This window comes from Bufo gargarizans, chromosome 5, assembly GCF_014858855.1.
Source record: "Bufo gargarizans isolate SCDJY-AF-19 chromosome 5, ASM1485885v1, whole genome shotgun sequence".
Classification (NCBI taxonomy): Eukaryota; Metazoa; Chordata; class Amphibia; order Anura; family Bufonidae; genus Bufo; species Bufo gargarizans.
In genome coordinates this window covers 28851965-28924053 of record NC_058084.1, presented here as the reverse complement: position 1 = coordinate 28924053, position 72089 = coordinate 28851965, and the positions used below count along the sequence as shown (strand labels likewise).

Genomic DNA, 72089 nt, shown 5'->3' with positions numbered 1-72089 from the left:
TTTCTAAAAGTCCATGTTGCGGCAGAATATGCAGCTTCTTCCCCGCTCACGCTAGGTCTAAAAAAGTGGGCATGGAATGGGGAGTGCCAGCAGACCCGTCTCATTCATCATTTTCTACACCTGTTTTAGTTTACATGTAGACAGCAGGGAAGCAGTATTACATTTAGAATCGGCGGTGGATATGCTAAAGTTATTTAGAGGCCGATGCCTTTACATAGCTTTGGCGGATCCACCGCTAGCACAGGGGCTTATTAGGACCAGTGTGTAAAGCACCGTTCTTAGTAAATGTGCCCTTCAGTGTCCATGGAAACCTTAGGATTTAATCCTGCACTAGTCTGGGGAATTTCACTTGTGAACGTAGTTGATCTTTATTGCCATATAACAGATTTATGTCTTAAAGGGGTAGCGCCGATATCATTTACGCTGTCAGGTAATTGTTGCTCTGGACAGTGAAGCTCATTAATTACACAAGTTGTGAACAGAAGCAGCAATTAATAGCCTGGAACCAGGGCAAGAGTAATGGCTGAGCTTCTAGGGACGGAGGTTTCCACCAGGGGACATTTGTCTGTGTCTCCAATGTGTGACGGATCAGGTGGGCCGAGTGGAAGATTTACCTGTAACTACCAGAGAATCCAATGTTTGTTTCTGACTTTTAATTAATGGCGCCGAGGTGCACGAGTAATTTACACAGAGAGGAAATATTCTCTCCTTTGAGGGACAATCTCTGACATCCTTGTCATTCCCAATTACTCGGTAATTACCTTGATGACGTGCACTTTATTAATCAAATTAATAAAAACCCACTGGCTTGACCTCGGCAGATCTGCTGACACTCGGCAGAATCCTGGCAGGAGGACTTGTAGTGTGGGGGAGGGGGTTGGAGACGGGTGGGGGTGACATAGAGGTTGAGATAATGGGGTCTGTGGGGGGGGGGCAGATACATTCTCCTTGTTTGGCTTTCTTTCTAATTAAAGTGCAGCTTGTTTACTGGAGTCGGGGCTCCGGGGAGATGCAGGGTTATTGCTTACACATTACGTAAAAAGTTTGTCCTGCTGGAACTTAACCCTTTCAGCTCTATATTTCCTGGGGAGCGTCAAAAGAGGCACCTGGGCTCCATTTTTATCATTCATGTAAATTGTAAGAATAAATGTGAGCGAATCATTTCATTGGATTCTTTTAAGAGCTGCATTCAGCTTCTGTTGTTACAGCGCACCTCATCCTCCAGTCGCTTCCAAAGCTGTAACCACGATTTCACATAAAAGTCGCTTCTGGTCGAATAGGAAACTGTGACCCAGGGCTACAGAATGGAGAAGATAAAAGTTACAGCTGAATAAAACATATGCATTTTACTACCACTCTCTCTTCTTCAGGCTCGCAAGGTCCGAGAGAACAGCGATCACCATTGATACATTGTGCGTTAGTCTAATTCATTCGTTACGCCACCAGTTTGTGACTGGATAACCCGAGATTAAATTGCATGGTCAAATATTGTGATTCCCTTCTTCAGTAGTTTAGAAAAACATTATAAATAAAAGATGCAAATTGTATAAATACAGTGGCATGCAAAAGTTTGGGCACCCCCGGTCAAAATTTGTCTTACTGTGAACAGATAAGCAAGTTAAAGATGAAATGGTCTAAAAAAAGGCATAAAGTTAAAGATGAAACACACTTTTTCAAATTTTAAGCAATATCAGTGGATTATTTTGGTTTTCTACAATTTTAGAATGGAAAAAAGCTGTCTTACCACAGCCCTCAGAGTCTCCTGATCTTCTGAAGGTTTTACCACGGTCCTCACAGTCCCCTGATCCACTGAAGGTTTTTCCATGGCCCTCACAGTCCACTGAAGGTTTTACCATGGCCCTCACAGTCCGCTGATCTGCTGAAGGTTTTACCATGGCCCTCACAGTCCCCTGATCTGCTGAAGGTTTTACCATGGTCCTCACAGTCCCCTGATCTGCTGAAGGTTTTACCATGGCCCTCACAGTCCCCTGATCTGCTGAAGGTTTTACCATGGCCCTCACAGTCCCCTGATCTGCTGAAGGTTTTTCCATGACCCTCAGTCCCCTGATCTGCTGAAGGTTTTACCATTGCCCTCACAGTCCCCTGATCTGCTGATGGTTTTACCATGTCTCTCACAGTCCCCTGATCTGCTGAAGGTTTTACCATGGCCCTCACATTCCCCTGATCTGCTGAAGGTTTTTCCATGACCCTCAGTCCCCTGATCTGCTGAAGGTTTTACCATGGCCCTCACAGTCCCCTAATCTGCTGAAGGTTTTACCATGGCCCTCACAGTCCCCTGATCTGCTGAAGGTTTTACCATGACCCTCACAGTCCCCTGATCCAATGAAGGTTTTACCATGGCCCTCACAGTCCCCTGACTGATCCAATGAAGGTTTTACAATGGCCCTCACAGTCCCCTGATCTGCTGAAGGTTTTACCATAGCCCTCACAGTCCCCTGATCTGCTGACGGTTTTACCATGACCCTCACAGTCCCCTGATCTGCTGAAGGTTTTACCATGACCCTCACAGTCCCCTGATCTGCTGATGGTTTTACCATGACCCTCACAGTCCCCTGATCCAATGAAGGTTTTACCATGACCCTCACAGTCCCCTGATCTGCTGATTGTTTTACCATGACCCTCACAGTCCCCTGATCTGCTGAAGGTTTTACCATGGCCCTCACAGTCCCCTGATCTGCTGAAGGTTTTACCATGGCCCTCACAGTCCCCTGATCTGCTGAAGGTTTTACTATGGTCCTCACAGTCCCCTGATCTGCTGAAGGTTTTACCATGGCCCTCACAGTCCCCTGATCTGCTGAAGGTTTTACTATGGTCCTCACAGTCCCCTGATCTGCTGAAGGTTTTACCATGGCCCTCACAGTCCCCTGATCTGCTGAAGGTTTTACTATGGTCCTCACAGTCCCCTGATCTGCTGAAGGTTTTACCATGGCCCTCACATTCCCCTGATCTGCTGAAGATTTTACCATGACCCTTACAGTCCCCTGATCTGCTGAAGGTTTTACCATGGCCCTCACATTCCCCTGATCTGCTGAAGGTTTTACCATGGCCCTCACAGTCCGCTGATCTTGTGCTGCACTGTGGTATCTGGTTCTGCTGAGGCAGTATAGTGTGCTGTACTGTGGAATTGCTGACCCTACTTACCTTTGTTGGACCTACCTACAACATGGGGACACTTTTAGTATAGTTTTTAGGGCTTCTTTAAAGAGTAACAAAATTTTATTTAAAAATGTCCCAAATGCCATAAAATAATCTTTTTTAGAATGTACTTTATTAATGAATTTTGCTTTCTCAATAAAGAAACATCCAAAGTCCTGTTCTCCACCGACACTTATATCCACTAATCTCACACAGAGCTGATTTGGAGTACGGACTCTGCATTGTTGTCATGGGGCCGCAGCGAACGCTGTACGGGCAGGAGCGTACATCGCTGTTCGGCCGGTGCCCGCTCGGCTTAGCTAATCCTGGTATAGCAGATTGTTACACTGTACCTATGTGCTATTCCAGCCAAACTCCGGGGGCAACGGCAGAGCAGCTATGGGTGCTCCTGCCTGGACAGCATTCGCTGAGGCCCCATGGCTACAATGCAGAGTCCGTACTGCAAATCAGCTCTGTGTGAAAATAGTGAATATAAAGCGCGGTGGAAAACAGGACTTTGGGAGCTAATTTCATTATTGAAGAGGCTCTGTCACCAGGATGAACCCTATTTAGCCTCCCTGGTAGGGCTCATCATCCTGATTAAAACAATACCTTTCTTCTGTCTGTATGATAAACAGCTGCAGAGATAGCTGCGTTTTTATTGATATGCAAATGAGAAGTGTGAGCACCAAGAGGCAGGGCAGAAATCCTTTGAGCACTGCTATGTGTGCTCTGCACACTCCCCCCTCCCCCTGGTTGACAGGGCTATATATGCTGAGGTCAGAGCTGTGTCCTAGCATCTACATATCATATACACTATGTACTGTAGCATCACCACTCCGAGATCTGCTCAGAAACAGTCTAAGACTCATCTACATGTTACTGCTTTAGGCCTCATGCACACGAACGTTTTTGTGGTCTGCAGCCGAGCTGCATTTTTTGCGGCTCGGGTGCGGACCCACTCCCTTTAATGGGGCCGCAAAAGATTCGGACAGCACTCCGTGTGCTGTCCGCATCCGTTGCACCGTTCCGTGGCCCCGCAAAAAAAAATATAGCATGTCCTATTCTTGTCCGTTTTGCAAACAAGAATAGACATTTCTACAATGGACCGCCTGTTCCGTTCTGCAAATTGCAGAAGGCACACGGGCGGCTTCCGTTTTTTGCGGATCGCAAAAAACTGCACGGTCGTGTGCATGAGGCCTTATTCACAGGCACAATATATGATCCTAAAGGCACTAGTAATGTCTATTAGCTTATAAGCGTAAAAAAAACATGCATCTCTATGTAGTAATGCTATAGCTTGGTCGTAGGTTTTCTTTCTGTTATTTTCTTTTCTCTTTTATTTAAAACCATATTAAAATGCTATAATAAATATATAATTTAATAATGATAATAATAATAATAACTAGATGGTGAGGTTTCAGAAGAAACCACAGGATGTTGGCTTGAAAACGCTAGAGATATAAGCAAAGTCTGTTTAACCTGGTTTATAAAAATTTGAACCCAAGTCACCCAATGACTGACTGTGCCAAATTTGAGGACCCTTCCATTGACAGTCTAATAGTGGCGGCAATTTAAATTTTCCAATATAAAACGAATGGCTGAAATGTGATTGGCCTCTGTCTTTAAAACTGTGAGAATAGCAGTATTTTATTTTAGCAATTTTACTTTTTTCTACTGAAAATCAATGAGTGAAATTGGATTGGCTGTTGATGGCTCCGCCCACTTTTTAAAATTTGAACCCAAGTTACCTAATAACTGACTGTGCTAAATTTGAGGACCCTGCCATTGACAGTCTAAGTGCGGCGGCAATTAAAATTTTAGATTTTTGATTGGCCGTTGTAGACTCCGCCCACTTTTTATACATTTTAACCCCAGTCACCGAGTGACCCACGATGCTAAATTTGTGTACTCTGGCTTAAATACTGTAAGAATTACTGCTTTTTAAATTTTTTTTATGAAAGTCCATAGTGAAAATCTGATTGGCTGTTTTTGGCTCCACCCACTTTTAACATTTTAATTCCAGTGACCGAATGTACCAAGTTTAAAGACCCAGCCATTAACAGTGTAAGAATGGCAGCAATTTAAATATTCCCATTGAATAGCAATAGGTAATATTTGATTGGCTGTTTTAAGCTCTGCCCAGTGTTGCAAATTTAAACCCCAATCGCCCAGTCATGGCCTGTGCCAAATTTCTGGCTTTGAAACTGTGAGAATGGCAGTATTTAAAAGTTTTACATTGAAGTCAATAGGTGAAATCTGATTGGCTGTTTTAGGCTCCACCCACTTTCACTAAATTTTGACTGCAGTCACCTAGTGAGTAATTGTGCTAAGTTTGGGACACTTGGCATTAAACTGTGATAATAGCAGCAGTTTATCTGCTTTTCATTAAGGTTAATGGCTGAAATCTGATTGGCTGTTGTTGCCCCGCCACTTTTTTTTACTAATTGTGAACCACAGTCACCCAGTGACTAACACTTTAAGTTTTGGGAATTATGGCATTTAACGTGTAAAAATGGCAGCAGTTTTTTTTATTAACAATCAATGAGTGAAATTTGATTGGTTGTTCGTGGCTCCGCCCACTTTTTCTAACCCTGAAGTGGAAACGCTTAATGACCACATTTGTGATATTTGAAATCCATGACATCAATATTGTGAGACTGGCAGCATTTTAAATTTTTCCCATTTAAATTAATCAAAGAAACCTGATTTGTTGTTTTTGGTTCCGCCCACTTTTTAAAATTTTAATCCCAGTCCTCCAGTGACCAACTGTGCAAGTTTGAGGACCCTGCCATTAACAGTCTAAGAGCAGCGGCAGGTTTATATTTTTGCTGTTGTAGTCTCCGCCCACTTTTTAAAAATACATTTTAACCCCAGTCACCCAGTGACCCGCGGTGCCAAGTTTGGGTATTCTGGCTTAAATACTGTGAGAATGACAGCTTTTCAAATTTTCTCATTGAAGTCAATAGGGAAAATCTGATTACTTGTTTGTGGCTCCGCCCACTTTCTAGAGTCCCTGAAATGTGACAGAAATTTTCAGGTTGACCCCATGACTAAGTGACCAAAGTTTGCGAGTTGAACTTCAAAGCTGTACAAGTGGCAAAAGTTTACAATTTTCCAATGAAAGTCTATGGCAAAAAGTGGGGGCTTCGGGGTGTAATTGGTTAACATAGCACAAGCAACCTATTCGGGTATGTGCCGAACAAGTGTGCAAAGTTTGGTAATTGTTCTCCTAAAACTGTGGGAGGAGTAGGGTATAGAAAATAGCAAAATTTTCATTGGCCGTTGATAGCTCCGCCCACTTTGGGGTGTCCACTCAAAATTTACCCTTTTATTTGGGTTGACACCAACAATATGTGGTCCGAGTTTGAGCAGTGTAGCTTCAAGACTTGAAAATTTTCCCTGTCAAAGTCAATGGCAAAAAAGGGGTCTTCGGTGGTCCGCCGCTGGGGCCCGGAGGGTGGGATCGCTTATTAAAGCACAAGCAACTTACCTCACTATAGGTCGAAGAAGAGTGGAAAATTTGGCGTTTGTAACCCCAAAACTGTAGGAGGAGTAGCATAAGGGGGGAGGAGAATAATAATAAAACGGAATAAGAAGCTGAAACAATCAGTATGTTACAGGCTTTTTCAAGCAACATAATAATAAGCTGAAATAAAATAAAAATATATAAGAACAATATGTTGGCCTTTCAAGCCAACATAATAATTATTATTAACCCGTAGGATATCAGCGCCGTATATATGTACGGCGCTGGGAACTGGTTCAGAAATCCCAGCGCTGTACAGTTACGGCATACTGATCGGCTGGGCGCAGGAGCTGCAGGGGTCCGGCAGTCACTGATAGCCATACCCCTGCTGTATGCGCAAGCATAATACCAAGCGATCAAAAAATCTTTTGTACCAATGAAAATGCCACCTCATCTCACAAAAAATGAGCCCCCACATAAGACAGTCACTTAAAAAATAAAAATCAATGGCACCCATAAACCAATCCATCAACATCTGTGCTGCAAAAGTCATATGGCGCTCCTTCCTTTCTGAGCCCTGCCATGTGCACATATGGCGCTCCTTCCTTTCTGAGCCCTGCCATGTGCACATATGGCGCTCCTTCCTTTCTGAGCCCTGCCATGTGCACATATGGCGCTCCTTCCTTTCTGAGCCCTGCCATGTGCACATATGGCGCTCCTTCCTTTCTGAGCCCTGCCATGTGCACATATGGCGCTCCTTCCTTTCTGAGCCCTGCCATGTGCACATATGGCGCTCCTTCCTTTCTGAGCCCTGCCATGTGCACATATGGCGCTCCTTCCTTTCTGAGCCCTGCCATGTGCACATATGGCGCTCCTTCCTTTCTGAGCCCTGCCATGTGCACATATGGCGCTCCTTCCTTTCTGAGCCCTGCCATGTGCACATATGGCGCTCCTTCCTTTCTGAGCCCTGCCATGTGCACATATGGCGCTCCTTCCTTTCTGAGCCCTGCCATGTGCACATATGGCGCTCCTTCCTTTCTGAGCCCTGCCATGTGCCCCCACAGCAGTTTGCCACCACATATGGGGTGTTACCGTATTCAGGAGAAAATGGGTAACAAATTATGGGCTGCTTTTTCTCCTGTTAGCCCTTGTGAAAATGAAAAATTTGGGGCTAAAGCAACATTTTATTCGAAGAAATAATTTTTTTCTTTTTAACAGCCAAGTGTTTCCAAATTCCGTAAATTGCTTAGTGAGTCAAAGTGGTCAGTACACCTCTTAATATATTCTTTAAGGGGTGTAGTTTCCGAAATGGGGTCACTTTTTGAGGGTTTCCACTGTAGGGATACGTCAGGGTCTCTTCAAATACAAAATGGTGCCTAAAAACCATTCTAGCAAAATCTGCCTCCAAAATCCATATTGACCACTGCAACATGCCCATAGAGCAGTTTACCGCCACATATGGGGTATTTCTGTAAACTGCAGAATCAGAGTAATATATATTGAGGTTTATTTTGCTGTAAACCTTTGCTATGTTGCAAGAAAAAAAATATTAACATAAAAAAAATCTACCTAAAAAGGAAAAAATTTTAATTTCACCTACATTTTCCTTTAATTCTTGTGAAACACATCAAGGGTTAACAAAGTTTGCAACATCAGTTTTGAATAATTTAAGGAGTGTCGTTTCTAAAATAAGGTCATTTATGGGTGGTTTCCATTACGTCAGCCCCTCAAAATCACTTTATAACTGAATTGGGGCTTAAAAAAATGGTTTGGGAAATTTTGTTGAAAATTTGAAAAATAGCTTCTAAACTTCTAAACCTTCTAAAGTCCTAAAAAAATAAAATGACATTTACAAAATGATGCCAACATACAGCAGTGATATGGGGAATGTTAAGTAGTACATACTTCATAAGGTATCACTTTCTGTTTTAAAAGCAGAGAAATTGACATTTTGAAAATTGCTAATTTTTCCAAATATTTGGTAAATTTAGGATTTTTTCATAAATAAAGGTGAAATATATTGACTCAAATTTATGACTGTCATGAAGTACAATGTGTTACGAGAAAACAGTCTCAGAATGGCTTCAATAAGTAAAGTTATTACCACATAAAGTGATACATGTCAGATTAGCAAAAAATCGGCCTGGGATTTAAGGTGAATAGTGGCTCAGTACTGAAGGGGTTAAAAGGCTTTACTATATTGAAAATAGTGTTTTGTTTTTTGCTAAAACCTATTATCTGTCTATTCGCAGACACAATACACGATTATAAATAAACCAATAATATTTATTAGCTTTCTAAAAAAAAAATATTCTCAATATGACAAGGACATTTCTTTTATTATGGGATAAATGTGGAAGGAAAAAAAAAAGTCTCTCCTACGATTCAAGCCTGGGATCTCTACATGCAAAACCAATTAATTAACCTCTGAGTTATAGCATTACCGCGTAGAGATGTATGATTTTTCTACACTTATAAGATAACACATATCACTGGTGTCTTTCTTATCATATATTATGTCTGTGAATAAAGCAGTGATATGTAGAGGAGCTTTCTGAGCAGATCTCAGTGTGGTGATGCTACAGTACATAGTGTATATGATATGTAGATGCTAGGACACAGCTCTCCCCTCAGCATGTATTTCCTATACTTAGAAGCTGACACAGATCACTGGTGTATGTATGATCATATATTGTCTGTGAATAAAGCAGTGATATGTAGATTGGCTTTCTGAGCAGATCTCGGAGTGGTGATGCTACAGTACATAGTGTATATGATATGTAGATGCTAGGACACAGCTCTGCCCTCAGTATGTTTTTCCTATACTTAGAAGCTGACACAGATCACTGGTGTCTGTATGATCATATATTGTCTGTGAATAAAGCAGTGATATGTAGGTGAGCTTTCTGAGCAGATCTCGGAGTGGTGATGCTACAGTACATAGTGTATATGATATGTAGATGCTAGGACACAGCTCTGCCCTCAGTATGTTTTTCCTATACTTAGAAGCTGACACAGATCACTGGTGTCTGTATGATCATATATTGTCTGTGAATAAAGCAGTGATATGTAGGTGAGCTTTCTGAGCATACTACGATAATACTACCTTACAGTGTTCAAATAATACCACCATACAGTGTTCAAATAATACCACCATACAGTGTTCAAATAATGCCACCATACAGTGTTCAAATAATGCCACCATACAGTGCTCAAATAATACCACCATACAGTGCTCAAATAATATAACCATACAGTGTTCAAATAATACCACCATACTGTGTTCAAATAATACCACCATACAGTGCTCAAATAATACCACCATACTGTGTTCAAATAATGCCACCATACAGTGTTCAAATAATGCCACCATACAGTGCTCAAATAATACCACCATACTGTGTTCAAATAATACCACCATACAGTGCTCAAATAATATAACCATACAGTGTTCAAATAATATTACCATACAGTGTTCAAATAATACCACCATACAGTGCTCAAATAATATAACCATACAGTGCTCAAATAATATAACCATACAGTGTTCAAATAATACCACCATACAGTGTTCAAATAATGCCACCATACAGTGTTCAAATAATGCCACCATACAGTGCTCAAATAATACCACCATACAGTGCTCAAATAATGTAACCATACAGTGTTCAAATAATGCCACCATACAGTGTTCAAATAATGCCACCATACAGTGCTCAAATAATACCACCATACAGTGATCAAATAATTCCACCATACTGTGTTCAAATAATATTACCATACAGTGTTTAAATGATACCACCATACAGTGTTCAAATGATACCCCCATACAGTGTTCAAATAATACCACCATACAGTGTTCAAATAATACCATCATACTGTGTTCAAATAATACCACCATACTGTGTTCAAATAATACCACCATACAGTGTTCAAATAATATTACCATACAGTGTTCAAATAATATTACCATACTGTGATTAAATAATTCCACCATACTGTGTTCAAATAATACCACCATACTGTGTTCAAATAATATTACCATACAGTGTTCAAATAATATTACCATACAGTGTTCAAATAATACCATCATACTGTGTTCAAATAATACCACCATACTGTGTTCAAATAATACCCCCATACAGTGTTCAAATAATACCACCATACAGTGTTCAAATAATACCACCATACTGTGTTCAAATAATACCATCATACTGTGTTCAAATAATACCACCATACTGTGTTCAAATAATACCACCATACTGTGTTCAAATAATATTACCATACAGTGTTCAAATAATACCACCATACAGTGTTCAAATAATACCACCATACTGTGTTTAAATAATACCACCATACTGTGTTTAAATAATACCACCATACTGTGTTCAAATAATACCAACATACAGTGTTCAAATAATACCACCATACAGTGTTCAAATAATATTACCATACTGTGATTAAATAATTCCACCATACAGTGCTCAAATACCACCATACAGTGCTCAAATAATACCACCATACAGTGCTCAAATAATACGGACACACCTGGTACATAGTTCGATTCGGTCAATAGATGTAAAGAAGAGTATGAGTAGCTTCACATGGTGCGGTATTTGTAAGAATAGAATTCCGCGAATAGGTGCAAACACTGAAGTTATAACATCAAAAGCGAATGGACAACAAGTTCACGGGAGTGCACTGAATGGAAACCTGGTCGATCACGGGAGTGCACTGAATGGAAACCTGGTCGATCACGGGAGTGCACTGAATGGAAACCTGGTCGATCACGGGAGTGCACTGAATGGAAACCTGGTCGATCACAGGAGTGCACTGAATGGAAACCTGGTCGATCACGGGAGTGCACTGAATGGAAACCTGGTCGGTCACGGGAGTGCATTGAATGGAAACCTGGCGGAGGACTGTTTGCGATAGACTTATTTAAAAATCTCGGATTGGTCGAGAAAAACACGTGATCATATTATGAATGAAAGTCGGGGAAGGGTTTGTTGTAGAAGGAAAGCGGTAGTGAGACCAGTGTTTGACATATAAAGGGAGGAGGATCCTAGAGGATGTATCTTATGTCTAGGGCTTTTTAGATCTGTGATTGTTTCAGACTTGTACTATTGGATTTGGATTGTTTTATAATTATGTTGGTTTTTATGAACATACTATTAGTGGTTCTTAATTATAGCCTGGAGGATGACGTGTTTCCTCTAGTGGGTTGGGGGGACGTTTAGGTCTAAATAGACATGGCTCAGTATAGCCTTAGATTTCGCCCCTGACGAAGCCTTGTGCGAAACCCGGGCTGCGATACGAAGGAGAAAATATTGTGTTTTAAGACATGTTATCAATTCTAACTGGTTTGTCAGTATAATAAAACCCTTATTGATTCGACTGCACTGAAGGTACTTCACTATTGTGTGACTGATGCTCTGCAGACGTTGGATGGAGAGTATCAGGAGGATCGCGCTTTCTGCACCTACTGAAGCAGCGCGGTCCCAAATTAACGCATTGGAACTCCGTGTGAGCATACCCACTTCACGTCAGGGACCTGCAGCGCACGTTATACGTTTACAGAAAGCTATCGTCACTGGAATATATTTTTTTAACTTTCAATTAATACCACCATACGAGTAGCGCCTAAATAAACAACCATATATAGTGCTAAAAACACGATGTAGTGCTGAAATAAAGTGCTCAAATAAACCCCCCATAATACCGCCGTACAACTAAAAAATAATATACACAATCAAAAAATCATAAAACGTTAGCTTGGCCCCCGCAGTGTAGCTCTAGGGGTGCGGAGACCCCTGGACCCTCTGCGCCATAACGGGCTACCAGTGTTATAGATGGCACATGGTGGCCGGGGGCCCTGTTACAGACTTTACGCTGGGGTCCAGGAGCCTCAGGTTCCTCAGACTCTGGCGCCGTCTGGCGTTTTATTTTTTTTCCGTAGCTGTACGTTGCGGCGTAGAGCAGAGAAGTTTTGACGAGTCTCCGATGAGGTGACCTGATCGCCTCCCGCCTCTCTCTCCACAGACGGAGCTTCAATTAAATTCGGAAATACATTCTGCGATAGGACTTTCACCTCAGCTCCCGGTTGGACTATTCAGGCGGTTATTGTAGAGTTAAGGAAGGAAGGCGCGGGCGGGGGAGGGGGTAATAAGCCTCTTCTGCTGTCATCACAGGTTTATTGAGGAGACAGCGGCTTCTTTATTAAACATTCAGAAGCCATTCATTCCCATCCGCTGCTGCGCGTCCCTCCATTACAGGCGAGACTGCGCGGAGTGTGGCGGTATTAATGACGGTGGCAATCTCACCAGCCATTGCACTGGGAATTGCAAATGTCTTTACTGGAAAGCAGGACGGTTGTGGACGTGCTTCAATGTCGGGGGCGACTGCCAAAGACGACCGGCTGATCTGCGATGTTTAGACCGCGGAGGTCACATGACTGGAACCGTTGTGTAATTCCAGTTCTGTAAGTTCCCTGCGGGACTGACCACCTTGGTCACACTTCTACACAATAGGTACAAATTTTGGGGAATTTATTTTTCAATTGTCTGTTGTGACCCAGATCTACACCACGTTCCAAATTATTATATTTTTCGCTGATTTTCCTGAACGGTCGGGACAATCGCGCAGATGACGGTCGGGACAATCTTCACTTCATCAACCGTTAGAGTATAAATGACATTTTACTGAACAAACCTCCCAATGATAACAGGATTTTTTCACAAATTAAAAAACTCAAAAATGATTATGCTCAACAGAGATCAAAACATTTTCTAGATTGTAAAGAACTGAAAATGGTCGTTTGTTGAAGTGGCAGCATTAAAGGGGTTGTCCAGGTTCAGAGCTGAACCTGGACATCCCTCCATTTTCACCCCGGCAGCCCCCCTGACATGAGCATCGGAGCAGTTCATGCTCCGATGCTCTCCTTTGCCCTGCGCTAAATCGCGCAGGGCAAAGGCATTTTTCTGAGTTCCAGTGACGTATCGGGGCTCTCCATGGGGCTGACAGGAACCCCGGTGACGTCACCGGCACTGATGGGCGGGATTTGGCTCTGCCCTAGCCAGTAAAACGGCTAGGGCAGAGCTAAAGCCCGCCCCTCAGAGCCGGTGACGTCACCGAACACACTGCTGGGCGGAAGTTACCGCCCGGCAGTGTGTTATTGTAAACACAAGAGCCTGTGCCCTGCGCGATCTAGCGCAGGGCACGGGAGCGCATCGGAGCATGAGATGCTCCGATGCCAGGCTCAGGAGGGCTGCCGGGGTGAAAATAAGGGTATGTCCGGGTTCAGCTCTGAACCTGGACAACCCCTTTAAGAGGTCACATTTAGTGAAATCAAAAGCTATTTCCATCAAAAACATCTGAACAGGACAAGTTGCGTGTTCGCATAGGAGCCTTCTTTGGTATCACCTTCACAATTCTTGCATCCATTTAAGTTTTTGAAGAGTTTCTGCTTGAATTGCTTTGCAGGATGTCAGAATAGCCTCCTAGATGTGAACTGCTTCTCACCTTCATAGGTCTTTATCTTGAGGAGACTCCAAAGGTTCTCCATAGGGTTGAGGTCGGGGGAGGATGGTGGTGGCCACACCATGAGGTTCTGTCCTTTTATGCCCATAGAAGCCGGTGACTCAGAGGTCTTCTCTGCAGACTGAGATGGTGCATTGTCAGCATGAAGATGAATTTGCTATGGAAGATACGGTTCTTCTTTTTGTATTGTGGAAGAAAATGCTCAGTCATACCTTGCCGAGGTCACTTTCACCCCTTTAGGGACTCTCAAGGGGCCTACCAGCTTTCTCTTCATGATTCCAGCCCAAAACTTGACTCTGCCACCTCCTTGATGAAGTTGCAGCTTTGTTGGGACATGGTGGCCATCCCACAACAACCATCCACCTGGACCATACATGGTTGGACGTCCTTCATCAGTAAACAAGAAAACATTTGAAAATGAGTCTTCACGTATGAGTGGGTGGGCCGACTGCACTGGTTGGGGGTGTTTGAATAGTAGGTTTATGCACAACTGCAGCTTCTGGAGGCTCCTACACCTTGAGGTTCGTGGGACTCCAGCAGCTTCAGATACCTGTTTGCTGCTTTGTGATGGCATCTTAATCCGATGAATTTGTCTGGCAGAAACCTTCCTCATTCTGCCTTTATCTGCATCAGTGCTGAGAATCAGCCACAAATCTCCTCACAGTACGAGGATCACACTTTTTGGGAGCAGAGAGATCCTTTTTCTTTCCCATATTGCTTGAAACCTGTGGCCTGCTTTATAATGTGGAACGTCCTTCTTAAGTAGTTTTCCTTTAATTGGACTCATCTGGAAAACACATGATCACCGGTGTTACAAAGAGCCTGAGACACAAGACCATCCAGGAGTTTAATTGAAAACCCCAAAATTCCATCTTTATGATAAGTAAATCCATTATTTGCATAATAATTTGGAACATGGTGTATTGTATGGGAAAGCAAGAGATCAATTTCCCTGCAGCTCCACCCCAGGAGAATTGCAGTATTACACCGCACCATTCACATTCATGGATTGCCTGTGTAATGCAGAACAGGAAAGGTCCTCCAGAGCGAGAGATGCTCTGTACAAGCGCTCTCCACACTGGTCAACGAGGATCTGGAACTGGAGGTAACCCAGATACCTGCCAAATGTCTCGAATCTGTTAACAACACTCAGAGACTTGCTTTTCAACAGCCACAATGACCATAGGAAACAGTAGTGGAGATGCCTCTGGAGATTCATCCTTTGCAAAGTGTTGCAGGCATACTCTGTGAACTGTGAAGCGCGGGGGACGTAAACTGTGACAATCACGTACTGACTTCTGCAGGAGAGTGCTGTGGGCATGTGCTGTGACCTGTGCGAAAGTCATTGAGCAGGGAGGGGGAGGTGACATCATCTACTGTGAATGGTGGATTCTGTGTTATCTATCTTTGTAATCCTGCCTGTGATGATAATGAGCTGACTGCTGAGACGTGATCGCCTCAGAACAAGAAGTGTCAGGTTATAGTGAGGCTTTAAAGTGGGGTTTAGAACCCACCAAAAAGAAGGTGGTGCCCCTCTGGATATGTGAGTTCAGCCATATAGAACCGCCGCAGTGTCGTTCTGTGCACTGGCTTCTAGAAAGAGCAGGATACCCCCCCCACCTTTGCTGTGTGCCGTGCCAGGAAAAAGTAGAGAAGAAGAAACGGTGCAGAATCCTGTGCCATATGAGTGGAGTCCCAGCTACAGTAGGACCCGTTAAGAGGAGGTGGAGCTCCCATAGAATGGCCTGTCAGGGGCCACATTGGACAGTGTGGGGTACTCTCGCCTACGCTGGGGGTGAGCACTAAACAAAGGCCTGCTGCAGCAGATGCATACATGCAGTAGGGAAGGGAGTCTCCCTCCTGTCATTGGCCACTTGCATGTTTTTGGCAAAAGTGGCGATAGCAGACCAGGCCTGGGATAAGTCCCTGGAGCAGTGGCCAGAAGGTGGCCGCCTATGACAGAAGTGGGCAGACAACTCATGGGTAGAAAAAAACCTGCCGAGTGTCCTGCGCCATGGAAGGAGAGGTTGTCTCTGTTCCACCCCCTGCAGAAGATGGCCACAGTGACGACGAGAATGGGGGCGAGAGAGTCTCCCTCCTCGTCAAAGTGCCAGGTAAGGAGGCTGGGTCCTTGAGAGAGGAAGCTGTCGCGTTAGTGCCGCCAGGCCTGAAGAGTCGCCATCACCCTGGTCGATGCCACAGGACCACGAAAAAGAGAAGTTCCCAGGGCAAGTGTGACAACTGCAAAAGGAAAGGTGAACCTCAGCTAAATCTGTGGATCAGGGGGTCCTACTGCACCATCCAAAGAGCCCTTCGAGTGTGCCCCCTGGACCTTACGAGACCTAGTGGTCAGTAAGAGGAACTGCATATCATATGATGAGGGTAAGAAGACCCCAGTATTATAAACAACACATGGCAGGTGGGACCCCTGGTGCAGATCTGCTTCGGGGGCCCGCGAGCTTGCAGTCACATTTCTGCTGGACACAGTGGAGACCCTGATGGAGAAGCAGAGGTCTGGTCTCTCAGCGCCGCCCGGAGACGCTGCCTTCCTAGAGGCTTGTGAAAAATTGATGACCAAGCATATGTTGTCAGTGAAACAATGTTCCTTCAACTATAAACTAGAGGCTGGGAGGGGGAGCAGGGACCACCGCCACCGGTGCAAGCTGCAGCGCAACACTGCCATCTAGAGCAGCAGCGTGGAACTGCAAGGGACCTCGTATTAACTCTTCCGTTGCTGGATAGAATGCACACCGACACCTTATAATTTGAGGGTGGGGGGGGAGGAGCAGTAGAGGGATGTTCTCTTATATCGAAGGGCATTGATAATTTCACCTCATTGGGTTTCAAATACTCTGCTTGCTGCCTTTGAACAGAAACACTCAACAGCAAAAAGATTGTCAGGATTGGACGCAACCTGCATATAGGTTTGTTTCAAGTCCCTGCAGCTCCAGCGCCGCTCTGGTGGTCTCCGCCGGGATCTATTTAATTCCCTGCACCAATGATATGCCATACATGCACATGGCGGCTGCAGCCAATCACTGGCCTCTGTGATCTAGTGCCAAATATCGCCATTGAAGCCAGCGATTGGCTGAAGTGGTTACGCAGGTGTATGGCACGACATTGCTGCAGGGGAAGTACAGGGAAGGCCCACCAGGGCGGCGACACTGAAGCAGCGAGGGATTGAACAGACTACTAAATTATTATTTTTTATCAACTTTCCAGTTTTTAAAAAAAATCCCGTCCAAATGCTATAAGACTGGACGAGGTCCTTTAAGGTTCACAGTTGCCTTTTTTTCAGGCTGGAATCACACGAGCAGTTTTTGTGGTTAATTTTTGGTTCCCTTTTTGGTGCAGTTTTGCCAGAAGTGGATCCATGCGGAAGAAGAAAGAGAAGTCCTTTATCTTCAATCCAGCTAAAAAATACCTGCACGGACCTAGATCCGAATTTCAGGGAAAATTCGATTCGCTGTGAAGCTCAATTTCCTGATGCTTCGTGGTAACGAATCAATTTTCCTGGAATGGGGTTAAAAAAATAAAAATAAAATCATACTTACCTTATCCATTTCAGCGTGAAAAGCTGTCCGCCGCCATCTTGATTGAAGATCCCGCGCGCGGTGACGTATGCCGGCCATGCCGGCCAGCGTGATGATGTCAATCAAGATGGCGGCGGCCGACTCTTCTCGCTCAAATGGATAAGGTAAGTATGATTTATTTTACACTTTAATATTAATGTCAGATGCCGAGATCAGTGATGAACGCGGCATCTGAGGGTACAATGACGGGGGGGGGGGGGGCCGCGCAATCGCCGCTCCCTGTCATTGCACCCGCTATGCGGTTCAGTGACAAAGTAATTTGCCACAATGTTATAATTTTTTTGCAGCATTCAGCGAAGCAGCCATATTGAATTTTCCAGCTTTAGAGCATGTTCACGCTGTGGAAACCCGCGACAGGCAGCCACATGCAGATAAGCCCCACTCTTCAAAAACTGCTCCTTCTGGACACCCTGAGGGTTGTAGTAGTTGCAGTGAGGATCCTGTCCAGGGTTAGAACCAGGCAGACAAGCAGCTGACCCTCCCACCGGCGGAGAAAAGCAGAAGGGGTCGGACTCTGATCAGCCACAGAAACCTCCAGAAAAAAGTGAAAAAAATAAAATGCAGGAATTGATAGATTTTCTGGTGACGGAGGAGCATAGACCAGCACAGCCGCGGCCCTGGTCTGAAGCAGCGTCCTGCAGTTCTACCTGTGGCACCTGATTTCTTTCTACCCCCCACAGGGGCAATAACTGGTCCTGTGCCCCATCACAGCTGGTGTCGGGACACAGTCATTAATTAACCCCTTTCTGTCCAATAAAAGGGCTGTAACTTCCTGGCAGAGGACTGAACATTTGTATAATAGATCGGCGGCATCTTATCCTTGTTAAACAGGGCGGCTGGGCCAAGTGAACGCGGGCCGCGGTGTCTAGACAGGACGGGCGTCCCGCACCTGCGGCGCCTCCATTAATGCTGGTGGGATACCAGCAGCTACGAACTCAATGAGTAGAGGCAGCAGACGTTGCCTGCCCATTATAGTAAGGCGCCAGGGTCAACGAGGACAGAGTCAATGTTTACTTAAAGGGCAGCTCCAGTCATAGCTGATATTTAAAGGACAGGTGCACTGAGAGCCCATAATGGTATTCTGACCCACAGGGGAGACCTAAGCTGTAAATGACGTGCCATAGGTGGGGGCCCTGTTATAGACTTCGGGGCCCAGGAGTTTCAACATAGGCCTCTGCCCATGCTGCATACATCACCTAATAATGGACATAATTACTACAGCCTTTGCATATATTTAAGCATTAATTTTATTTCAAGGCATTTTGTACAATGAGCCATGTTATTAACATAAAAAAATGGAAAAAATAAATAAAATAATAATAATATAATAGTAATAATTAAATAAATATAATAGTAGTTAAAAAATAACAAAAATAACAACTCTCACCTACAGTGGAATCCTTCAAAAGAAACCTGAAAACCCACCTCTTCAGACAAGCCTACAACCAGTGACCCTGCTGCCTCTATACCGCCACGACCTGCTTCACCCGCACCTACTGTGTCCTTCTCCCATACCATGTAGATTGTAAGCCCTCACGGGCAGGGCCCTCTCTCCTTCTGTACCAGTTTGTAACTCATTTTGTTTATGATTAGTGCAATTGTCTGTATTATGTATGTGCACCCCTTATCATATCATATGTACAGCGCTATGGAATGAATGGCGCTTAAATAATAAATAATAATAATAATAATAATAATAATAACATGCTTGTGTGATAATCTGCAGCGCAATAAGGATTTCCTTACATGGTTCAACACTGACCTCTTGTGGCCAAATTGTAGAATTACACCCTATTAAAAAAAAGCTGTGTTTGCACATGAGTTGCCGATCTGTACCTTTCTGGCTCAGCTTTAGAATATACGATAATCATTTGTAAGTGCCGACAACCGACCAATGTCTGCTTAAAGTAGGAAAAATACGACCGGCACTCTAACAGTGGGAGTAATGTGGGACAAGTAAAATAAGGTATACACTATTTAATAACATTTGTATCATACACTAATAAAATTGCAATACATAGATAAAAAATGCATAAAAGAAAAATGCATATAAAACATATATTGAGAATCTACTGGATAGGGTTGTAAATCCAAGTATATACTGCTAATGTCCTCCTGAGGAAGCTTTCCGTGAAATATAGCTTTTGCTCAATCACAGAATAAATGCAAAGAACCGCAGAGTTTACATCGCATCAATGGTGATAAAACGCAGGAGAATATTTTGCTGTCTGTATGATGATATTACAGCATCCCACTGAGGAAGAAGTAGCGATTACTTCGAAACGCGTCTGGGAAATTGAGAGACATCCACTCACAAAAAATCCTTGGAGCATGGCCATGCGATTCATACGAAAATTTTAATAAGGATTCAAGGTCCTCTGTAGGGACTACTTTCACGGTATTTGGAGCATAAAGCTGTGGACTTAAACACCGCCTGGATTAATTCCATTACGAAATTTCAACCACCGAAAAACCGAAAGAAATCTTTATACTCCAAAAAAGGAGAAAAAAATAAATAAATAAAAATCAAAAATTTTTCGTAACCGACAAACTATTTGGAGCATAGAGCACTTACATGTGGGACGCCACAGGAACAAGAGCCAGCTCGAAACAGTGAGTAACAAACACAATACACCGTATCACTGTATCATATGTCGGCAACACTACAGAGAGACTATCTATAGGCTGTAATATCATCATACAGACAGCAAAATATTCTCCTGCGTTTTATCACCATTGATGCGATGTAAACTCTGCGGTTCTTTGCATTTATTCTGTGATTGAGCAAAAGCTATATTCAATGGAAAGCTTCCTCAGGAGGACATCAACAGTATATACTTGGATTTACAACCCTATCCAGTAGATTCTCAATATATGTTTTATATGCATTTTTCTTTTATGCATTTTTTATCTATGTATTGCAATTTTATTAGTGTATGATACAAATGTCACTAAATAGTGTATACCTTATTTTACTTGTCCCACTGTTAGAGTGCCGGTTGTATTTTTCCTACTACATATCTGCTTTTGAATAGGGTGATTCAAATCAGACCAGAGCACCTGACCCTGATTACAAGGAGTGAGCCGTCTGAACTTAAAACATAAAAAAAAAAAAAATCTAAAGTTTAACTAAAACGATGGCGACTACTGCAGATAGTCTCCCTTGAGCGATCACATTTTGTTTTTGTATTTTTAGCCACAACTTTTTGTAGTCATGCTCCGGATCTGACAGTTCAGTTTGGCATGTTGATAAGCAGATCATCTCTACGACCTGAGGTGAAAATTACTGAGGGGCGCGGTGTCCGTCATTAACCCCATGTTGGGCCAACACCGGAGCCCCATTTTTCAAATTTGACACGTCACCTTTGGAAAGCTTTTACTTATCCAAGCCATTCTGATTAATTTGTTTGTGACACATCGTACTGGTAAATTTTGGCCCACCGATTATTTTTTATTCATAAAAAGTAAAATAAAAATTATAATAATAAAAAATTAAAAATCACTGAAAAAAATATTTCAAAATTAGCAATTTTCAAAACCTGTGTTTCATTGCTTTTAAAGGAGTTATCCTGGAAAAGATTATGACACAACCTGAGCATAGTTTATCATTATCACATTGGCAGAGCTCGGGTGAGCGCGGTGGCCTCCCCGCAACTCACCAAGCACAGCCGCCGCTCATTGCATAGTGGCAGTACTTGGTCACACACTCGGCAAATAGACAAGACGGTGAGTTTAGGGTCTTACAGGGATAGTGTTGGGGGTTGTGAAGATAGATTTAGTTAGGTAGATTGAATCACTTGATAGAAAGACAGGATTTATCATAAGGGACAGGATAGGGCGAGTTAGTATACTGTTATAGCCAGCTGATCATATACATACAGACTCTGCTGCACATCAGTTTTTAAAGGGACAGTACCCTTTTATTTTATGTGGAGGAGCCAGCTAGCAGCCCAAATAATATGAAAAAAAATAATAATAATCCAGTGGCTGATGATATTTTAAGCATCATGCACTAGACATTGTGCAATTACACCATTTTCTTCCAAAAACCTGTTGAAAATGTTCTACAGTTAATAAGCCTAAAATAAGTTTATTTTCCAGCATCACCTGTAGTGCATCTTTTTACAGTGGACATTACAGAATTGTGCTTTTCTTTCCCCCCCAAAAAAAATGTTGCGAAGCTTCTACACAAGTCCTGTCCATCAGGTTCCACACTATTTCTGCTGCTCTGGAAAAAGAGAGGATTTTTGGGCCGCTTGTTAAGAACAAGCCACTGCTTCTTCAGATTCTACTGTGTGTATAAACACTGGCAGACATCTGCCCCTAATAAGGTACAATTTTTTGAACTTTTTATTAAATTTTAAGAAGCATGACAAATCCGACAGCGCAGTGTTAATAAACAAGCTGTTTTGTTTACTTGCAGTAGGCGCTCTGCAGCCCTTGCGTGAACTCTGATGTGGCCTTCATTAGTACCAAGGCAGAACAGGCTTTTATCACTTAACACTATTGTTTGCCATTGATGGCCGCTTCAGCGTTCACAGGAGCAGTGAAGATCACCTACTGCCACCATGCATAGTTCGGAGACACACAGGACTAACACCAGGTGTTCCTATCTGTAATTCATAGAGGGAACATTAACTAGTCTTCGGTATGTCTAGGCCATCATGGATGCAGTCCTTACTGCCTTTTCTGACTCAGGAGACATCGGTGTTCCAACACCAAGATAACATCGACACATACTGCCTGAACTATACAACATGCTCCTCAGAGTATCCAGCAGCTCCTCTGACCAGCTCGATCTCCAGATCTCTCCCCCATTGAGAACTTCTGGGACACCAGATGTCTGAACTGCAGGCCCAAGTAGAAAATTATCATTTTATAGCTCGGGTCAATACAGACAGCTGTGATATCTACTTTGTCATCCACTTAGATGCCGCAGTTACTATTAACAGTGGCACCTAAGAGTTTAAACTACCGGGATCGGAGCTAACTGACAAGCCCTGAGGATGGAGAAAGCTCAACTCCTAAGACCACGTCATCCACTCGATGTGTACATTGATCTGTACTCTGGATTGCGTTAAATCACTCGCAAACATAACACACAGGTACATAGTACAGCAGGAAGGGGTCAATCTAATACATACAGCCATACTTAAAGGGGTTGTCCATGAGTAGGAAAACATAGCTGCTTTCTGCTCGAATCGGTGCCACACCTGTACAACGAGTGGTGTCTGGTACTGCAGCTCAGCTCCTTTAATACCATGAACAATTTTTGGACAGGCGAGGCACTTTTTCATAATCCTGTACATTTTCTTTTAAGCCCTGACTGGACATCACCTAAAATTAAGACAATGGTCTGCAACCTGTGGCCACTTAGCTATTGCAATGAAAAGCTGCAGATTGTCCTAGTATATTGGGCGTTGTAGTCACCCCTGAATGAAAAGACTATAACAAAATGATGAGACATTTTACTGTAAACAGATTTTTATTAAGATATGAAAACCTCCCAGAATCTGGAAAGTCTTCTGCTGTCCCTGAGAGTGCGGGGTAATCAGAAGGTCATGGCTTGTTTATTGGACTGAATAGATTGTGTCAATTCCTGACACATTGTAAGAAATGTGAAGCTTTCCTGAGATATTAAGTCTCCTGAAAACACAGAAGAGCAACATTTTACAGAAGATGTCACCCACCTGCAGACCCATATTACAGGTTCATGAGGCTTTGAGTGCATTTCCTGTGTAGTACTTGAAGAAACCAGGTTCACTAAGTGTCACAACAAAGCTTAGGAGGATTACCATAGACCACCCACATGTCTTATGGTTCCTATTGAGAGATTGGCCTAGCTCAAGCTGTCCATGGGCCATGTGTCCAAGCATAGACCCTCCTATCTCAAAATGAGGTGGATACTATAAGTCCACGATTGGACCAGTTGACCAGCCATGGTATTTCTACACTGGTAGGGAGAAGGGGACCTGAGGTCTTATGAATTCACAATAATATTCCTTCCATCGAGGAAGAAGTGACTTGAGGACTCTTTGATAACCCTACAATAACTCACCACAAATTAGATGGCTATGGCACCTGAACAAAAGTCAGATAGAAGAATATATGTCACCTTGTCATCTGGACCTGACCAGGTCATTGCATTGATAAGCCACCAACAGGAGGAATAAAAACCAACTGAGGGACCCATCTTTTTCACAGCCTAGATCTTTTTGAGAGCCGAGGCCTAGCGTGTGGTCAAGATCTGTTCCTTCAGATGTCCTCACTTATAAAGCGCCATCCTCTTACTCTGGTACATGTACATGTAGGCATCACAGAAGAGGCGTTTGGCAACTCCTTTCATTTCACGAGGGTTCTGGTTCATGAGATCGTTGAGCGGAGCTGCTAGGTAAGTAGCCACTTCTGGACAGAGGGAAACTCTCGGGATATTGTAGCCCTCTTCACTTCCTGGGGAAACAATAAAAATATTACACGCTAAATTGTGAACTAGAAACCAACATGTTCTCAGGAGGCTCCACTACACACCTGACCATCTCCTCTCCATGTGAAGAACTATTGGCACCACTGGAAGATCTCTATGGGATGCCATTAATTGGCAACCAAGAAGTTCAAGTCACGGCAACCTCCATGAGTGGCTCTGTGACATAAATTTAAGTCTGATTCCCCTTTAAAGGGACATTAACCCTGAAAAAAACATGTATACAAATAATCCATAGTGCCAGCCAGTTCCCTCCATTTCACCAGATCCGTATATGGTGTATGAATATGTAAACATGTGTCGTGATGCCTCATGTCCGCAGTTGAGTAGGGAACCTGTTGTTAAAAATTTGGATACCACCCCTGGGCACACTGAAATGCAGCAGATGAAAATGCCATAGCATAGATAGTTTAGGAGTCCAAGTTCTGCGGCTGATCCATATATGGAGTCAGCACTATGAAGATGAGGAGGAGGGTATCCCCCGTATAAATGTAACTTTTATTCTGTATCTACTTTTAAATTGTCACTGGCAGGTCTTGAACTTAGGACCTTCTGTACAGAAGGCTACATAGCCCACTGTTATAAATGGGAGGATTTTCTATGAGTAATAATCAGAATAATATTTTCCTGTGTATTGGTATCTACAGATACATCTCTTTGTATTTAATAGTACATTTATGAGTGTTTTTAGAGGATAAAAGCAGAAGTATAATTTTTCACTGCTGGGTCCTGAACTGAGGACTTTCTGTATTGGATGCAGATACTCTAAGGGTACTTTCACACTAGCATTAAAGGAATCCGGCAGGCAGTAGTGTGCAAAACGGATACCATTTGTTTCTGGATGTGGATCCGTTTGACAAATGCATTGAAATACTGGATCCGTCTCTCCGGTATCATCTACCGGATCCGTTTTTCCGGAACAGCTTGGTACCAGATACGACATGAATACATTTCAATGGAAAATAATACCGGATACGGCATGTGTTCCGGAATTTTGGCCAGAGACATGCTGCAGGTATTTTCTCCTTCCAAATACTGTAAAAGTGACTGAACGGAAGACATTCTGATGCATACCGAACGGATTGCTTTCCATTCAGAATTCATTAGGACAAAAGTGAAGCGTTTTTTTTTTTTTCTGGTATTGAGCCCCTAGGACGGAACTTAATACCGGAAAACTTTAACGCTAGCGTGAAAGTACCCTAACCAGTAGGATATACGACCCTTTCTATGACTAAATACCTGAAAATACTTTTCCCATGTATTTCAATGTACTGTTATCTACAGATACATCTCTCTCTCTCTCTAGTAACAATACATTGTAAAAAAAAAAATTGTGTAATTTTTTTTTTATAATTGCAAAAAAATCTAATGGCATAAAATAATTTATATTAAACACAAAACTGTCCATTATATAAGAAGAACAATTAAAATAATGGAAAATGCATTTCCATCAAATGATGACCGGCACCTGACAGGCCGGACTGACTACCATCGTCTGGGTTATATTTGTATATATTTGAGTGGGGAGGGGGACTTATCTTGGTAGATTTGGTATTCTGCAGTCTATTAAAGTTCCACATGGTTGCAACCTTGTTTTCCTAGGACCCTAAAAGTAGAATTTAACGAGTTAACAAGTTGTGGCACTATTTAGGAGTGAGAAGGGGGATTTATTTAGGTAGCGTTAACTAGCTGTGGCACTATTTGGGAGTGCAGAGGGGGATTTATCTTGGTAGATTTAGCATTCTTTATTACAGCTCTACTTGGTGGTAACAGAATTTTCTCAGAACCCTGAAAGTCAAATCTGCCTAGCTGTGGCAGTATTTAGGATTGAGAAGGGGGATTTATTTCGGTAGACTTAGTACGTAGCAGTCCCTTTTAAAGCTCCATGTGATGGGTTACCCAGCTTTGCTGGGCCTTTGAATGACACATCTGTCTAGCTATGCTACAGCATGGAGCATTTGTCAACTGAATTCTTACTCAGCTTTTCAGGCTTCTGGCTACCAGATATGGCCATTCTACAAAACTGGAGATTTACCAATTCATAAACAGGCTGCTCAGGCATTCTGCAGTCTGGGAAAGCTGGGTAACAACCTCCACGGGGTGGTGATGGCTCATATGGATTATATAAAATACACACAATGCCACCCTGATATATTGTGAGAATTTAGCATATGTTACCAGGGCAATGTAATCTGTTGTCACTAATGCAGCTCTACAGCCTTGACACCCAGCTTTTCCAGAACCCTGAATGGTAAGTTGACCTAGCTATATGAAGGGATTTATCACTACATAACTAGGCAAATTTGGAATTCAGCAGTCTGGGAAAGCTGGGTAACAGCCCCTGCAGAGATGTAATGGAGGCCACACTTGTTACATATGTTCTGCATACACAATATCCATAAATATATCAGGACAACTATGAGTATATAATAAATATATAATGTGATCTGCAGCATACCTCCACACGCTACCCAGCTTTCCAAAGCCGATGTAAGGAAAATCGACACAATTATGCAGAGAAGGGAGGAATTATTATTGTGTAACTGGGAAAATTAGCGATTCAGCTCTATGTACTATACTAGAGCTGGTACTATTGTCACTACGGCTGGTGCTAGGTATGTGCTACGGCTGGTACTACTGTCCCTATGGCTGGCAGCTATTAGTAACTAGGAGATTCCTTCCTACAAAATGGCCACTTTCACTGTGTAGACAAAATGTATCCAGACTAGACCTAGCCCCCTCTTTATAAACTTCTTGGCTCACGTGCACTAGCATCAGAGGGGGGAGAGCATGGGGGTTAGAAGACAAGGCTGCAGCCTAAGAGAACAATGCACTGCTTTTCCATCGTATCTTTCATGCTCTGCAATCTGATGAAACAAGAGCAAATAAATACACAAAAATAGATTATGTTACATTCAGTTGTTGTTCTTTTTGCTTGGATTCTGGCTTTAGTAGCACTTTAACCCCTTCCTGACGGCCGCATGTACATGTATGGCGGAAGTCAGGTCTTCAAGCGTGCCCGCTCCTGCCAGGTTTCTTCTGTTTCACACAGCAGACACCCAGGACTAATGTCTGCAATCACTGATAACGCTGGTCACAGACATTTAACCCCTCAGATGCTATAGACAATTGTAACCACGTCATCTGACACGACTTTCCCTGGGAGTCCTGCGGCTCCCCCGCGCAGCGATCCGGGGGACCGTTCGTTGCTTTGTCTTGGCCCAGTCCCTTTAAACGATCTGAGGCTACCACAGCCTGTGGCACGACTCCACAGAATTGTACTGAATATCCCACAGACTGCAATGATAAATCATTGCAGTCTATGGGACAAGCGATCTAACAATTGCATGTTCAAGTCCCCTAAGGGGACTTAAAATATGTGTTAAAAAAAAAAAAAAAAAAAGAAGAAGAAGATTCTTTTTTTTTAAATGTACAAATATATAAAAAGTCAAATCACCCCCCTTTCCCCATATTAAAAATAAATAAACAATAAAAAAAAGTTAAGATAATAGGCATGGCTGCTTCCCAAAATTGTCTGTACTATTAAAATATAAATATATTTATCCTAAGTACTGAACACTATAACGGGAAAAAAAAAATCTAAATGACCAATTTGTCATTTTTTCTAATTAAATAAAAAGTGATCAAATGTCACACTCCAAAATAGTATCACTAAGAACTACAGATCGTCCTGCAAAAATGATCCCTCACAAAGTTCTTAAGAGGTAACTGTAAAACAGTTATGTACTCAGAGTATGGTGAGGCAAAGAAAAAGTAATTCCTTCCAAGGCTGTGGCTATGGTAAAAAAAATAGAAAAATAAATAAAAAAAAATTATAAAAAAAAGTTATGGATTCGAGAAGGTAAGGAGTGAAAGATGAAAATACAGAAACAAAATAAAACAAAGAAATCGCTCAATCAGGAAGGAGTTACGTGTAAATCAGTCTGATCGACTGGATGCTCACCAAATCGGTCGGCCATGCTGTCAAAGAACATCCAGCTGCCCTTCTCCGTCCCGTACTTGACGAAGGAGACATAGTGACTGGTCTCTATGGACAGCACTGCGAACAGCTCCAACGTCTCACGTGGGATCTTGTTTGGCGTCTTCAGGAAGCCTTCTGGGATCTTCAGAGGAACGGGTCTGTGGTCCTTCCTATTGCGATGTGAATGAACCTTTAGGAGAATATATGGAAAAAACCAACAGGGATGTATGGAAGAATCAGGAACCCCTCAGGAGCAGAACGTAACCTTTCCATCTACCTCTTCCCAATCTGCTCCTCAACCAGCTAAGTATAAATGCAAGACTGGTTTGGAAATCCTGTGGGGCCCGTGTTATACATTACCATTAGGGGCCCCACGGAGCATTTTTTTTTTTGCTTTTCAGGGGAAGGTATAATATAATTTCCATAAATTTCTATAATGACTATTAATGAAAGGACCCACTGGGCAATTTGGAGACCCCCCCCCTCCCCCATCATCCATTCCTCACGGGGCCCTTGCACACAGATATCACCTGTTTACAGCACACCAGACAGTACTGCTTGGGGCCACAGTCGGACAGGATCACGTCCTTGAAGCACTCGGCACATTCATGAGTGGCCAGGATCCCGCACACAACGCACTCCCGAGGACCTGACAACACAGAAGATAAAGGTGAGTTTATATACACCGACCAGAAAGCCTATTGTCGGGAAAGAAGCGTTCTACAGTGACAACAGGAGGGAAACTGGGATTATATTTCTCTATGGCGAATGAATACAGAATCTGTCTTATTATCCTGTACTCACTATCAGAAAGAAGATCCGTGATGTCCAGCTCCAGAGATGGGACGATCTTACTGAACATCTTGTATTCCTTCCCAAAGCGCGGCATCTGGATAATGAAGCAGGACGGGACCTAGAGGTGATGAGTAACAGGCTGATAACAGGGAGCAATAGACTGTATTCTCCTGTCCTACAGTCATCCTCTCCCCTGAAATGGCTGATAACAGGGGGCAATAGACTGTATTCTCCTGTCCTACAGTCATCCTCTCCCCTGAAATGGCTGATAACAGGGAGCAATAGACTGTATTCTCCTGTCCTACAGTCATCCTCTCCCCTGAAATGGCTGATAACAGGGGGCAATAGACTGTATTCTCCTGTCCTACAGTCATCCTCTCCCCTGAAATGGCTGATAACAGGGGGCAATAGACTGTATTCTCCTGTCCTACAGTCATCCTCTCCCCTGAAATGGCTGATAACAGGGAGCAATAGACTGTATTCTCCTGTCCTACAGTCATCCTCTCCCCTGAAATGGCTGATAACAGGGGAGCAATAGACTGTATTCTCCTGTCCTACAGTCATCCTCTCCCCTGAAATGGCTGATAACAGGGGGCAATAGACTGTATTCTCCTGTCCTACAGTCATCCTCTCCCCTGAAATGGCTGATAACAGGGGGCAATAGACTGTATTCTCCTGTCCTACAGTCATCCTCTCCCCTGAAATGGCTGATAACAGGGAGCAATAGACTGTATTCTCCTGTCCTACAGTCATCCTCTCCCCTGAAATGGCTGATAACAGGGAGCAATAGACTGTATTCTCCTGTCCTACAGTCATCCTCTCCCCTGAAATGGCTGATAACAGGGAGCAATAGACTGTATTCTCCTGTCCTACAGTCATCCTCTCCCCTGAAATGGCTGATAACAGGGAGCAATAGACTGTATTCTCCTGTCCTACAGTCATCCTCTCCTCTGAAATGGCTGATAACAGAGGGCAATAGACTGTATTCTCCTGTCCTACAGTCATCCTCTCCCCTGAATGGCTGATAACAGGGAGCAATAGACTGTATTCTCCTGTCCTACAGTCATCCTCTCCCCTGAAATGGCTGATAACAGGGGCAATAGACTGTATTCTCCTGTCCTACAGTCATCCTCTCCCCTGAACTGGCTGATAACAGGGAGCAATAGACTGTATTCTCCTGTCCTACAGTCATCCTCTCCCTGAATGGCTGATAACAGGGAGCAATAGACTGTATTCTCCTGTCCTACAGCCATCCTCTCCCTGAAATGGCTGATAACAGGGGCAATAGACTGTATTCTCCTGTCCTACAGTCATCCTCTCCCCTGAAATGGCTGATAACAGGGAGCAATAGACTGTATTCTCCTGTCCTACAGTCATCCTCTCCCCTGAAATGGCTGATAACAGGGAGCAATAGACTGTATTCTCCTGTCCTACAGTCATCCTCTCCCCTGAAATGGCTGATAACAGGGGAGCAATAGACTGTATTCTCCTGTCCTACAGTCATCCTCTCCCCTGAAATGGCTGATAACAGGGGAGCAATAGACTGTATTCTCCTGTCCTACAGTCATCCTCTCCCCTGAAATGGCTGATAACAGGGAGCAATAGACTGTATTCTCCTGTCCTACAGTCATCCTCTCCCCTGAAATGGCTGATAACAGGGAGCAATAGACTGTATTCTCCTGTCCTACAGTCATCCTCTCCCCTGAAATGGCTGATAACAGGGAGCAATAGACTGTATTCTCCTGTCCTACAGTCATCCTCTCCCCTGAAATGGCTGATAACAGGGGGCAATAGACTGTATTCTCCTGTCCTACAGTCATCCTCTCCCCTGAAATGGCTGATAACAGGGGCAATAGACTGTATTCTCCTGTCCTACAGTCATCCTCTCCCCTGAAATGGCTGATAACAGGGGGCAATAGACTGTATTCTCCTGTCCTACAGTCATCCTCTCCCCTGAAATGGCTGATAACAGGGGGCAATAGACTGTATTCTCCTGTCCTACAGTCATCCTCTCCCCTGAAATGGCTGATAACAGGGAGCAATAGACTGTATTCTCCTGTCCTACAGTCATCCTCTCCCTGAAATGGCTGATAACAGGGAGCAATAGACTGTATTCTCCTGTCCTACAGTCATCCTCTCCCTGAAATGGCTGATAACAGGGGGCAATAGACTGTATTCTCCTGTCCTACAGTCATCCTCCTCCCTGAAATGGCTGATAACAGGGGGCAATAGACTGTATTCTCCTGTCCTACAGTCATCCTCTCCCCTGAAATGGCTGATAACAGGGGGCAATAGACTGTATTCTCCTGTCCTACAGTCATCCTCTCCCCTGAAATGGCTGATAACAGGGGGCAATAGACTGTATTCTCCTGTCCTACAGTCATCCTCTCCTCTGAAATGGCTGATAACAGGGGGCAATAGACTGTATTCTCCTGTCCTACAGTCATCCTCTCCCCTGAAATGGCTGATAACAGGTGGCAATAGACTGTATTCTCCTGTCCTACAGTCATCCTCTCCTCTGAAATGGCTGATAACAGGGGGCAATAGACTGTATTCTCCTGTCCTACAGTCGTCCTCTCCCCTGAAATGGCTGATAACAGGGAGCAATAGACTGTATTCTCCTGTCCTACAGTCATCCTCTCCCCTGAAATGGCTGATAACAGGGAGCAATAGACTGTATTCTCCTGTCCTACAGTCATCCTCTCCCCTGAAATGGCTGATAACAGGGGGCAATAGACTGTATTCTCCTGTCCTACAGTCATCCTCTCCCCTGAAATGGCTGATAACAGGGGGCAATAGACTCGTATTCTCCTGTCCTACAGTCATCCTCTCCCCTGAAATGGCTGATAACAGGGGGCAATAGACTGTATTCTCCTGTCCTACAGTCATCCTCTCCCCTGAAATGGCTGATAACAGGGGGCAATAGACTGTATTCTCCTGTCCTACAGTCATCCTCTCCCCTGAAATGGCTGATAACAGGGGGCAATAGACTGTATTCTCCTGTCCTACAGTCATCCTCTCCTCTGAAATGGCTGATAACAGGGGGCAATAGACTGTATTCTCCTGTCCTACAGTCGTCCTCTCCCCTGAAATGGCTGATAACAGGGAGCAATAGATTGTATCCCCATATCCTATATTCGAGGGGTCCTCAATGGCGCAGCTAAATCCAGACCCATGTAACCCCTGCATGTCCTCAGAATGCAGAGGCAGTTGAATACCTTGGTCAAGTAGGGTGTGACCTGCTCCGCTCTTTGCCCTCTGTGGTTCGGTACGGCTGGTGCGGTGACATTGTTGCACCACGCCTGACAATGCTGAACCACCACTGGCAGGGGAATGTGGGGTAGGTGAGTATTTTGGAGACAATCCAGGGCGTTACTGCACCACATCATACTTTGTTGTGGCATCTAGATGGCATCATACTGTCTGAGGAACACTAAGAGGACATTCTAATGGTGTTCGGTGGATTACAACCGTAGTTTATTGTTAGAATAACTAACCTGCCGCAGAATGCTATCCGGCACTGGTTTGGTCAATTTTATTTTTTTTTTTCTTGGACCTTCACTAGATGGCACAACCGGGCATATGGACCCTCACAAAAAATACTTCAGTCCCCCCATTATATGTAGATGTGTCGGGACAGCGCAAATGTTTAGGGCAATCATAACGCTCCCGGAGGAGTTCGCCATAAAGACCTCACCTCCGTCAGCTTCAGCCTGGAGTGATGGAAGGACTGCTCCAGGAGCTGCTGGACATTGGGCACGGTCATCTCCTGCTGCTTCTCTATGAAGATCTGATAGCAGTAGCACTCCTGTACCCGCTGACCCGCAGATCTGCCAGGAGGAATAAACAGAGTGATCCTTAAAGGGCTCATCCGTATCAAACTTAAAGGGGTATTTTCCCACAACTATCCACTGGACGGGGCAAAGGCATCTGATCGGTAGGGGTCCAACTGCTGGGACCCCCACGATCATGAAAATGGGGGACCTATTTCACCAAATGAATAGAATAGAGTATGTGCAGCAGCAACAAACATGCTAACCTACTGCTATCTATATTCAGGGAACTGAGGACCCCCATTCTTGTGATCGGTGGGGGTCACAGACCCCAAACAATCAGATACTTATACCCATTATGGTGGATAGGGGATACATTTACATTGTGGGAAAACCCCTTTAATCACAGTATAATGAAAAGTTCTGAAACGTTCTAATATACTTTGTGCATCAGCCCTCACCATTTTCAAGATCTCTGCTTGCTGTCAATTCAAACATCTATTATAAAGTGAATACCTATCCTGACCTGTTGCTAATCTCTCAGCTGAGGGTTTGTTACAGAAGCATCCAATCTACTATAGACAATGAACACATCAGCAGCACAAATCTCTCTCTTGCCCTGATAGTTTGTTACTAATGTATCAGTGCAGGTGAAATGTATCAGTCTGGAGTCCAGCCCGATTACCTCAGAGACGATAGTTTAGATTGGGATACAACTGTAACCAACCATCAAGGAGATCAATTTCATTTGCTGAATGCAAATAAGAACGGGGCCCCTCCTGGTGGTCACATCACCAACTTCCTCCTGGGATTAAGGGCCCCAAAGCTTTTAGTCACTCCTACCACTCGGGTGACAGTGGTGCTACGAGCAGGGTGACATGGGGCGGAGGGTGACGCCATGCTGAGCCTCCTCTTCTCTGGGATTGTCTGCAACTTACTGTAGCTTTAAGAGAGGATCAGCCCCCAGGATGCGATGCATGATGAGGTTGAGGAACTCCTCCGGGTCTAAGGGGGAGGAAAGATGGAAATCCATCATCTATGGATTATTATTGTTTTACAGAATAATAACATTTTTTTAAACAAATACAGTTTTAATGTGTCCATGTTCTGAGAGCTGTAGTTTATTAATTTTTTGAGCGATTTTCTTATGTAGGGGCTCATTTTTTCTGGTATGAGGTGACGGCTTTATTGGTACTATTTTGTGGGACATACGCCTTTTTGATCACTTGGTGTTGCACTTTTTGTGATGCAAGGTGACAAAAATTGCTTGTTTTGACACAGTTTTTATTTTGTTTACGGTGTTCACCCGAGGGGTTAGGTCATGTGATATTTTTATAGAGCTGGTTGTTACGGACGCGGTGATACCTAATATGTATACTTTCTTTTATTTCACTTTAACACAATAATAGCAGTTTTTGAAACCCCCCAAAAATATGTTTTAGTGTCTCCATGTTCTGAGAGCTAGTTTTTTTTTAATTTTTGAGCAATTTTCTTATGTAGGGGCTCATTTTTTCTGGTATGAGGTGACTGTTTTATTGGTACCATTTTGTGGGACATACGCCTTTTTTGACACAGTTTTTTTATATTTTTTTATGGTGTTTATCGGACTGGGTCGATCATGTGATATACTCATAGAGCCAGCCATCACGGACGCGGCAATACCAAATATTATTATTATTTTTTTATTCCTTACATGGGGTATCTATTTTTTACATGTTAAAACTTTATTTTTTTTTTACTTTATTTTACACTTTTCATCCCTCATAAGGTCAGACAAGACCTTTGGGGGACATTTACTTCACAATTATTATATTTTTTCACTGTTGATTTCTCCTGTAACTGGGGCTGACATAGTAGCCGGAGTTACAGTAGAAATACACCCCCAGAGAGGCTGTACAGCGCAATACTACTGGGGCTACTGGAATTTTACACTAATTTATCAGCAACTGTTTATAATTTCAGAACTTCTTGTCTCTCCCCATTTAAAGTTTGAGCTGAATGTGGGTCTCGAGGTGCAGAAGGTTGGGGACCTCTGGACTCGTACCTTTCTCAGAGGTAGTGAAGCTGGGGCACTGACTCTCCTCCTTCAGCTGGCATCTCAAGGTCATCACACTGTCCGCTGACACATAGCCGTTCCTGTGAGGAAGGAAACTGGTTTATTACCTGGAAGTAACAGCTCACCAGTAATAATACTCATCTTAAAGGGCCAGTCCAGATTTATGTAACAGTTCTGCCACTTTTGCGTTTCTACTCTTCACCATTTTGCTTGCTGTCAGTGAATGAGAACCTGCATACAGAGGCCACCAATCTGTCCTGCTGGCAAAGACATACGGCCCATCAAGGCTATCGATGTTTTATCTTGTTTACTACCCATATACTGGAGGGAAGGTTGTCTGCCTCTGGATGTAAACCAGGATGCTTCCATTCACTGAGACCAAGCAGAGATTCTGAAAACGATGAAGAATGAAGGCACAAAGTATATCCACATTTTGTCAAGATGCTTAAAGTAGTGAATGATACCAAGGTCTCATTTAAGTGTAGAATGTAACATTTTCTTCTGTTTCCCATACTCGTAGTCTTTCACTGCCCCCCCCCCCCCCTTCCTTTCCCTTCTTTTGCTCAAATTCAATTGTCCCCACTGCTTTATCCTGCTCCTGAATCCCATCCACCATTTTGGAATTAAGTCAATAACCAAGGGAGCAAGAAACTCTTCCACAAGTCTTCCGTATACTTCCATGTGCATTTAAAATTTTGTATTTGAAACGCGATGAAATAAAAAAAAATCTTCGCTCACTTGCGCAGGGGGTTGACTATTTCCTCCCTCAGGGTTTCCTGGATTTTTCCATCAGGAAGAGTTGAAGGTTTGAAGAGAAGTGAATCCAGCACAGAGCTACAAGAGAAGAGACTGTGCAGAAGGATAAAAAAAAATTAAAGTCATAGTCATAGTTCTGGAAAGCAAAAAAAAATTCTGTATTATTCAATGCAATGTTCCACCCTTGAGAAACACATGGCCAACTATGCTTCTCCCCCAAATTGCCTAAAAAGTACAAAATAATGTCCTAGTAATTAATTCAGTAGAGACAAGTAGGAAACCACTATTTATCTGCTGTTTTATCCCAGGAAGTCTGTGGTTTGCAGTACTGCCCCACCCCCGAGGAGCACCTGGCCAATGAACATCTCCTAAGTTACTTATAACCATCCACCTAGTAAGAACTGCACAGTAATATTCTTGAAAAATTCAGTAGAGACCAGTAGGAAACCACTATTTATCTGCTGTTTTATCCCAGGAAGTCTGTGGTTTGCAGTATTGCCCCACCCCTGAGGAGCACCTGGCCAATGAACATCTCCTAAGTTACTTATAACCATCCACCTAGTAAGAACTGCACAGTAATATTCTTGAAAAATTAATTTGGTAGGCACAAATAGGTAACCATTGTTCATTTGCTTTTTCCCAGGAACCCCATGATGAGGTTTGCAAAAGCACTGGCCCACCCCTGAGAAGCACGCGGCCGATAAAGAACTTCCCCAGCATTACTCAAAATCATCCATGTTGTAAGAATTGCAAAATAATGTGCTTTAACTATTAATTCTTTATATACAACAAGGAACTCATTGTTTATTTGTTTTTTTGTCCCTAGAACCCTCAGGTCTTCCAGCACTGTCCCACCCCTGAGGAGCACCTGGCCAATCAAGCACCTCTCCATTTTGTAAAACTATCATAAGAACTGCAATTTCTTGAAATATTAATTCAGAATTGGAGACCACTGTTTGTTTTCCCACATGAACCCTCTATAATGATGTGTCCCGCAGGGCTGCCCCACCCTTGAGGATCAGCTGTCCAATCAAGAACCTCTGCCAAGTTAGCAATAATCATCTACACAGTAACTGCAAACTAATATCCTTGAATATTCAGTTGCCCCAACTAGGAAACCATCAGCCCAGAAATTCTCAGGATTCTGTGTCTCGCAGCATTATCCCACCCCCGAGGAACAAGTGACAAACCAGCAGCTTCTTCACAAAGATTACCTAAAAAGTGCGGCATCCATGTAGCAGGAATTGCAATGGCCCTGAATACCCTTCATATCTCCTTCTAAAATATCCACAGCAGCAGCACCCTGCAAAGGAGGAACCTTCCCTGGCACCCTGTGACCATCACTTTTACCTGAAACAAAGAGAATTCTGTAACCAGCCGCATAGATGCATTATATGTATACTGTAGTTATATACTATTATAGGCGAGTCTCTGTATATCTGTCACGGAATGTGTACAGGTAACAAGGCAAAGCAACATGTATAAACGACTCGCTGGATCCAAAAACTAAGGAACCAAGGGAGACCCCTGCAGAAGACCTGGCACTTTCCCTGGCTGCTCAGCCTATGCAAAGATCCTAATGGTGGAGGTTTGCATATCCACGAACCTTGACTATAAAGCCCTGAGCACCCTACTATAGTGAGGGGACACGACCACCGGCTCCCTACACAAGACACGGAGGGAGTCAGGGTCATCTGGGATCCAGCAAACAGATATTAACATATAAAAGTACACTTAGCTTTGAAGCAAACAGGAGGACAGATCAGCGTGCACACACACTCCAGGAAGAAATATAAGCCGCCCAGAAAAGCATTCTGGGGAGGCATTTAAAGGGAAGCAATTAAGACATGACAGCTGAGAGAGGCTGACGAGAGGAGGAGCTGAATACCACAACACAGAACTTCAAGGAGGAGGTTCTGAAAGGCCTCTGTCAGAGCTTCTCAGCTGTCTGGTTGTGACAGTACCCCTCCCTCTACGAGTGGACTCCGGACACTCAGAGCCCACCTTCTCAGGATGGGACCTATGGAATGCCCTGATGAGACGAGAGGCCTTAATGTCCGTCACTGGGACCCACATCCTCTCCTCAGGACCATACCCCTCCCACTGAACAAGGTACTGAAGAGAACCGCGGACAAGACGAGAATCCACAATCCTAGAGACCTGAAATTCAAGATTCCCATCAACCATAATCGGAGGAGGAGGCAAAGGCGAGGGTACAATGGGTTGAACATAAGGTTTCAATAAGGACTTATGAAAAACATTATGGATCTTCCAAGTCTGAGGAAGATCAAGACGGTATGCAACAGGATTGATGACAGACAGGATTTTGTAAGGCCCAATAAACCTAGGACCCAACTTCCAGGAGGGAACCTTCAATTTGATATTCTTGGTAGACAACCACACCAGATCACCAACATTCAGGTCCGGACCAAGCACACGTCTCTTATCTGCCACACGCTTATATCTCTCACTCATGCTCTTTAGATTATCTTGAATCTTTTGCCAAATAGATGACAAAGACGAGGAGAATCTGTCCTCATCAGGTAAACCAGAAGACCCCTCTCCCGAGAAAGTCCCAAACTGTGGATGAAACCCATATGCACCAAAAAATGGTGACTTATCAGAGGACTCCTGACGACGGTTATTTAAAGCAAACTCAGCAAGGGACAAAAAAGAACACCAATCCTCTTGATTCTCCGCCACAAAACAACGCAGATATGTCTCCAGATTCTGATTGACGCGCTCTGTCTGGCCATTCGACTGCGGGTGGAAAGCAGAAGAGAATGACAACCGAACCCCCAAGCGAGAACAGAAAGCCTTCCAGAATCTGGAAACAAACTGCATGCCCCTATCAGAGACTATGTCTGAAGGAATACCGTGCAACTTGACAATGTGATCAACAAATGCCTGCGCCAGCGTCTTAGCATTGGGCAAACCAGGAAAAGGGATGAAATGCACTATTTTGCTAAAACGGTCCACCACCACCAGAATCACAGTCTTCCCCGAGGAACGAGGCAGGTCCGTGATAAAGTCCATGGACAGATGTGTCCAAGGACGGGAAGGAATGGGTAAGGGAAGGAGAGGACCTGATGGCCGTGAATGAGGGACCTTGGCACGAGCGCAAGTCTCGCAGGCTGCCACAAAACCCTCAACCGACTTACGAAGCGCAGGCCACCAGAATCTTCGAGCGATGAGATCCAGTGTGGCTCTTACCCCCGGGTGCCCAGCAAGGACCGTATCGTGGTGTTCTTTAAAAATCTTGTGTCTTAAAGCGAGAGGCACAAACAACCTCCCAGGAGGACAAAGATCAGGAGCCTCTGACTGGGCTGCCTGCACCTCTGCCTCCGAGCAGAGACCACCACACCTTCAGCCAAAATGGGACCCGGGTCTTCAAAATTCCCGCCTCCCGGAAAACAACGTGACAGGGCATCTGCCTTCACATTCTTAACTCCAGGGCGGAACGTGACAACAAAATTAAACCTAGAAAAGAACAACGACCATCTGGCCTGTCTCGGGTTCAGACGCTTGGCTGACTCCAAGTAGGCCAGATTTTTATGGTCAGTAAATACGGTAATAGGGTGTCTGGCCCCCTCTAGCCAATGGCGCCATTCCTCAAAAGCCAACTTGATGGCCAACAATTCCCTATCTCCCACATCGTAATTTCTCTCTGCGGAGGAGAGTTTTCTTGAGAAAAAGGCACACGGTCGCCAATTGGCAGGAGAGGAACCCTGAGACAAGACCGCCCCCACACCCACCTCAGAAGCATCAACCTCAACTATGAAGGGTAATGAAACATCAGGTTGCACCAAGATGGGAGCGGAAGCAAAACTCTCCTTGATATCAGAAAAGGCCTTACGCGCCTCTACTGACCAAGAAGAAAAATCTACCCCCTTTCTGGTCATATCAGTGAGTGGTTTAACAATAGAAGAATAATTCAAAATGAACTTCCTGTAATAATTGGCAAAGCCCAAAAAACGCATCAGCGCCTTTTGATTCTCAGGAAGCTCCCACTCAAGCACAGCGCGGACCTTCTCGGGGTCCATGCGAAAACCAGAAGCGGAGAGAAGAAACCCCAGAAATTGAATTTCTGGAACCGCAAACACACATTTTTCCAGTTTCGCATATAATTTATTCTCCCGCAGGATGAGCAAGACCTGACGTAAATGTTCCTTATGAGTTTTGAAATCGGGAGAAAAAATCAAAATGTCATCCAAATACACCAATACAAATTTTCCCATCAAATGATAAAAAATGCTGTTCACGAAATGCTGAAAAACGGCTGGGGCATTCATCAACCCAAAAGGCATAACCAAATTCTCAAAATGGCCCTCAGGGGTATTGAAGGCCGTCTTCCATTCGTCCCCTTCTCTGACCCTGACCAGGTTGTATGCCCCTCTTAAATCTAATTTGGAAAAGACTTTAGCCCCAACAACCTGGTTAAACAGGTCCGGGATCAGAGGAAGCGGATAAGGGTCACGAATTGTGATACTGTTCAGCTCCCTGAAATCCAGACAAGGTCTTAAAGAACCATCTTTTTTCTTAACAAAGAAAAAACCAGCGGCAACAGGTGACTTCGAGGGTCGTATGTGTCCTTTTCTCAGACTCTCAGAGATATAAGCACGCATAGCGATCCTCTCAGGTTGGGAAAGATTGTATAAACGAGATTTAGGCAGCTTGGCGTCTGGGATGAGATTAATAGGGCAATCGTACTCCCTGTGCGGGGGCAAATCCTGAACTCCACTCTCAGAGAAGACATCCGAAAATTCAGAGAGAAAAGATGGTACAGTCTTAGTAGCAACCTCAGAAACAGATGTCGTGAGGCAATTCTCTCTGCAAAAGTCACTCCAACCATTTATTTGCTTCGCTTGCCAATCAATGGTGGGGTTATGCTTAGTGAGCCAGGGCAGCCCCAACACTAGAGGAGTCGGCAAACCGCTAAGGACGAAACATGACACATCCTCAACATGAGCATCACTCACAATCAAACGGATATTGTGAACTATGCCCTTTAATGACTTCTGAGAAAGTGGAGCGGAATCGATAGAAAACACAGGAATATCCTTTCTCAAAGCGCACACCTGGAAACCATGAGTTATCGCAAAGTGATTATCAATGAGATTGACCGCTGCTCCACTATCCACAAAAATCTCACAAAAAATGTTCTTGCTCTCTAGCGCCACCCTAGCCGGCAGGACAAAACGGGAACTACAAGCAAACGGAAAATCTTCAATTTCCGCCTCAATCCTGCCAATAGTAACAGACGGAACATTTTTCAAAGATTTTTTCCTCTTTGTTTCTTTATTATACCCAGAGAACTGCCTGAATCTCCTAGAGGGACAAATATTTGCCAAATGATTAATACCTCCACAACAAAAACAAACCCTCTCATGCGGGCTGAATCTTCTATTGTCAGAAGCAATCAACCCCAGCTGCATGGGCTCCTGCTCAGAAGGGGCTGACAGCGACTGAGACCCCTGCGCACAGAATGGGACCGCTGCACAGTCCTGGGACCGAGTATGACAGGAAAGAGAGATCTCTCCTCTCTCTCTAAGACGCCTGTCAATACGAACAGCCTGAGACATAGCAGAGTCCAAAGAAATAGGCCTTTCATGAAAGGCAAATGCATCTTTCAATCCCTCTGAAAGACCATGGCAAAATTGACTTCGGAGTGCAGCATCATTCCAACCAGTATCAGCTGCCCATCTCCGAAATTCTGAGCAGTATATTTCTGCGGATTGTTTACCCTGGCATAGGAGACGTAGTCTAGACTCCGCCAGAGCAATACGATCCGGATCATCATATATCTGACCCAGGGCTAAAAAGAATTCATCCACTGAACGGAGGGGCCGTGCCCCCTCCGGCAGCGAAAAGGCCCAGGACTGAGCGTTACCCCTGAGCAGCGATATAATGATCCCCACCCTCCGTTCCTCATCACCAGAAGAATGGGGAAGAAGGCGAAAATGGAGTTTGCAAGCCTCTCTAAAACGCACAAAATTCTCACTACCCCCGGAGAACGTATCCGGGAGCGAGATCTTAGGCTCAGAACAAGCTCCATGAACGCAAGCTGAACCGGTCACTTGAAGCTGAGACAAAGTCTTACGGAGGTCAGCTACCTCCAATGAAAGACCCTGGAAGCGTTCAGCCAAAAGTGAAACCGGATCCATGCTTAAGACGGTTTTGGCGGCTTATAATGTCACGGAATGTGTACAGGTAACAAGGCAAAGCAACATGTATAAACGACTCGCTGGATCCAAAAACTAAGGAACCAAGGGAGACCCCTGCAGAAGACCTGGCACTTTCCCTGGCTGCTCAGCCTATGCAAAGATCCTAATGGTGGAGGTTTGCATATCCACGAACCTTGACTATAAAGCCCTGAGCACCCTACTATAGTGAGGGGACACGACCACCGGCTCCCTACACAAGACACGGAGGGAGTCAGGGTCATCTGGGATCCAGCAAACAGATATTAACATATAAAAGTACACTTAGCTTTGAAGCAAACAGGAGGACAGATCAGCGTGCACACACACTCCAGGAAGAAATATAAGCCGCCCAGAAAAGCATTCTGGGGAGGCATTTAAAGGGAAGCAATTAAGACATGACAGCTGAGAGAGGCTGACGAGAGGAGGAGCTGAATACCACAACACAGAACTTCAAGGAGGAGGTTCTGAAAGGCCTCTGTCAGAGCTTCTCAGCTGTCTGGTTGTGACAATATCTGTCTTGATGCTACTACACCAGGTAACTGGTTAGCTGCTCAGGTAGGACTTCCAGGCTTTGGCATTTGCCATGGGTCAGCAGATGGGTACACTTACTGTGTTTTGGGCTCTTTGGTGGGAAATCTCCACTGGACAGGAAGCGGGTGTCTGGTTGACAAGCTTTTAACTTCACAAACAGTCCTCGTCTAGGTGGACAGAAAAAGTACCGTTGGCCGCACCAGCTGCCGTCATTGCAACCTTTGTCTTCTTCCTGTAGGGCCAAGAAATAAAACAGCAGTATTTGTCAGTATATATAAGAGCAACATTACTCCCCCACCACCACCACCAGTATTTCAGGAAAAGAGAAAGATGATCTTGCAGGGTGAAGTGATCGGTCTTGATGATGTGAGGACAGGGCTGCATGTGTGACATTTGACCTGTCAGGATGTGAGGAGGAGAAGGGTGGCCATTGAAAGGTCCCTTAAAGTAAAAGGACCAGGCTCCTCAGCAGCACAGAGTATGTTAGGGGGGTGCTGATTATACGAGTGATGACAGACAGAGTTACATATAGTAGAAGGAGCAGGCCCCAGCAGCACAGAGCATTTCAGGAGATGAATGCCCAATCACATCGGTTGTGACCAGTCCAGTTATGCGATTATGCTAGCGAGAAGTATTTCTTTAAAATATTGGGCCATATGTGCATCTTGTAGAGGTCAAACTCACCAGCTCTACCCCAGCCATGACATCCTCTTTTTGAGGCATGTAGCCCAACCACCGGATGATCCCAAAGGCCAGCTCCCCTTCTTTATACCGAATCTGCACCATCGAGTCCACCTCCAGGTCTAACTTTCTCTGCTCCTCATTACTGGCAGGCTTCCCATCCTGCACCAGGCTCTGATCATCTACCAGTAAAAGAGGAGACAAGACTCGTCAAGCAAAAACTTCTTTCATTCATATGCACAGGATATCCTTTGTGGTTCAGTTGCCCATAAAAATCCTATCAAGGCTCCTGCATAAAAAGTGGGACAGGGAAGCTGCAGAGAATTCAATATCCTCGAAGCTTTTATGTTGTTCTGTCAGCAGACACAGACTTAAAACCTATTGCCATTTTGGGTCCCTTGAAAGCTCTTTGTATGATGTACCTGAAGTCGTGACTTGCTCCTTCACTATAGAGTCCAGGGGGATCTTCAACAAGTCACCTGATGTGGTCTCCTCCTGCCAAGCAAGATGTAGAGGTGGTAAACGTGAGTACAGAGAATTCATACCCCCATCCCAATGGAATCAATGGTACACTGATAGCTGTGAAGAGAGACTTCTGAAAGGTTTGTGAAGGCAAAGGTTGAAATAAGTGCAGCAAATTAAACACAATGCCAGGAAGTCCTGGAAGAAAACCTGCTGCAATCTGCAAGAGAACTGTCACCTGAGGAAAACCTGGTGCAGTCTGCAAGAGAACAAACACAAGAGGAAAACCTGCTGCAGTCTACAAGAGAACAATCACACGAGGAAAACCTGCTGCAGTCTACAAAAGAACAATCACACGAGGAAAACCTGCTGCAGTCTACAACAGAACAATCACACAAGGAAAACCTGCTACAGTCTACAAGAAAACAATCACACGAGGAAAATCTGGTGCCGTCTACAAGAGAACAGTCACCTGAGAAAAAACCTGCTGCAGTCTGCTAAAGAAAGGCCACTTGAGAAAACCCTGCTGCAATCTGTAAGAGAAAGGTCACCCATCTACCCACTGTCTCAAGGCTAAAACTCCTGACAAAAAAAGATTTTTACTAAATCCTGCCTCTGAAACAAGTAAATAGTTTTGCATTTCTGTAAAGGCTATAATTTGCTTACTGCAGATCTGTTCTCACTTTTTAATGGGTCTCTGCTGATCAGACCACTAAAACCCACTGTGATCCCATAGTCATACAGAAAAAAATAGTACATGGGGCGTTAAAGGGAACCTGTCACCGGGATTTGATGTATAGAGCTGAGGACATGGGTTGCTAGATGGCCGCTAGCACATCCGCAATAGCTCTGTGTGCTTTTATTGTGTAAAAAAAACGATTTGATCCATATGCAAATTAACCCGAGATGTGTCCTGTACATGAGATGAGTCCAGCGTGAAGGAGCCCAGCACCGCCCCGCATCCTCAGAATCTCCTCCTTGCTCCCCGACGTCACAAAACCAGAGCGCCGTAATCTCGGGATGTGTTTTTTCATTTTATTGTTAGCAGGAAGCCATGATAGTGGAAAACTAAAATCAGCAGGTTCCTGCAAAGTCTACAAGCAGCCACAGACGGTAATCAAAAGTGCCACCTATAGAAACCATACACTGTATGTCTAGCCAGATGCGATAGGAGCGTAATCAGACCTATCCACCCCACGTTTCACTATGTTCTCCCTTGTTGGAGTTGGTTCATGCCACCCCACTGTCCAGAGAAGGTTGATAGCAAGTACACACACACACATATATATTTATATTTGGTTAGGGGGAGCATAGGTACCATAGTGGCAGCCATTACTGAAGGGCTTGTGGGCAGGAGGGGTTGCCATCTCAACCAGGCTCCAACCCATGCAGTTTACATAGGGCCCCTTTTATAAATGTCTCACAAACATGTCTAATGAATTAATGGTAGCATTACAACTCAAGCTAAGGTCGTACTCATTCCCCAATAGTAGCCACAAAAGAAGGTGATCCAAGCTACTGCCTGTGAAACATGGATAGAGTCAACCAGAGTCTTTGATGTCCACAGAATCCATACTGCCAATGATATATACTGATACCTGTTGTGGTCCTAGATCTTCCAATTCTTACCGGTAAGACTTCCACAAAGCCTGTAGCCGATTGGTTACTTGAGAAGACAACTATTCCTCGCTTTAAAGAGTCCTCCACAAAGTACGCAACCTTGTCACCACGATTCACTGAACCACTCTGTGGATTTGTGGATCCTGTATCATCCGATGGAGGGGCCCCGGAGAAAATGACTTTATTAAAAGGTAGTAGGAGGCCACTGTTCTTCTTACACTTGAAGAATGTCACCCCTTTATAAGTGCCATCCATGTTACCACGACCTTCACCTTCACCCTGTGGAATGACCACCACATAATCAGTGAAAAACGAAGACCAAACACTTTAGGGCCACATATAAAATGCACCACTTCCAGTAACATTATGGGGTAGATTTATCAAACTGGTGTAAAGTAGAACTGTCTTAGTTGCCCATAGCAACCAATCAGATTCTACCTTTCATTTTTCACAGCTCCTTTGGAAAATGAAAGGTGGAACCTGATTGGTTGCTATGGGCAACTAAACCAGTTCTACTTTACAACAGTTGGATAACTCTCCGCCTATCGGGAAAAAGTCTAAAAAGTGTCATATCAAACAACAATCATTTTTGACTAGTGCCAGCATAAACACTGGCCTACACCTACTCCTCACCAAGCTAAAGCCAATCCTAACCATACAGCTCACCATCATAAAGCCATCTTTAACTCTACTCCTCCCAAACTAAAGCCAGCCCAAACCCTACCCCACTGTTAACACCAACTAAGAGCCAACGCTAATCCTGCTACACTACAACCTAAAGCTAACCCTTCCTTTACTTCACACCATCCTAAAAGCAATATGAATCCAATTTTCCCCATCCTAAAGTCAACACTAACCCTATTCCTCCCTGGCCTAAAGCTAATCCTACCCTTACTCTCCTTCATCCTAAAAAGAACCTCAATCCTACTCCTCCCCAACTTAAGAGCAACCCTACATCTACTCCTCCCCAACCTAAAGCCATGACCAACCTTACTTCTCACCAACCATACCACTACTGTTCATCATACTAAAGTCAACCCTAACCCTACTCCTCCATAAAATAAATCCAACACTTACCCAACTCCTTCCCAACCTAAAGACCTCCCACCCTCAAGCCAACCCTTACTCTACTCCTCTAAAACCTAAAGCCAACACTAACATGACTCCTTCCTGGCCTAAACCTAATACTACCCTTACTCACCTCATCCTAAAGCCACCCCTAATCCTACTCCTCACTGGCCTAAAATCATCCCTAATCTTTCCTAGCATAAACCTCTTTGGTTTACAGAAAACCTTAACCCTATTCCAGTGCTACCTAAAGCCAACTCTAATCCTAAACATCTCCAGTCTATAATTGTCCCCATCCCTACTCCCTTCCTGACCTAAAGCCTCAACATAAGGCCTACCCCATATCTACCCATTCCCAACCTAAAGCCATCCCTAACCTACACCCAATCATAATCCTAACTCCTTAGCCTAAAACCAACTCTAACCCTACTCCTCACCATCATAAAACCATCCTTAACGATACTCCTCCCTGGCCTAAAGTCAACAAAAACTCTACTCATCCTGATCCTAAAGCCATCCCTACATCTCTCTGGCCTAAATCTACTCTCTGGCTTAAAGGCATCTTTAATTATACTCCTCCCCAGACTAAAGCTATCGCTAAGCTTACTCCTCCTTAGACTAAAGCCATTCATATTTCTACTCTTATTCCTCCCTGGACTAAAAACAACCCTAACCCACTCTTGCAAGCCTAAAGTCAACCCTAACCCTACTTCTCCCTGGACTAAAAGTCTACACCTATAGTTGCCCTATCACTCAGTTTAGAACTATTCACATCCTTTAGTGGTCACCTCCTAGACCAATAAACATCCCCTTATTGGAAGCTGTATACCCCAACCTACTTTAAAACTATACTCACCACCTTGATTCCACCAATCCAGAGCTATTCCCATCCCTTAGCGCCTACTATTTGCCCCTTGTCTTCCAAAATCCACACATAATTTGGACCAATTCAACAATCTCCATCCCTTTCTGGTAGCTACATCCCTAGCCTAAAGCAAAAATACACCCAAAATCCCAGCCCTATACTCCTTGTATGTCAAAATTTGCCCTATAATAGTGGCACTATATTCTCCTCAAAGCAACATCAATACCTCCTAATAGTAGCACTATGCTCTAGCCTAAAGAAGAGCTAACCCCCTCAATGATAGTGCCCATGCATACCAACGGTAGCCTAACCTGTGCCCCAATGAGATCCCAATGTGGTATCGGACAGGTGTCGCCTATGGCCTCCTCTATAGCAATGTGATCTACAAAATAAGCATCACAAATATGGAGAGCTACAGTGAATGGATCATGAAGTATGTGCCTCATGAGACCCCAGGAGTCTTGCTGTCTTTGCTGCTCTCCAGTCTTCAGACTATTTCCACAAAAAAGAGCCCATGCACTGTAATACTTATTTGCAACCCACCTCCAGCTCCACTCCGAAGTACACGGGAGGTAGTAAGGTGCTGGTGTCCAGGATGTTGTCCACAAGATGGATTAATGCAGGGAAAAGCTTCTGCTCATGCTCCACGAGGACCCTCTGCCCGACCTCAGCCTGGACAGCTTGCTCCAGACCCCTCTCCAGGAAGCAGTTGAACCTCTCGGTGGGGTTGCGGATGGCTAAAAGTAGGGCAGCTTTCCTCTGGCTCAGGGGCTGCAGAACGTTGACATCTACATCTATCGAGACGTTCTCCTCGATGACTGTCACGCTGAGGGACTGGGCCGGGCTCTGGTGCCCCGTCACACTCTGGAGATAGGACTCCTCGCTCATGCAGCATAGTCTACCGGGCTCTATCGTCCGACTGCCCACCGGGACCTTCTCCAACAAGATGAAGTACATGAGGAAATCATCTACTTCTCTGCTGTCCTGCGCCATGCTGTCCCTCAAGAGAGTGTACAAGCGCCCGCAGGAGACTTGACCACGCAGTCCTTACCTGCACAGAAAACTTTCATGTGTTACTAAGAGATCCCCTGTGTCAATAATTCCCATAATCCCGGCATCACTGCCATAATCCCCAGACCGCTCTGAGCAGGATGTAATCTCAGGGCCCAATCATCACAAGAGGAGAAAAGGCAGGAGAGTCCTGATACCTGCAGAGAGGCCAACCACTGCTGCCGTAGTGTGTTATCTGTGGTGTTACATAGGACTGCAGGTGACATCTACTACATTATCTGTACTCAGGGAGTTATCACTGTGTTATCTGTGGTGTTACATAGGACTGCAGGTGACATCTACTACATTATCTGTACTCAGAGAGTTATCACTGTGTTATCTGTGGTGTTACATAGGACTGCAGGTGACATCTACTACATTATCTGTACTCAGGGAGTTATCACTGTGTTATCTGTGGTGTTACATAGGACTGCAGGTGACATCTACTACATTATCTGAACTCAGAGAAGTTATCACAGTGTTATCTATGGTGTTACATAGGGCTGCAGGTGACATCTATAACATTATCTGCATTCAGAGAGTTATCACTGTGTTATCTATGCTGTTACATAGGACTGCAGGTGACATCTACTACATTATCTGTATTCAGAGAGTTATCACTGTGTTATCTGTGCTGTTACATAGGACTGCAGGTGACATCTACTACATTATCTGTACTCAGAGAACTATCACTGTGTTATCTATGGTGTTACATAGGACTGCAGGTGACATCTACTACATTATCTGTACTCAGGGAGTTATCACTGTGTTATCTGTGGTGTTACATAGGACTGCAGGTGACATCTACTACATTATCTGTACTCAGGGAGTTATCACTGTGTTATCTATAGTGTTACATAGGACTGCAAGTGACATCTACTACATTATCTGAACTCAGAGAGCTATCACTGTGTTATATTTGGTGTTACATAGGACTGCAAGTGACATCTACTACATTATCTGAACTCAGAGAGCTATCACTGTGTTATATTTGGTGTTACATAGGACTGCAAGTGACATCTACTACATTATCTGAACTCAGAGAGCTATCACTGTGTTATATTTGGTGTTACATAGGACTGCAGGTGACATCTATATTATGTATGCATCAGCAGTAGATATTAGTTACACTATCATGTGAGCTCTGCTCACTAGGTCACTAGTAGGAGAGCAGTTGGTTGTACTGGGGATTTCCCAGCTCTCAACTGGGCTTACTGGTTGATTACCATTTCCTGACTGTTTACTGAGTTTTCTGTTATATTTGTCTCATTAAAAATTTGTATTTAAATAATAATAAAACATATCTGATACAATGTAACTTCAGCGTACAATGCTGCCCCCAGAACAACCAGAAGCTGGAGAAGTACCACACCTCACAGCCAGTCCTGACCACAGCAGAACTACAAGTCTCAGCACATCCTCCAGACCACAGCCCGAGCAAACAGTACAAAGTCTCAGCAATCTCTGACAGCTTCCAGTAGAACTACAGCTCTCAACATTCCCTCCCAGTAGAGCTGCAGCTTCCAGTCTGGTGGGACACTGTGCTGGTTCATGTAGTGCTCCGTTCTGCAGGCTGGACATACGTGTAGATGAGAGGGGTACTCACAGTTCAGCAGGTGCAGGGACCCCCGTCTGATCTGGGCCTGTGGTCACCAGTCTCATAGCCTGCAGGATGGGGCGGAGGAGGAAGAGGCTCAGTCCTATCAGCAGCTGCAGGGGCAGGTCTAGAGACTATAACCACCCACAGACACAGGACTACTCTCGCTGTTTACTATGCTGTCTGCTGAGCTGCTGTATCTAAAGCTTCATGCTGAGTCATGTATCTAATCCTACCATGTGTGATACTGCCAGCGGTGTATCTAATCCTACCATGTGTGATACTGCCAGCGGTGTATCTAATCCTGCTGTTTATTATACTGTCTCCTGAGCTGCTGTATCTAAGGCTTCATGCTGAGTTATGAATCTAATCCTACCATGTGTGATACTGCCAGCGGTGTATCTAATCCTACCATGTGTGATACTGCCAGCGGTGTATCTAATCCTGCTGTTTATTATACTGTCTCCTGAGCTGCTGTATCTAAGGCTTCATGCTGAGTTATGTATCTAATCCTACCATGTGTGATACTGTCAGTGGTGTATCTAATCCTACCATGTGTGATACTGTCAGCGATGTATCTAATCCTGCTGTTTATTATACTGTCTCCTGAGCTGCTGTATCTAAGGCTTCATGCTGAGTTATGTATCTAATCCTACCATGTGTGATACTGCCAGCGGTGTATCTAATCCTACCATGTGTGATACTGTCAGTGGTGTATCTAATCCTACCATGTATGATACTCTCAGTGGTGTATCTAATCCTGCTGTTTACTATACTGTCTGCTGAGCTGCTGTATCTAAGGCTTCATGCTGAGTCATGTATCTAATCCTACCATGTGTGATACTGTCAGCGGTGTATCTAATCCCACCATGTGTGATACTGCCAGTGGTGTATCTAATCCTACCACGTGTGATACTGTCAGTGGTGTATCTAATCCTACCATGTGTGATACTGTCAGTGGTGTATCTAATCCTACCATGTGTGATACTGTCAGTGGTGTATCTAATCCTACCATGTGTGATACTGCCAGCGGTGTATCTAATCCTGCTGTTTACTATACTGTCTGCTGAGCTGCTGTATCTAAGGCTTCATGCTGAGTCATGTATCTAATCCTACCATGTGTGATACTGCCAGCGGTGTATCTAATCCTACCATGTGTGATACTGTCAGTGGTGTATCTAATCCTACCATGTGTGATACTGCCAGCAGTGTATCTAATCCTACCATGTGTGATACTCAGTGGTGTATCTAATCCTACCATGTAAGATACGGTCAGCGGTGTATCTAATCCTGCTGTTTATTATACTGTCTGCTGAGCTTCTGTATCTAAGGCTTAATGCTGAGTCATGTATCTAATCCTACCATGTGTGATACTGTCAGTGGTGTATCTAATCCTACCATGTGTGATACTGCCAGCGGTGTATCTAATCCTACCATGTGTGATACTGCCAGCGGTGTATCTAATCCTGCTGTTTACTATACTGTCTGCTGAGCTGCTGTATCTAAGGCTTCATGCTGAGTCATGTATCTAATCCTACCATGTGTGATACTTTCAGTGGTGTATCTAATCCTACCATGTGTGATAGTGTCAGTGGTGTATCTAATCCTACCACATGTAATACTGCCAGCGGTGTATCCAATCCTACCATGTGTGATACTGCCAGCGGTGTATCTAATCCTGCTGTTTACTATACTGTCTGCTGAGCTGCTGTATCTAAGGCTTCATGCTGAGTCATGTATCTAATCCTACCACGTGTGATACTGCCAGCGGTGTATCTAATCCTACCATGTGTGATACTGCCAGCGGTGTATCTAATCCTACCATGTGTGATACTGTCAGTGGTGTATATAATCCTACCATGTGTGATACTGTCAGTGGTGTATCTAATCCTACCATGTGTGATACTGCCAGCGGTGTATCTAATCCTGCTGTTTGTTATATTGTCTGCTGAGCTGCTGTATCTAAGGCTTCAGGCTGAGTCATGTATCTAATCCTACCATGTGTGATAGTGTCAGTGGTGTATCTAATCCTACCATGTGTGATACTGCCAGCGGTGTATCTAATCCTACCATGTGTGATACTGCCAGCGGTGCATCTAATCTTGCTGTTTACTATACTGTCTGCTGAGCTGCTGTATCTAAGGCTTCATGCTGAGTCATGTATCTAATCCTACCATGTGTGATACTGTCAGTGGTGTATCTAATCCTACCATGTGTGATACTTTCAGTGGTGTATCTAATCCTACCATGTGTGATACTGCCAGCAGTGTATCTAATCCTGCTGTTTATTATACTGTCTGCTGAGCTGCTGTATCTAAGGCTTCATGCTGAGTCATGTATCTAATCCTACCATGTGTGATACTGTCAGTGGTGTATCTAATCCTGCTATCTACTATACTGTCTGCTGAGCTGCTGTATCTAAGGCTTCATGCTGAGTCTTGTCTCTAATCCTACCATGTGTGATACTGTCAGTGGTGTATCTAATCCTGCTGTTTATTATACTGTCTCCTGAGCTGCTGTATCTAAGGCTTAATGCTGAGTCATGTATCTAATCCTACCATGTGTGATACTGCCAGCGGTGTATCTAATCCTACCATGTGTGATACTGTCAGTGGTGTATCTAATCCTGCTGTCTACTATAATGTCTGCTGAGCTGCTGTATCTAAGGCTTCATGCTGAGTCATGTATCTAATCCTACCATGTGTGATACTTTCAGCGGTGTATCTAATCCTACCATGTGTGATACTGCCAGCGGTGTATCTAATCCTACCACGTGTGATACTGTCAGTGGTGTATCTAATCCTGCTGTTTACTATACTGTCTGCTGAGCTGCTGTATCTAAGGCTTCATGCTGAGTCATGTATCTAATCCTACCACGTGTGATACTGCCAGCGGTGTATCTAATCCTACCATGTGTGATACTGTCAGTGGTGTATCTAATCCTACCATGTGTGATACTGTCAGTGGTGTATCTAATCCTACCATGTGTGATACTGCCAGCAGTGTATCTAATCCTGCTGTTTATTATACTGTCTGCTGAGCTGCTGTATCTAAATCTATCATGCTGAGTCATGTATCTAATCCTACCATGTGTGATACTGTCAGTGGTGTATCTAATCCTGCTATCTACTATACTGTCTGCTGAGCTGCTGTATCTAAGGCTTCATGCTGAGTCTTGTCTCTAATCCTACCATGTGTGATACTGCCAGCAGTGTATCTAATCCTACCATGTGTGATACTCAGTTGTGTATCTAATCCTACCATGTAAGATACGGTCAGCGGTGTATCTAATCCTGCTGTTTATTATACTGTCTGCTGAGCTTCTGTATCTAAGGCTTAATGCTGAGTCATGTATCTAATCCTACCATGTGTGATACTGTCAGTGGTGTATCTAATCCTACCATGTGTGATACTGCCAGCGGTGTATCTAATCCTACCATGTGTGATACTGCCAGCGGTGTATCTAATCCTGCTGTTTACTATACTGTCTGCTGAGCTGCTGTATCTAAGGCTTCATGCTGAGTCATGTATCTAATCCTACCATGTGTGATACTGCCAGCGGTGTATCTAATCCTACCACGTGTGATACTGTCAGTGGTGTATCTAATCCTACCATGTGTGATACTGCCAGCGGTGTATCTAATCCTGCTGTCTACTATACTGTCTGCTGAGCTGCTGTATCTAAGGCTTCATGCTGAGTCATGTATCTAATCCTACCATGTGTGATACTTTCAGTGGTGTATCTAATCCTACCATGTGTGATAGTGTCAGTGGTGTATCTAATCCTACCACATGTAATACTGCCAGCGGTGTATCCAATCCTACCATGTGTGATACTGCCAGCGGTGTATCTAATCCTGCTGTTTACTATACTGTCTGCTGAGCTGCTGTATCTAAGGCTTCATGCTGAGTCATGTATCTAATCCTACCACGTGTGATACTGCCAGCGGTGTATCTAATCCTACCATGTGTAATACTGCCAGCGGTGTATCTAATCCTACCATGTGTGATACTGTCAGTGGTGTATATAATCCTACCATGTGTGATACTGTCAGTGGTGTATCTAATCCTACCATGTGTGATACTGCCAGCGGTGTATCTAATCCTGCTGTTTGTTATATTGTCTGCTGAGCTGCTGTATCTAAGGCTTCAGGCTGAGTCATGTATCTAATCCTACCATGTGTGATAGTGTCAGTGGTGTATCTAATCCTACCATGTGTGATACTGCCAGCGGTGTATCTAATCCTACCATGTGTGATACTGCCAGCGGTGCATCTAATCTTGCTGTTTACTATACTGTCTGCTGAGCTGCTGTATCTAAGGCTTCATGCCGAGTCATGTATCTAATCCTACCATGTGTGATACTGTCAGTGGTGTATCTAATCCTACCATGTGTGATACTTTCAGTGGTGTATCTAATCCTACCATGTGTGATACTGTCAGTGGTGTATCTAATCCTACCATGTGTGATACTGTCAGTGGTGTATCTAATCCTACCATGTGTGATACTGTCAGTGGTGTATCTAATCCTGCTGTCTACTATAATGTCTGCTGAGCTGCTGTATCTAAGGCTTAATGCTGAGTCATGTATCTAATCCTACCATGTGTGATACTGCCAGCGGTGTATCTAATCCTACCATGTGTGATACTGTCAGTGGTGTATCTAATCCTGCTGTCTACTATAATGTCTGCTGAGCTGCTGTATCTAAGGCTTCATGCTGAGTCATGTATCTAATCCTACCATGTGTGATACTTTCAGCGGTGTATCTAATCCTACCATGTGTGATACTGCCAGCGGTGTATCTAATCCTACCACGTGTGATACTGTCAGTGGTGTATCTAATCCTACCATGTGTGATACTGTCAGTGGTGTATCTAATCCTACCATGTGTGATACTGTCAGTGGTGTATCTAATCCTACCATGTGTGATACTGCCAGCGGTGTATCTAATCCTGCTGTTTACTATACTGTCTGCTGAGCTGCTGTATCTAAGGCTTCATGCTGAGTCTTGTCTCTAATCCTACCATGTGTGATACTGCCAGCAGTGTATCTAATCCTACCATGTGTGATACTCAGTGGTGTATCTAATCCTACCATGTAAGATACGGTCAGCGGTGTATCTAATCCTGCTGTTTATTATACTGTCTGCTGAGCTTCTGTATCTAAGGCTTAATGCTGAGTCATGTATCTAATCCTACCATGTGTGATACTGTCAGTGGTGTATCTAATCCTACCATGTGTGATACTGCCAGCGGTGTATCTAATCCTACCATGTGTGATACTGCCAGCGGTGTATCTAATCCTGCTGTTTACTATACTGTCTGCTGAGCTGCTGTATCTAAGGCTTCATGCTGAGTCATGTATCTAATCCTACCATGTGTGATACTGCCAGCGGTGTATCTAATCCTACCACGTGTGATACTGTCAGTGGTGTATCTAATCCTACCATGTGTGATACTGCCAGCGGTGTATCTAATCCTGCTGTCTACTATACTGTCTGCTGAGCTGCTGTATCTAAGGCTTCATGCTGAGTCATGTATCTAATCCTACCATGTGTGATACTTTCAGTGGTGTATCTAATCCTACCATGTGTGATAGTGTCAGTGGTGTATCTAATCCTACCACATGTAATACTGCCAGCGGTGTATCCAATCCTACCATGTGTGATACTGCCAGCGATGTATCTAATCCTGCTGTTTACTATACTGTCTGCTGAGCTGCTGTATCTAAGGCTTCATGCTGAGTCATGTATCTAATCCTACCACGTGTGATACTGCCAGCGGTGTATCTAATCCTACCATGTGTGTTACTGCCAGCGGTGTATCTAATCCTACCATGTGTGATACTGTCAGTGGTGTATATAATCCTACCATGTGTGATACTGTCAGTGGTGTATCTAATCCTACCATGTGTGATACTGCCAGCGGTGTATCTAATCCTGCTGTTTGTTATATTGTCTGCTGAGCTGCTGTATCTAAGGCTTCAGGCTGAGTCATGTATCTAATCCTACCATGTGTGATAGTGTCAGTGGTGTATCTAATCCTACCATGTGTGATACTGCCAGCGGTGTATCTAATCCTACCATGTGTGATACTGCCAGCGGTGCATCTAATCTTGCTGTTTACTATACTGTCTGCTGAGCTGCTGTATCTAAGGCTTCATGCTGAGTCATGTATCTAATCCTACCATGTGTGATACTGTCAGTGGTGTATCTAATCCTACCATGTGTGATACTGCCAGCAGTGTATCTAATCCTGCTGTTTATTATACTGTCTGCTGAGCTGCTGTATCTAAATCTATCATGCTGAGTCATGTATCTAATCCTACCATGTGTGATACTGTCAGTGGTGTATCTAATCCTGCTATCTACTATACTGTCTGCTGAGCTGCTGTATCTAAGGCTTCATGCTGAGTCTTGTCTCTAATCCTACCATGTGTGATACTGTCAGTGGTGTATCTAATCCTGCTGTTTATTATACTGTCTCCTGAGCTGCTGTATCTAAGGCTTAATGCTGAGTCATGTATCTAATCCTACCATGTGTGATACTGCCAGCGGTGTATCTAATCCTACCATGTGTGATACTGTCAGTGGTGTATCTAATCCTGCTGTCTACTATAATGTCTGCTGAGCTGCTGTATCTAAGGCTTCATGCTGAGTCATGTATCTAATCCTACCATGTGTGATACTTTCAGCGGTGTATCTAATCCTACCATGTGTGATACTGCCAGCGGTGTATCTAATCCTACCACGTGTGATACTGTCAGTGGTGTATCTAATCCTACCATGTGTGATACTGTCAGTGGTGTATCTAATCCTACCATGTGTGATACTGTCAGTGGTGTATCTAATCCTACCATGTGTGATACTGCCAGCGGTGTATCTAATCCTGCTGTTTACTATACTGTCTGCTGAGCTGCTGTATCTAAGGCTTCATGCTGAGTCATGTATCTAATCCTACCATGTGTGATACTGCCAGCGGTGTATCTAATCCTACCATGTGTGATACTTTCAGTGGTGTATCTAATCCTACCATGTGTGATACTGCCAGCAGTGTATCTAATCCTACCATGTGTGATACTCAGTGGTGTATCTAATCCTACCATGTAAGATACGGTCAGCGGTGTATCTAATCCTACCATGTGTGATACTGTCAGTGGTGTATCTAATCCTACCATGTGTGATACTGTCAGTGGTGTATCTAATCCTACCATGTGTGATACTGTCAGTGGTGTATCTAATCCTGCTGTTTATTATACTGTCTGCTGAGCTGCTGTATCTAAATCTATCATGCTGAGTCATGTATCTAATCCTACCATGTGTGATACTGTCAGTGGTGTATCTAATCCTGCTATCTACTATACTGTCTGCTGAGCTGCTGTATCTAAGGCTTCATGCTGAGTCTTGTCTCTAATCCTACCATGTGTGATACTTTCAGTGGTGTATCTAATCCTACCATGTGTGATACTGTCAGTGGTGTATCTAATCCTGCTGTTTATTATACTGTCTCCTGAGCTGCTGTATCTAAGGCTTAATGCTGAGTCATGTATCTAATCCTACCATGTGTGATACTGCCAGCGGTGTATCTAATCCTACCATGTGTGATACTGTCAGTGGTGTATCTAATCCTACCATGGGTGATACTGCCAGCGGTGTATCTAATCCTGCTATCTACTATACTGTCTGCTGAGCTGCAGTATCTAAGGCTTCATGCTGAGTCATGTATCTAATCCTACCATGTGTGATACTGTCAGTGGTGTATCTAATCCTACCATGTGTGATACTGCCAGCGGTGTATCTAATCCTACCATGTGTGATACTGTCAGTGGTGTATCTAATCCTACCATGTGTGATACTGTCAGTGGTGTATCTAATCCTGCTGTCTACTATAATGTCTGCTGAGCTGCTGTATCTAAGGCTTCATGCTGAGTCATGTATCTAATCCTACCATGTGTGATACTTTCAGCGGTGTATCTAATCCTACCATGTGTGATACTGTTAGTGGTGTATCTAATCCTGCTGTTTATTATACTGTCTCCTGAGCTGCTGTATCTAAGGCTTAATGCTGAGTCATGTATCTAATCCTACCATGTGTGATACTGCCAGCGGTGTATCTAATCCTACCATGTGTGATACTGCCAGCGGTGTAACTAATCCTGCTTTTTACTATACTGTCTGCTGAGCTGCTGTATCTAAGGCTTCATGCTGAGTCTTGTATCTAATCCTACCACGTGTGATACTGTCAGCAGTGTATCTAATCCTGCTGTTTACTATACTGTCTGCTGAGCTGCTGTATCTAAGGCTTCATGCTGAGTCTTGTATCTAATCCTACCACGTGTGATACTGTCAGCAGTGTATCTAATCCTGCTGTTTACTATACTGTCTGCTGAGCTGCTGTATCTAATGCTTCATGCTGAGTCATGTATCTAATCCTACCATGTGTGATACTTTCAGTGGTGTATCTAATCCTACCATGTGTGATACTTTCAGTGGTGTATCTAATCCTACCATGTGTGATACTGTCAGTGGTGTATCTAATCCTACCATGTGTGATACTGTCAGTGGTGTATCTATTCCTACCATGTGTGATACTGTCAGTGGTGTATCTAATCCTGCTGTTTACTATACTGTCTGCTGAGCTGCTGTATCTAAGGCTTAATGCAGAGTCATGTATCTAATCCTACCATGTGTGATACTGCCAGCGGTGTATCTAATCCTACCACGTGTGATACTGCCAGCGGTGTATCTAATCCTACCATGTGTGATACTGCCAGCGGTGTATCTAATCCTACCACGTGTGATACTGTCAGTGGTGTATCTAATCCTACCACGTGTGATACTGTCAGTGGTGTATCTAATCCTACCATGTGTGATACTGCCAGCAGTGTATCTAATCCTGCTGTTTGTTATATTGTCTGCTGAGCTGCTGTATCTAAGGCTTCAGGCTGAGTCATGTATCTAATCCTACCATGTGTGATACTGTCAGTGGTGTATCTAATCCTACCATGTGTGATACTGTCAGTGGTGTATCTAATCCTACCATGTGTGATACTGCCAGCAGTGTATCTAATCCTACCATGTGTGATACGGTCAGTGGTGTATCTATTCCTACCATGTGTGATACTGTCAGCGGTGTATCTAATCCTACCATGTGTGATACTGCCAGCGGTGTATCTAATCCTACCATGTGTGATACTGCCAGCAGTGTATCAAATCCTACTATGTGTGATACTGTCAGTGGTGTATCTAATCCTGCTGTTTATTATACTGTCTCCTGAGCTGCTGTATCTAAGGCTTCATGCTGAGTCATGTATCTAATCCTACCATGTGTGATACTGCCAGCGGTGTATCTAATCCTACCATGTGTGATATTGCCAGCGGTGTATCTAATCCTGCCATGTGTGATACTCAGGGGTGTATCTAATCCTGCTGTTTACTATACTGTCTTCTGAGCTGCTGTATCTAAGTCCATCATGCTGAGTCATGTATCTAATCCTGCCATGTGTGATATTCAGCGGTGTATCTAATCTTGCTGTTTACTATACTGTCTTCTGAGCTGCTGTATCTAAGTCCATCATGCTGAGTCATGTATCTAATCCTGCCATGTGTGATACTCAGCGGTGTATCTAATCCTGCTGTTTATTATACTGTCTTCTGAGCTGCTGTATCTAAGTCCATCATGCTGAGCTGCTGTATCTAAGTCCATCATGCTGAGTCATGTATCTAATCCTGCCATGTGTGATACTCAGCGGTGTATCTAATCTTGCTGTTTACTATACTGTCTTCTGAGCTGCTGTATCTAAGTCCATCATGCTGAGTCATGTATCTAATCCTGCCATGTGTGATACTCAGCGGTGTATCTAATCCTGCTGTTTATTATACTGTCTTCTGAGCTGCTGTATCTAAGTCCATCATGCTGAGTCATGTATCTAAGTCCATCATGCTGAGCTGCTGTATCTAAGTCCATCATGCTGAGCTGCTGTATCTAAGTCCATCATGCTGAGTAGTCTTGGGTGAATTGAGTTTGGATCATGGATCTGGAGTCAATTCGTGTATAATCCTGGATTTCACTTCTGTCTTCGTACAACAATAAAACCTTTTCAATAAGGAATCCAGAAACTATCACCGACGTCTCGTACGACTTCTGGCGATACGGGTCTTGCCTACGGGCAGCCCATACATTTTAATGTTGTACGGAGACTGCATTAAAGGTTAGAGCTGGACCGGACGTATCGCCATCTTCTCCCCTCTGGCCCTCCTGATATGAGCATCGGAGCATTTTGCGGGCAATGGCTCACTGCTAGGTGAAGGCTTCCGCCCGGCAGTGTATTCGGTGCCATCACCGGCTCTGATGTGCGGCTAGGGCAGCGCTAAAGCCCGCCCATTAGTGCCGGTGACATCACTGGGAACACTGATGGGTGGAAGCCTCTGCCTAGCAGTCCCCGTGGAGAGCCCGGGACGTCACCGGATCTGCAGGAAAAGCCTTTGCTCTGCGCCATTCAGCACAGGGCGAAGGAGAGCATCGGAGCATGAAATGGGGGGCTGCTCGGGTGAAGAAGGGGATATGTCCGACAAACCCTTTACGTTTTTTAAACAAATCGACTTCGGATCTATGATCCGAAGCTCAATTCGCTCAAGACTAATTCTGAGCCGTGTATCTAATCTTACCATGTGTGATACTGGCTGCTGAGACACTATATCCACACCACAACTTATATGCTAATGACGTTTATGGTGGTACAGATGTAGCAGAGTTAACATTCACAGTCATAACGCGTCACCCAGATGTGATAACTAAGTGTCTGTGTGTAACATGTACATATATCTGGTCAGTATTACGATACCTGGGTATTATAGATTATGTATGGGTATTATACAGGACATCTGCTCAGCTTACAGTATACAGCGCCTTTAATAAGTATTCACACCTTGTTTCCCCCATTGCATCATGTTGCACCCACAAACTGGAATGGATCTTATGTGATCGACCAACACAAAGTACAAGTCTGTGTGACGTGGAAGGAAAATGATGCAAGGTTTTCAGAATGTTTAATAAATAAAAATCTGGACAGTGCGGTTTGCATTTGTATTCAGTCCCCCGAGTCAATACTTTGTAGGACCTCCTTTCGCTGCAGTTACCACTGCAGGTATTTTGGGGTCTGTCTCTACCAGCTTTACACATCTAGAGGTTAACATTTTTGCCCATTCTTCTTTACAGAAGATCTCGCGCCAGGGGCGTACCTAGAGCATTTGGCACCCGGGGCGAACCCTTTGTTGCCCCCCCCCCCCCCCCCAAGAAAGTTAAGAAAACATGCACAAACTTTTTTCAATGTTTTCAATAATATTTATTACAAATTACACCCCCTCCCTTTAATAACACCCCCCCTTAATTACACCCCCTCCCTTAATAACACCCCCCCTTAATTACACCCCCTCCCTCCCCACCTTAATTACACCCCCCCTTAATTACACCCCCTCTCTTCTCCCCTTAATTACACCTCCTCCCTTAATTACACCCCCTCCCTCCCCACCTTAATTACACCCCCCTCCCTTAATTACACACGCCCCACCTTAATTACACCTCCCCTTAATTACACCCCCTCTCTTCTCCCCTTAATTACACCTCCTCCCTTAATTACACCCCCCCTTATTTACACCCCCTCCCTCCCCACCTTAATTACACCCCCTCCCTTAATTACACACACCTCCCCTTAATTACACCCCCTCTCTTCTCCCCTTAATTACACCCCCCCTTAATTACACCCCTCCCTCCCCACCTTAATTACACCCCCTCCCTTAATTACACCCCCCCTTAATTACACACTCCCCCCCCTTAATTACACCCCCTCCCTCCCCACCTTACCCCTCCCTCCCCACCTTACCCCTCCCTTATTTACACACACACATCCCTTAATTACACCCCCCCCCCCTTAATTACAAACCCCCACTTAATTACGCACACACACACCTTAATTACACAATTATTTACTCACATTTTGATGATGCCTCAGGCTCCGTCCAACCGCTGGTAATGGATCCGTCCGCTTCTTTAAAAGATCCGTGAAGGCGGCGCGGCGTCAGCGTCGTGACGTCATGTTGCGCGCCGCCGCAATAATCCTTCCACAGAAGCCGGCACCTGGCAGAGTCGCGTCGCGTCGCGGTGCAGCAGTGGATGGAGGGGTGACTCCGTCATGGCACCCCCCTTGTGAGTGGCACCCGGGGCGGGCCGCCCCCCCCTTGGTACGCCACTGTCTCGCGCTCAGTCAGATTGGATGGAGAGCGTCTGTGAACGGCAATCTTCAAGTCTTGCCCCAGATTCTCAATGGGATTTAGGTCTGGACTGTGACTGGGCCATTCTAACACATAACTATGCTTTGATCTAAACCCTTCCATTGTAGCTCTGCCTGGATGTTGAGGGTTGTTGTCTCAAGTCTTTTGCAGCCTCTACCAGGTTTTCCTCCAGGATTGTCCTGTATTTAGCTCCATCCATCTTCTCATCACCTCTGACCAGCTTCCCTGTCCCTGCTGAAGAAAAACCTCCCCACAGCAGGATGCTGCCACCACCATGGGTCACGGTGGGGATGGCGTGTTCAGGTTGATGTGCAGGGTTAGTTTTCTGCCACACATAGGGCCAGATTTATCATTAGCTCAAGTCAGAATAATGGAGTGAAAAAGTCGCAAATTTTGGCGCAATCACTAAAACTGCGCAAAAATGTGTGACTTTTTTCTGCTCTGCACTATGCTCGCCAGTTTTCTGAAAGTGGGCGTGTTTTCTTATGTAAATTAATCTCTAGACAGATTTACTATTGTGACTATTTAAAAAGTCGCTAAAAAGTCGCCAAAAATTGCGCAATTTCACTCCAGTGAGGACCATGCTTATCTTATGAGACTTTTTAATAGAACATGCAACTTTTTCGTAAGGACGTGCGACTTTTGTAAAGCTGATTACTGACGGATAAACTGCTACCGTCAAACCACATTTATTACAGTCCTAAAGGGCCGATCATAAATCTGACTTGGCTAAAACTGACTTTAGCCATATGTCAAAGTGGAGTGAGCGGTCAGAGTCATGATAAATATGGCCCTTAGTGTTTTGTGTTTGGGTCAAATAGTTGAATTTTGGTCTCATCTGACCAAAGCCTAGTAACGGAGGTTGTTGACCCTGGATGTTCACCTACTCACCACTGCGGTCCTGGGCTCCGTGTTCGAACAAGCACTGTCCTCCATAACCACCTCTGTCATTATCCGCATGCAGACGTATTGCGGGGCAGGTAGTAGGGGTGGATAGCTAGCGAGGTCCCTGGCTCTGTCCTTGCGGGCGCAGTCCTCCACGCAGGGGTGCACCTAGCCTTTCTGCTGCCTCAGGCGAAAACTGAAATGGGTCCCCCCCCCATGCCAATTTCTTAACCTAACCCCTTTGCCACAATGAAAGCACTCATTGCCTATGGCCCTTCCACTGCCCCCCTCTAGTCCCTACTTGGTGCTGCCTTAGGCGATCGCCTCACCTGGCCTCATTGATGGTGCACACCTTCCAGCCTGTTCCCTGTAGCACATTTGTTTAAGGGCCAGCGTGCGTCACTTCCTGTGATTTAAGGGTTAAGCACATGTGACCTGTGCTGACCTTCTGTCCAATCTCAGCCTTCCTGCACCTACGGTATATAAGTGGTCCAGCACTCTTCCCAGATGCCTGAGTGTCAAAGCTTGTGTTCCTGACAGTGCTTGTCTTCTGGATTCCACTACCTGTTTGATCCCTGCCTGCTCCGTCTCGACTCTGCCTCACCTTTGGCCCTGCACTGTTGCTCTTTATTATGACTCAAGAGGTAGTGACCTGGTGTTCTCCTCAGGAAAGTGTCACGGCTGAGGATGGGGGAAACCCTCAGCCGTGCGATGCCAGGTGGTGTAGTGGCTACTCGGCCATGAGAACAGGATAGGGAGCAGGTCACCTCCTCACGCGTCCCTTCCCTGACCCTAACTCCTAACCTGCATGGGCCGACCTTTAAGGTAGGAGGACCCATGCGCAGGAACCTCGGAGCCCTGACTTACCCTCCGCAGGTCCCTGAGCTAGGAGCTGGGTAAGACGACCTACTCCTCCTTGGCACGGAGGAGCAGGAGTCTCAATGGCCAAGCTGTTGGGAAAAGGGGGACATGAACAGCCTCACGGGAATGGCAGGCGAACACCCAGTTCCACCAACCTGCCGCAGCCTTGCTGACTGGATCCCTGAGCAGAGAGGAATCCAGAACCGTGAGCTGCACCAAAACATAGGAAGGTCCCAACAGAACAATATACATCATCACACGCATAAAGACATCAACATAACGACAATTCTTTTTATGACCACAGGGGTGGCTCTCACTGGCAGGTGATAAGCACAGGAGGCTGCTCCAGCCATGGATGACTGAAGCAACCTACTGAGCCATGCCAGACACTCAGGCTATATAGGCCAAGAAGCCACACCCCACAGTCGGACACACCCAGTGACATCACACACACACTGGGAAGGGAGTTAACCCTTCCAGGACCACAGAAGGGAAAACACACATATAGGGGAAAGTGTCCAACTGCATCACACACTGTGGCTGTTGCCGCTGGCAACGACATGGGTAGCAACCATGTCCAGGGAGTCAGCCCGAAGGCCGAGACAGTGCCACCACATGTACAGACTACAACAAACGTTGCCACGGGCAACCACAGTGCGGGGAAGGATGTCAGTGCACACCACAAAACACCGTGCACACAGACATACCAAAAGTGCATACACACCGCACACATAGCTGTTGTCCGCGGCAACCGCACTGAGGCCAACTACATTATGCCTCAGCTGCGGTTGACACAACAACCCAAACCGCGGGCAACTGTATGCGGCTCCCAAGGAGTCACGGCCATAACCGTGGCCGTGACAGAAAGTCTATCCCCACCATCAGAAGAAGAACAAGGGGTTCACTTAGACATTGTCCTTTAAGGAGTTTGGTCAAGTGGCACAGTGTGTCCACATATGGTGGTTTGTGACGAGCACTTTCTTCCATGTTTGCTGTGTCCCCTACATGGTTTGTGGCAACCTGCAAATGGAACTTCTTATGGCTTCTTGGACTTCCGGTTCCAGCGCCAGCATGAACGGACACGCTACTTAGAGCTCTGCATCGTACAGCTCTGAAAATCTTTTGCTCCTCATCATACCAGCCTGGTATAAAGCAGGGCCTGGGCTCACCAAAGGTATAAACTAATACCGAGTCATATGGACAGGTTCATCGTCACTATGGGGAACAAAACTTGACAAAAAGGCAACGAGAACAACCCTACCAGCAAACAACATGGTGGACCCCGCCCCCCTACCTGTTCCAGACTAAGTTCCTCCATTACCACCAGAGAAAGACTCCCTAGATGGCGAAGATTCAAACGAGGAACTGAAAGTCAACTACAAGAAGCTAGCACTTGATTGAAGTGGCAGCCAGAATACTCCTTGATTTGCAAGAATCCCTCTCGAACACAGCGTCGGCATCTTTAGCTCACCTACATCAGGAGATATCAGAACATGGTCGGCACCTAGACGCGGTGGAAGAGAGGGTCAGTTCCCTGGAAGATGACTATACGCACTTAAAAACAGAACATTCAAAACTGCTCCAAGAAAATAAAAAGATGATCTGGAAAACCGCTCCCGGCGGAATAATCTAAGGGTAGTGGGGGTGCCTGAATCAGTGCCTCTACAAGATCTTTTAACCATATGTGAAATGGAACTGCCTAAAGCACTTAACCTACCCAATATCTGCAAGGTAGAGTGGGCCCGGCGTCCTCAACTCGGTGCCAGGATTCACCTGATCCTGCGCTCTATTAGGCAATTGTGCAAAGGCCCAGACAAGTCATAATGCACTATCTAGATTTCTCAAAAAAGCTTCAATTCTCCAGGCCTACAAGAAGCGGAATACGTCCCTGGAGATATGGGGGTTCCAGGTACTACTATTTGAAGATTTCTCTGCTAAAGTAACCCGAAGGAGGCGCGAGTTTTCAACCATATGCTCGGAATTGTACCGTTTGCAGATTAAATTTGCGCTACTATATCCCGCAATCTTGCGGATCTATAACCCAGACGGCTTCTCCAGAACTTATCATGATTTCTAAGCGGCGAAACAAGCACTGCAAGATGGCGCCCTTAAGAACCTGAGTCAACAACCACCCGATAGTAGACGATACAGATACTCCCCAGAGAGAGACTCGCTGACTGCTACACCGAGATCTGGAGCAGAACAAAATCCCAAAGAGCAAAGGAAAAGACCCAAAGCCCAACCAGAAACGTGAACGTTTCATTGCCACACTCGGTGGAGCATTGAGGCCATGGATTAACACGGAGGAGGAGGGAAGGGTGGGTGGAAAACAAAGAAAGGAAAGAATAACTGGGACATTAGTAATTAGTCAGTAATAATTTTATATGGTTGTCCTAAGCTGCCTCCCAGTATTTTCTAAAAAAAAAGAGCTCTATACTTGGTGGACTCTTTATCTGCGAGCCCTAGAGGGAAGTGAGGAGAACATGCCGGGAAGAAGTCAGGTCCGAATTATTTGTCTCACAAGAGACTCCATACTGTTATTTATGTGTTATGTTCACTGGTTTAGTTTGAAATGTTATATGGGGAATTTATGTACATTTCAGAAAACACAGTGTACACCATTAGGCAGAAAGCTTGTATGTGTCAAAACATCTACTTCAGTCTCTGAATATGACAACACTTATTACATGGAATGTTCAGTGACTGAGGTCTTCTCATAAACGCTTGATGGTGCTGAGACATCTCAAGCGCCTAAAAAGAGATATCGCTTTACTTCAAGAAACTTGACCAAGGCTGATTTTTTTTTTCCGTAGGCAGAGATGATTGGTGGGCAGGGTACTGGGATCGCCCTCTAGAGGCTCCAAAGGGGGAGTACTAATTTTGCTCCATAAAAACCTACGGTAATTCCCAAAGTAACATCATGTACAGAAGATCAGGAAGGAAGATTACTACATGTACACCTCTGCTCTCCATCTAAATCATTGAGCATATATAATGTATATGGCCCAAATGATACTAATACTGGATTTTTTAAGGACCTGAGAAACAGACTACACAATGATCCAATACCCCAGGTGCCATGAATATGGTAATGACCCATGAAGATCGCCGCAGCTTTGCAAATAGACAAATTTATACCCAGACATAGAGATAGGACTAGGTATACAACTACTCTTTGGCAATCCCAAAGATGTAGAATATCATTGAATACACTATCTAGACACAAGAGAGGAGGTGGCGTAGGCTTCCCAGATATCAGACAGCAAGCGATATTGCCTATTGAAGAAGAATTGGCTAGGCCATGGAACGTTAATGCCATCCTACACACAAAATTAAAATTTTTACCCAGATCGATTAAACACAGCATACTACTGCGAGGCACAATAGTTACTTGGAAAACGGATAGAAAAAGGGTTGACCTCCCAGCTTTAATACCTCAAAAAATGACTATTTGGAAACATCCGGAATTTCAGGCAACTTCGATCAATAAACAATTCCTACAATGGCCAGAGAAGGGAATAAATGAAGTTAAGCACACATGGAATAGAACAGAAAGGAGATTCTGTACTTTTCAAGAATTACAAGCCACATACCAAATATCGGCAGACCCCTTTCTGGCATATCACCAACTCATGGCCTTCATACGCTCTACAGTAAAGGATCTAACAAAGGAATTCTCTACAGGCCCTTTTGACTCTTTCTTGGGCTGCACGGGGGCCAAGAACACCCTAGCATCCATATACGGCACTATGAGGGAATTAAACTCTAGAAAAAGTGATCCCTCCCTATTCAAATCATGGCTTAGACCTTCTAAACTTAGACCTTCCGGATCAACTACTAGAAAGATGGGCCCTAATTTGAAAAACTATGTGGAGGGAGACACAATTCAAAATAATCCATAGAGCTATTTATGGATTTCACGTTCCCCGAGACCCTAACTAAACAATAGAAGGTAGAATAACTCGCTGTCCCAAATGTCAGACACCAAACACAGACTTTGGTCATGCCCAAAAACACAATCCTTCTGGCAATCCCTCATATCTATGTTAGTAACCAAGACCAACACGAAACTCCCAATGGACCCAGAGTTCCTCTTATTTCATATAGAGAGTAATAGAACTAAAACCATTGGCATTGGCATTTCATGTACTCATTCTGGAGGCTAAAAGCTGCCTCTTAACCTACTGGCTCCAAACAAATACTCCACCACTGAGAGAAGTTATCCAACGAACGACAAAATATATGACATTAGAACAAATAGAGACAGAATACCGTAGATCGACGTTAACAACCACCTTTTTTTGGAAAGTGGAGACTATATATGTCCACCTTTCTAAGTGAAGCCGAGTTATTGGAAAATATCCTCCCTTTTATGTATACTGAATGGTTTGCCAAATTGGGGCAGACAGACCCATGGTACAGATTGCAAATAAAAAAATAGACTTAATACAAGCAATAAACAAAACCAGAAACTTTATTTTTGTTTCTTTTTTTTTCTTCTTCTTCTTATTACACATACCTAAAGAATGATGCCATAAAGGGCAGATTTGTGGAGTACAGGACTAATAGTTGTCCTGCGGACAGATTCTCCCACCTCAGTGCTCTCTTTGTCTGGGCTGTCCGTTTAGGTGGACGGCCATGTCTTGGTAGGTTTGTAGTTGTGACATACTCCTTCCATGTTCAGATGATGGATTGATCAGTGCTCTGCGATGTTCAGAGCATGAGATATTTTTAATAACCTAACCCTGCTTTACAGTTCTCCACAGACTTGTACTTTATGTTGGCCGATCACATAAAATCCCATAAGTTTGTGGTTGCAACATGAAAAAATTTGGAAAAGTTCAAGGGGTGTGAATACTTTTCAAGGCGCCATATTTGATCTTTATACAATATATCTGGTCAGTATAAACTATGTCTGGTTAATATATCCTGTCCGTGTACAGTATATGGTCAGTATACAGTATGTCTGCACAGTATACAGTATATGTAGTCAATATAGAGGATGGTCAGTATACATTTTATCTGGTCAATATACTGTATATGATCAGTATACAGTAATGTCACTATACAGCATATGTTGTCAGTATACAGTATGATCAGTTCACAATATATGTGATCAGTATATAGTAATGTCGGTATACAGGATATCTGGTCGGTATACAATATAGATGAGCACACAAACTTCAAAATATGAAATTTGCCCATCCCTAATGATCAGTATACAGGATATCTTGTCAGTATACAATAAATATGATCAGTATACAGTAATGTCAGTATACAGGATATCTGGTCGGTACACAATATATCTGGTCAGTATACAGTATGGGCAGTATACAAGATATTTGGTCAGTTTATGGTATATATGGTCAGTATTAAGTATGAGCGAACCAGTTCAGACAAACTTAACTTTTTTTCGGACAGCTGAATATTTTCATTTTAACGTCATGTATCGCCATTTTAGGGCACATGTCGGCGGGAAAAAAGCACAAAGGAGGAAGAAGAAGGGTTGTCGCATGATCCTGAGAGGAATTGGGCGGAGGGCTTGCCTTGATTGGCTCCCAGGTTGACAGACAGCCTGAATGAGCCAATCAGTGCTGCAGCAGACAGGGAGGTGCGCTAGTAGAATGAGCAGAAGGCCCTTCTGTGCTGGGCTGTGACAGAGGGTGGTTGGGTGTGACCGTGTCTGCCAGGAAAACCATCTTAGGGAGTCAGGGAGAGTCAGAAATCAATCAATCTTATTGCCAGGGAGAGTGAAGGGAAAGGCCCGGATTCCAAAGACGACTTGTGTGTGTACAGTCGTGGCCAAAAGTTTTGAGAATGACACAAATATTTGTTTTCACAAAGTTTGCTGCTAAACTGCTTTTAGATCTTTGTTTCAGTTGTTTCTGTGATGTAGTGAAATATAATTACTCGCACTTCATTTGCAGTGTTGGCCCTTCTATTTCAGGACCTCTGCAATTCGACTGGGCATGTGTAACATCCCAGAGTATGTCACTAAAAACTCTGTTCCCCTGCTACAACATGTTAGGTGTGTATGTATTATCATCCTGTGTAATCTAACTCTGCATTTTCCTGTATATGTATTTTCCAGGCTTGTATTATGTATTTGCTGTAATTTCCCTGTCCGCCAGCAGGTGGCGGCAATATGTAAGCGGACCAAGGTTAGTTAGTATATCTAGTCTGGAATAGTCCATTCCAGTCTAGGCTCCCCTGTGTGAGCAGAAGTGGGACGTTCCCATGTCCTGTCTCATGAGGAGGAGAAGGAAGTGTAGTTAGTGTACCAGCCACCCCCTGTTTGGGTAGGTTGTGTTAGTAGGAGTTCCCAGCACCAGGGATCCCAACCCTGGATCCCGCCTCGGCTGAGGCAAGGATCCATCTTCCCAGCTTGAGCCAACAGCCTCAGCTGGTCGACAAGAAGAGCAGCAACCTCCAGCCTCCAGGAAGAAGCATACCCTGTGAGCCAAGCTGTGAGTACTTATCCAAAGTCCAGGAGAAGCCAAATTCCTCCTCAGCTAGTCAGGCCCATTACTAAGCAGAAGACAGACAGAGCAGAAGACTAATACCTGCCAGACTCTTTAGGCATATGACAAGAAGCAGAATACATATAGATTCCTGCCACATATTGCCAATACCTGCTGGGAGCCCAAAAAGACTTATGCTGTAACTTGTTTGGATTTAAAGCTTCCATTCAGTAAAGACGAGTTGGATTATATCTCCTGTCTGGATCTCAATTATTCCACCATAAATTCCTACTGACCACACTCAAATTTATTGCAAGTGAGCCAGGATCCAGGAGTCCAGCCGTACAAAGGTAGGAGACACCGTTGACAATATACTACAGACATTATCCCCCCCCCCCCCCCTGGCATTCCTCCCCTGGTACGTGAGTTATAACATCTTAAAGGGCCCTGCTACAGTACCAGCGCAAGCTGCAATTGGCGTCACAAACTATTACACATATATACTGACCCACTGCATAGCTGACCCACTGACCCAGTGTCCTGCTCATTGCATATGCTCTCAATCAACTTCTGGGCCAATTCCTGACTGATAGCAACCCATTCTTTCATCATCACTTCTTGGAGTTTGTCAGAATTAGTGGGTTTTTGTTTGTCCACCCGCCTCTTGAGGATTGACCACAAGTTCTCAATGGGATTAAGATCTGGGGAGTTTCTAGGCCATGGACCCAAAATGTCAACGTTTTGGTCCCCGAGTCACTTAGTTATCACTTTTGCCTTATGGCACGGTGCTCCATCGTGCTGGAAAATGCATTGTTCTTCACCAAACTGTGGTTGGATTGTTGGAAGAAGTTGCTGTTGGAGGGTCTTTTGGTACCATTCTTTATTCATGGCTGTGTTTTGGGGCAAAATTGTGAGTGAGCCCACTCCCTTGGATGAGAAGCAACCCCACACATGAATGGTCTCAGGATGCTTTACTGTTGGCATGACACAGGACTGATGGTAGCGCTCACCTTTTCTTCTCCGGACAAGCCTTTTTCCTGATGCCCCAAACAATCGGAATGAGGCTTCATCGGAGAATATGACTTTGCCCCAGTCCTCAGCAGTCCATTCACCATATTTTCGGCAGAAGATCAATCTGTCCCTGATGTTTTTTTTGCACTCCGATCCCACAGCTGAATCCTCTTTAGGAGACGATCCTGGCGCTTGCTGGACTTTCTTGCACGCCCTGAAGCCTTCTTAACAAGAATTGAACCTCTTTACTTGAAGTTCTTGATGATTCTATAAATTGTTGATTGAGGTGCAATCTTAGTAGCCACAATATCTTTGCCTGTGAAGCCATTTTTATGCAACGCAATGATGGCTGCACGCGTTTCTTGCAGGTCACCATGGTTAACAATGGAAGAACAATGATTTCAAGCATCACCCTCCTTTTAACAGGTCAATTCTGCCATTTTAACCCAATCAGCCTGACATAATGATCTCCAGCCTTGTGCTCGTCAACATTCACACCTGCGTTATAGTCTTCCGGAAGAATATGCCGGAAGAATACTGATCAGGATTATCCTAATGCATTCTGAATGGACAGTCCGTCCTTCAGGATGCATCAGGATGTCTTCCGTTCCGGAACGGAACGTTTTTTGGCCGCAGCAAATAGCGCAGCATGCTGCGCTTTTTGCTCCGGCCAAAAATCCGGAACACTTGCCGCAAGGCCGAATCCGGAATGAATGCCCATTGAAAGGCATTGATCCGGATCTGGCCTTAAGCTAAACGTCGTTTCGGCGCATTGCCGGATGCGACGTTTAGCTTTTTCTCAATGGTTACCATGGCTGCCGGGACGCTAAAGTCCTGGCAGCCATGGTAAAGTGTAGCGGGAGCGGGGAGCAGCATACTTACCATCCGTGCGGCTCCCGGGGCG

The 72089-nt window shown here is 44.4% G+C and overlaps 1 protein-coding gene across 2 annotated transcripts; it reads right to left on the bottom strand.

Moving 5' to 3' along the window:
- Positions 1-23223: 23223 nt before the first annotated feature.
- Positions 23224-49807, bottom strand: LOC122938674 (ubiquitin carboxyl-terminal hydrolase CYLD-like). 2 transcript variants are annotated; one of them, XM_044294361.1, is made up of 15 exons: positions 49687-49807; positions 47574-48081; positions 45107-45376; positions 43438-43510; positions 43019-43197; positions 42413-42566; positions 36815-36950; positions 35583-35693; positions 34833-34924; positions 33727-33793; positions 32713-32845; positions 29025-29133; positions 28751-28869; positions 28203-28410; positions 23224-24207 (listed from the first exon to the last, which is right to left on the bottom strand). In XM_044294361.1, exons 2-15 carry the CDS (start codon positions 48021-48023, stop codon positions 24023-24025), a joined length of 2286 nt encoding a protein of 761 aa, XP_044150296.1. In that variant the 5' UTR covers positions 48024-48081; positions 49687-49807; the 3' UTR covers positions 23224-24022. The 2 variants fall into 2 exon arrangements, 1 of the variants encoding a protein (XP_044150296.1); XR_006390047.1 differs by having other exon boundaries at positions 24069-24207; positions 28203-28390.
- Between the last annotated feature and the right edge of the window lie 22282 nt (positions 49808-72089).

Excerpts from the sequence above, each read along its gene's own strand:
- LOC122938674 (XM_044294361.1), bottom strand. The coding sequence starts at position 48,023 with ATGGCGCAGGACAGCAGAGAAGTAGATGATTTCCTCATGTACTTCATC. Across the intron at positions 42,567-43,018 it reads TCATGGCTGGGGTAGAGCTG|GAAGAAGACAAAGGTTGCAA; the intron begins GTGAGTTTGACC and ends TTGGCCCTACAG. Across the intron at positions 28,870-29,024 it reads CACGGATCTTCTTTCTGATA|GTCCTCGGGAGTGCGTTGTG; the intron begins GTGAGTACAGGA and ends CTGTGTTGTCAG.